Source organism: Protopterus annectens, chromosome 1.part1 (genome assembly GCF_019279795.1).
Source record: "Protopterus annectens isolate FY-2018-M chromosome 1.part1, PAN1.0, whole genome shotgun sequence".
NCBI classification, from domain to species: domain Eukaryota; kingdom Metazoa; phylum Chordata; order Ceratodontiformes; family Protopteridae; genus Protopterus; species Protopterus annectens.
The window spans coordinates 27,134,193-27,206,281 of NC_056726.1; positions in this window are offsets into that span (position 1 = coordinate 27,134,193).

Below are 72,089 nucleotides of genomic sequence, written 5' to 3' on the forward strand. Positions count from 1 at the left end.
ACAGCTGTTGCAGCAGCCAACCTACCACCCTCATTAACCTATTTGGTTTCTCTCAAATCATTACCTCCCCTACCAGGATAAACAAGCCCAATAAGAAAGAGAGTAGCTTGGATTGGAAACTCATAAAAAAAATCCCCATATATATGAATCTGCAACCCTCCCTGATGATATTAGTGACCACTCACTTACCTACATTATCAGGCATAAAACCAATGCCACCATTCCACCCACTGTCAAGTCCATTAGATCCAAGAAAAACTTTAACCCTGACCTCTTCCAAAGTGACCTAAGAGCATGCAATTGGTCTCCCTTAAGACACCTCCCATTGGAGGAAGCTGTCAAATACTTTAACTCCAAATTCCTCACCATCCTAGATAACCATGCACCAAACCGCTCTATTAGAATCAAAACTAAATCTGCCCCATGGCTGTCAAAAGAAACCAAACAAAAAATCCACCTTAGAAATAAATACTGGGCCAAATGGCGTATGACTAAAAACTCGGCTGACCATCAAAACTTTAGACAACTGAGAAATGAAACTAAGAAAGCTATACTGTCTGATAAAAGAAACTACTACTTACAGTTCCAGCAAACTAAACATAATAACCCACAAAATTCTGGGCAAGTATTAACCAACTATTACACCCAGGTCACTCCATTACACCTAACCCACAAGGCACAGACCAGGAGAACCCAAAGCACACTGCCAATGCCTTTAATACTTTTTTCACTGAGGCCATTCAATCACTTGCCAGTCACCTATCACCTAATAATTTCACTTTACCTATCTCTAACACAATTCCACCCCCTCCTTTTCTCTTCCAACCCGTCCCTACAACATATATTCTTTCCCTTATCCAAAAACTTAAACCTTGCTCTCCTTCAGCAGATCAATTACCAGATGAATATCTACAGAAATCAGACAAATCCATCGCCTATCCCATTTCCATTCTGATTAACAGAACCATTAGTGAAGGACACATCCCTAGCATCTGGAAAGTCTCCCATATTATCCCCCTTCATAAAGGTGGAAAATCTACTGATTTCTCCAACTACCGTCCCATAGCCCTACTTTCACCTTTGGCAAAACTAATGGAAAAATGCATCCATAAGCAACTGCTAGACCACCTAATCCAAAATAACTTACTTTCCAGCTGTCAACATGGTTTCAGACCATCCCACAGCACTACTACTGCCCTCCTTTCCTTTACTGACTGTATTAACAAAAACTGAAATGCCAATATGCTCTCCTCAGCACTATTTATCGATCTGTCCAAGGCATTTGATATGGTTAATCACCAAATACTTATAAATATCCTCAAATCCCTCTCACTAGATACACTCACTATTAAATGGTTCCAATCCTATTTAGATAACAGACAACAGGCAGTACTTTGGCACAACACTCTATCTACCCACCTGCCCATTAACATTGGTGTTCCTCAAGGGTCCATATTAGGTCCTCTTCTTTTCTCCATATTTATCAATGACCTTCATCTAGCAATCCCCCAAGCTACATGTGTTCAGTACGCTGATGATTCTATACTTATATGTACAGCCACATCAACTTCTAAACTTCACTCCCTTACCCAAGAAGTATTTAATACAGTAGAACAATGGTTTACACAACATTGCCTTCTGTTGAACCCCAAAAAAACAAAACTCCTCCTTTTCAATCCTACTCGTAAGACCGTCCCAATAGATTTCTCAGTAATATCCACAAATGGTACTCCCATATCACCTGACCCAACTACTAAACTACTTGGTATTACCATAGACAACAATCTTAAGTTTGACACCCATATCAACAATACTATAAAAACCGTCAATAAAAAGCTAGGCTCTCTCTACAGTATCAAACCATTCCTTTCACCAACAGTCAGAAAAACTATTGCTTACACCCATCTAATCTCTACACTCCTCTATGCCTCACCCATATTTACTAATTTATCTAAAAATAACCTCACCAAACTGGATATCTCCTACAATAACATTGCCAGGTTTGCTACTGGCAACCCATTCAGAACCCACCACTGCTATAATCTTAAGCAGCTTGGATGGCTAGAAATTCAGAATCTGCTTAAATTCCACCAACTAACCATTGCCCATAAGACTCTTTACCAACCTTCCAGTACTCCTATATTAACTAACCTCATCTATCCCTATAAGAATCTGAAATCCTTGCACTCATCACACAAACTTCTTGTAAACACCTCTAAATCTAATAACAAGGCGGGGGACTCTCTTTTCAGCAACACTGTTGGAAAATCCTGGAACCTTCTCCCCAGTGAACTTTCTTCAGTTTCCTCCACATCTCCTTTCAAAAACAAACTGAAACTTTTCCTAAGAACACACTGGCTATGCCCCTGTACTAAACCTGACTGATCAGTTTTTCTACTTTTTCTACTCATAACAGGTACTGCCTACCCACTATTTCCCTATAACTAGCTCTACCTTCCTTCTTGCCACTTTACCTTTTTGCTATCCCTTACCCTTCTGTTCATCCCCTAAGCTTACTCTTAGTGTGGAAATTCTTTAATATATATAAAAGACACACTTATGCCTCTTTTATTTTGACTTTCTGTATTCTATCTGCAATCTGAACTGTACCTGCCTACTGCACTGCAATGTATTTCTGTCCTCTCTGTAATTTTGTCCACTACCTGCCTTTGGCACTGTGATGTATTTCTGTCCTCTTTGATTTTTCCAGCCTAACTTCTAATACTCTCTGTAAATATAAAGGTTTTATGTTCCTCTTATCCCAGACCTATTTCTCCCAGACTATAGTATAATATTAGACCTATTTTTAGTATTGTACTCAATTTTTAAAATGGGAGGTACTTAGACCTCTATGATAATTTATGTATTAACCTGTAACAACATTGTTTGTAAAAATTGTTTGTAAAAATGTTTTATTTTGCTATTTTTTTTTCTGCACGGAGCTTATCTCCTCGGGCCTCTGCTGAAAATGGACATGTATCCAGTTGGACTAGCCCGGTCAACAAATGTAAAATAAAAATAAAATAAATAAAAACTCCATGGCACATGCAATAAGTACTGCAAGCTATAGTGTGTAATTGTAGATAAGTAGGGGTTCTAATCTCACATCAGCCAGGTGTGTGTATGTGTGTGTGTGTGTGTGTGTGTGTGTGTGTGTGTGTGTGTGTGTGTGTGTGTGTGTGTGTAGATAAGTGCTGCAAGTTATAGTGTGTAATTGTAGATACGTAGGAGTTCTAATCTCACATCAGCCAGGTATGTGTGAATATATTCTCATGCAGCAATATGGACAAGCCCATATGGGCTATCTCTGTGCATTGGTTATGCATTTTAGGGCCCTGTGATGAGCTGCTGGCCTCTATATTGCCTTCCTCTACCAAGGCCTGCTGATGTCATCCACCTCAAGAGTGCTGGCTGACAATCTAATATCAGATAAACTCTGTGGCACATGCGATACATACTGCAAGCTATAGTGTGTAATTGGAGATAGGTAGGGCTCCTAATCTCATATCAACCAACTCTGTGTGCATGTAAATATATCCCTGTGCAGCACTATAGACATGGACTTATGGGCTATCCCTGTGCAATGGTTATGCACTTTTTGGCCCTGTTTCTAGCTGCTGGCCCTAAATTGCCCTCCTATACATAATTATAACTGATGTCCACCACCTGTTTGACCCAGACACTGGATATTTGTAAACATGTCAACTTCATCACCATTCCTTCTATATTTGTAAGTTCAGATGACCCGGGTGACATGTAGCCAGGGTAGCAGACCTTATCACAAAGTATGAATGCATGAATACTCTGACTGCCCCCATTGTCCCTGACAGACTGTTCTGCACATATCCATCTAGGGTGCCATGCACGTATACTGTCATACCTTGCTGATGTCATATTTCTGTTGTGCTGCCATGCCATCCTGTGCCGCTATATTGCTGCCATGTGTCCATAGTATATCCCCCTCAGACTCCTGGAACAGAAACATACACAGGTCTGTGACACAACTGCCATTCTGTAACACTACCGCTATCCAACATCATGCAACAAAGATACACAAAGTGTGATGTGTAGTCATGACACATGTCAGCATACAGCACCTGTTTTGGCCCGCAACAAGTGGCATGGCGAAACAATACTGCACTACACAAGTACATGTTAAGTGATATAGACACCCTATGCATCAAGACACATAACAGCATTTCCTTGCCTCAATGGCATGGATGGAAGGGATGTGGCACAGGTACTATCACATGCACAGACTGTGGCGTTGGGGTGTCAGAGACCTAGGCTGTGCTAAGCAGTTGACAGCATGTGTGTGAGTCAGGAGGGGTGTGGTTTACATGGGCTATGGAGAGGTGCTGTGTGTGTCTGTAGGTGATCTGCATGTGACAGTGGTGTTTGAGTGCATGCATGTACAGAGTCAAGCCCACTGCTAGCCCTACACATGTGTATGTCAAACACCAGTGGACCGCACATGGTAGAGTGGACAGTTTGCCATCTCTGGCCATGAACATGGGAGCTGACTCTGTCAGGAGTAGCACTGGTACCACCATGCCCAAGGTCAAATGTGGTGCTGGTACCTGATGGTGACTGCAAAATGCTGGGGCTGTGTCCCCTACAGGACTGCCCAGGACCATGTGCCCATGGCCTGCCACATCATGGTGTAGAAAGCACACTTTCCTATGTAGCACAGGAGGTACTGCCATTACAGTAGCGTGACTGTGCACAGCCACATGGGATCTCAGCAGATGATATTGCTGACCTATGTCCACGTGTCCAACGCCCAACTCCAACCAGATGTTCCAGCACAGACAACATGCAGTCCATGACAGACACTGTCTCAGCCCACCATCTCTCCACTGCATCAGTGAACTGATCCAGGGTGTCCCCAATGCAGTGGAGGCAGTCACAGGTGTCAGACTGTGCTGCATCCATAACTCTCAGCATCCATCTCGTGTTGCATTCAGAAAGTGCCTCTGCCTCCATGATGGCCCTAAACACATACAAAGTGACCCGTAATGTGACAACTGCGACAGGTGGTGGATGGACAGCAGTCTTCCTAAGAGAACCCTTTTCAATCTGTCTGTGTGGACCTCGCCAGCTCTCTGGCTATGGCCAGTGTCTACACTGATGCCATAGCTGCCACACTGTTCTGTTCAATGTCGCCACCCTCTGAATGTCCAATATCTGTGGCCTCTGGGGACTGGGTATGTGTGGGTATACTGACTGTGCGCAGTGACAATAGGGGCAGAAGAGGGATTTCAACCAATGGGACAGATTCAGTCCCCGACAACCCCACCTGTGCCTCACTATGGCCCCATCATCATCAGAGTCCAATGAGACACTGACAACAGGTTGTGAGGGGGACAGACTCCAAATCCCCAGATCACCTGTGAAAACCAATATGAAAGCAGCATGTTACTACCTGCACTTCTATGTATGGAAATCCACATAGATTCATACAAATGAGGATCCACAACTGCATTGCCAGTCACACATCTTCTCATCTCTGCTCCCATGCACAACAGACATCTTCACACCAACATACACAGACACATCAAGCCCTTTATAACATGCATGTCAGCCACATCCAGGTAAAGTTGCCTCTACAATCTGCCTGTAAGGTATGAAATATGATACTATACATGATAGACCTACACATAAAACCCAGTACACCTATCTTGAGAATGATATGCCAGTGCTAGTGTCACTGCCTCAGGTATGTAGCATCTCACTTTTGTGTTTGAACAGGCATCGTGGAGTAATTGCCTTATGTATACCAGGCTGTGTAGTTGCTCATAACTACAAGTTCAGACGTGTTGATGGTTATTCAAATACACACTTGTGACTAACTAGTCTATGAACTTTAGTTATCTGTTCCAGAATGGAACATGCAAATATTCTACTCTGGCTAAACACAACATTTACACATAGGGCAATATGGCAGCCCTTAACTTTCATAGGGTATATATGCTCAATAAAAAAACTCTATCACACTTACCAGGTACAGGACCATGGACTTGAGCCACTCCTGATGGACCTATGAAAAGGTGAGCGAGAGGTATTGTCAGCAACACCAAATGTCGCAGCACTACAAGGTAATATGTGCATATATCCACATGTACAGTGGCTACTGTGATACTGGCTGTATTGTTAACATTCTGAGTATGTGTTCACAACTGTGCACAAACCCTAACCCCCCAATGCAGATAGACCTAACATCCATGTATAGTATATACAGCCTGCCATAATGACTGATACAGTATTACACTGGTGAACATAGTACTCCTACCTGGACTCTCCTCTGCTGTGGACATTGTCACACCCACCTCCATGATGTATGTTGTGATGGATGCCTGGGAGCTGTTGCATGTTCCTAGGTTCACCAGGAATTTCTCTGTGGTCGTGAGTGGGTGTTCTGTCTCAGGACCTCCACCGGTAGTGGCATGATCCCTGGCAACATCAGCTGCCCTTCATCATACAGCATTCAGCATGTCTGTGGCCTGGTGCCGGACCTGCTCATAGGTCATGTCCTATTGGCCAACCTGATTGACATCCCTCACAAGGTCTGCCCACAATGCTGCCCACTGCTCCTGATTATTTCTCCCCCTGCACAACAAGATCTGATAGTGCTGTCTCAGTCCATCGACTATCATGTCATTCTCTGCCTCTGAGAAGGGAATATGTCTTCAATGGTACATGGTTCCTGAAAGACAACAGAAGGGGAGCACATTAGAGGACCAGATATGTGAACATCCACTATGTACAGATCCAGCACACCTATGCACTATACACTGCTCCCTCACATGTCATACCCCACAGTCTGGCAACACTCTACATGTGTGGATACAACCAAGATAGAAGCAATACTGGGGTATTCCCTGTGTGCCATGACAGATTCTGTTGTATGTTCCAACACCCAGCAATGCAGTCTACAGTGGTGTGTTCCCTACGGGCAAACTCTCACTAATATGTCATATGGCCACTGCCAGACAATTGACAGTGTGCTATTACAACTGTATGGGGGCAGTCCAGCAACACCAGTGTGCCACAATAACAGAAAACAATGCAAACCTGCTGTAGTATATGTTTCCTGTAGGCATCATACCTCTCAACTATACAGATGCTTGCATGATGTCATGGTGTTTGCCTCATAGTTTTGGTCATTTTCACACAAACTTGTGGATCTCTGACAAATACTTAAACACTGTCACTGAGTTTGGGCCTTTGTCCCCCCCCATAAATTATGGCTTTGCCCTGGTTTCATGCTGTAAGAGGTTGACAGGTATAGGTAGGTATAGGTATAGGTATAGCCATCAAACAAACAGGGACATATGTCAACAGAAACAGGGACTTAGCCAGAGTACATCAGGGACATTCAGGGACAATTTAAAATGTTAGAACTATGTATGTGAGACAGTGACTGAATGAGGGGAGTGAATTACAGTACATCACTTGACATCACAGGAGTGTACACCCTTACTCATTGCCACTATGTATTATGTGTAATCCACTACCTTTCCTACAACAGCCAACTATTGTAGGAGAGATTGACAGGGACAGAGCTGAGATGTGCTTAAATTCAGAGACAGTTGAGAGGCATGCCTGTAGGTGTAGGAAAGTAGAGTATCACTGACATATCATTAACATAGATCTAAGACAGGCTTACTGTTGTAATCTTTATTCCCCAATCTTCCATCCTCCCATCTACATACTGTTATATAGAGAAACTATTACATACCTGCTGGAGTGCAATACTCCTTTTTTGAACTTTGCTTCTGGTATACAATTTGAAATCTTCTCTCCGTGTGAGTGAAGTCTCATTCAGAGCTGTTCCCCATAAGCAGCTGCTTGCCTTTTTAAGGTACTGCTCATTAGCAAGGTACATTCCTCTGCACTAATCTGTGGCTTAGAATTGCTAATTGCAGGCAAAACAGCTGAATTGCCTATCATTGGCCAATGGCATGCTACCACAGTGCAATATATAAGACCTTCATGTAGATCTGGGCCCCTTTCTTAGATGTTAAGATGGGCATCACTGAGGTGTGGAGAGTACAGCATTGCAGAGGGTAGGTACCATAAATGTCAACACAATAGATTTATGGAGGATGTCCAGTTTCACCTTATATGTCTGGTCAGTGTCCCATGACATAGTGGTCATCTGGCAGTTCAGTGGCAAATATTGTGGGTTGAGGTCAGTAAGGAAAGATACACACTTGAGTGTCAGACTTCATACCAGTCAGAATATGCATGCTAATGCAATAACTGTTACTCTATCAACCTACTATCTTTGTAAGGGCAAACCATTACATATGTCCCTATCTGTGGGCCTTAGCCCCCCCCCCCATTACATACGGCTGTGTCTGGATCCTTTGTTCTAGGGGTTGTGAGGTATGGTAGGTCTGTAACAGCTATATTTACATACAGATGTGTATGCTACAGGCTGCAGCTGCTGCTGCAACCTAGTGCACATAGGGGGGATTGTGGGAACTTTTGAGCACAGCAAGCTGTATGTGTAACTGTGGCAACTGTGCCAGCTCTGTCATTATAACAGAGCCAGGGTAAGAGTACCCTGTACAGTCCAATCAAGACATGTAATTAAGGTGCATCTGTTATCCAATGGTGCCAATAACAGAGTAGTAGGCAACTTATAGTTAGGCTATATGGATATGTGTAGTGTGCCCTACCTGCAGGCCTCTGACTTGCAAAAGTGGGTAGCAGTTTATTAACTAGCAGTAACCTGTGTAGATTAGGACTGCATGACACAGTCATTACTTGCTGTCTTCACAATAATGTAATTGAACTGCTAGACAAAACTGGACTTGAACCCAGGACTGTGTGTGGCAAAAATGTACTGCATGCACATCATTTAACAGACTGTGCCACTGAGACACTGCAAAAGTGTGTGTATTTGCAAGATATATGTGCACATATACAGGCTGTGAGAAACATTTCTATATCCATCTGTATGTGCATAGCTTTACATGGTTGTATTTCTGCACCAGAGTCCCAGTTGTACATGTACTTTGCCATTGCTGCCTTATCAGGTGTCTTTCCACAAGTTCCTCTTAAAAGGGCACATATACCTGCTATTACAGGCCTCACTTACATCCATTATTATGTCTTTGTCTGCCTACTGGTGTATTACTGTGCCAGAGTCCATGGTACACTACCATTCTTCCCACTAGTTTTTATTTGAGTTGCATGCTTAATGACTGTAAGCAGCAATCAGTATGCTTTGCTGGAAATACCTGTTTTATGTCAGATCTATGTGGCGTGGTGGGTTAATTCAGTGGGCTGTAGATAAGAGGGGCCTGGGTTCGAAACTTGGCAGAGGTGCTCATTTTGTACAAGTATCTAACAATGTAATAAACACTTGATAGATCAAAGGGTAGGATAGATTTGGGGAATTGTTTTAGGGTACCTTTGTTTTACATGAAAGATGTGGGTAGTATAAAGGATGTGATCAGGTCGCATTGGGGTGTGCTGACAGTTGACCCCGATTTGAGAGAATTGGTAGGTACTATGCCACACTTCATGTATAAGAATAAACCCAATCTGAAGAAAATTTTATGCTATCCTAAACAAGCATGGAAGAATTATGAGGTCGTAGGGACTGTTCCGTGTGGTCAGTGCAATTATTGTGATTACATTGACATTGGTTTTGTTCATCCTATATGTGGTAGTAGACACAGGGTGAAGGTATCTGTAGATTGTATGTCTATGCATGTGGTTTACCTCACCTCCTGTTCATCCTGCAAGTTTTTTTATGTGGGTAAGATGGACAGGAGGTTGAGGGATAGAATAAGGGAGAATTTATACCAGATCAGGATTAAATCCACTGTGAATGCCCTCTCTAAGCATCTTCTGGCTACCAATGATACACACACCTTTCAGTTCAAGGTTCTTGATGAGGTTATGACAAATTTTAGGGGTGGGGATCTGAGGAACAGAACTGAGACCCTTGAGTCCAAATGGATTATTAGTCTTAGAGCGGACTTTTATCCAGGGTTAAACGAGAAAGTACCATTAAAACCATTCTTGAAATCCAGGAGGTTGAAGTAGACACACCATATTTGGTGTGCCACTTTGACATGTCTGGATTATTTGCTATATGTTTGTTGTTAATGGTTATTAATGATTGCACTAGATACACTGTATGCCCTGTTTGATATATAGACACAATTTTGCACAGATTTTTTAATATTTTTTATTTACATTGAAGTGTTCTATATGTATTTTATATTGATTTCAATGTATGTTTTTAAATTTATGTATATGGTTGCTATGCCTTTAAGGGTTTCAATGATCTTTGTGATTTTCATGCCTTATTTTGTTTAAATGAATAGTTAGAATGTGGGATTACATGGTCTGAGGAAGCCTTCTAGTTTTAAGCGCTTACCACGTTTGTCTTGGCCAGTGAATACATTTTTTCTGCTGCTCCTGCATCCTATTATTGGTTGCTGAATAAGTATGCTTCATTGGACTGTTTCGCACGTTGAATGTTCCATGTTATTTGCTGCCTTGTTTCGCTCTTGCACTTTATTGTTTTGCTTATTAATGTAATAAACACATTTGATCATTAAAGCTCATTTAAGCTTAGCTAAGCAAAGTGGCATGGAGCGCTGCCCTGCCCCGCATCTCTTCACTTAGTTCCATGCAAATCCAAGCTAAAAAATTCTAAAGAAAAGAAAAAGGGAATGAAAGGAAAGTGGTGAAATGGGAGCAAGCAGGGGAAAAACATAGTGGAAGGTAATTAGTGATGTGCAAGAAGAATGTAGGAAAGACCCATAGCTATCCATATCTTGTACAGCAACAGCTGTGCATTTTGACAGATTTTGTAAATTAATTTGGACTCTCAAACCCCAGAGGTAGGGGTGAGGACAACATAACTGTGTTTTAAAGCCAACTAGACCAGATTAGTGGTGTCCAGTGAACAAACGTGCAACATGGAGAGCTATGTATGGGGCAATATGTTCTTTTTTTTGGGACAGGTTCCCATTTTTTTTTTAAGGTGAGAGTGGAATGTAGGGAAAGGGACATAGGTACATGTGTGGAGGTAAGTTGGGTAGGAGAGAATGTGTTTGCAGACAGACAAGAAAGCAGACAGGGCCAGTGTGTGACACATGGGGGAGTAACACCTTGGATGGGGAGGGTGTTGTGGAACCAAGTCACAAGTGCCTCCAGACAGCAGCAGCATGACTCATGTCCTCACCCATGGGACAGTCGGCACTGTCCTTCACTGCCCCGAGGGTGGCTGTGCTGGAGGCTGGGTGCCAGGGTGAGCCTGCTGTACCAGGTCGGTCAGCTTGCTCTCAGTCTGGATCAATGGCATTCATCGCTCTGATGAACAATCCTGCACACCATGACTGGCAATTGATCCTGGGTGACTGCAGCCCCTCCACCACCACTCCTGGGGAAAGCGGGCCCAGTCCCCTGAGGTGGTTCCACCCAATGCTGCAGGTGATGCAGGGGCCATGGTGGGAGCACCACTGGACTGGGTCCCATACATGCTAGAACCCGGTGCCACAGATAGTTGAGGCAAGGTAGGTGTTCACCAGGAACCAACCTACCCTGACGTGCTGTGGCATTGAAGGTATAGCAATAAGTATAGTTTAGTTATTAACAAAACATTGTTAGTAATAGCAGCATGGCCGAACATTGGAAATAATAGAACTACATATCAATCCAAGTTATGGAAACATAACAATAAATAACAGAACAGTCAGTATAACAGCATGCCAGTAACAGTTACAGCATAAGGCCAACAAAATAGGTAATTTAACAAGATATGTTAATATGTATCCATTGTAATACATAACAATAACACATGCCCCAAAAGATAGTTAATATAACAACATATGCTAATAATAAACCATAATCAATGAATAACAGTAATAAATAAAGAAAGATAAGGGGTGGGAAGAGAGAGAAAAACAGTCCATTAGTAACATTGAAGCTTACTTCCTTGACAACAGTACTACTATCTGCTCTACAAGTCTGTATTTCCTTTACATTTACAGTGAATACAAGTCTCCTGTAGCTGATGTAGCATGTACATACCTCTCAAGCTACTAGCATGGGACACTATGGGCCAAATGGTAAAAACTGCAGGTACAAGCCTACACAGAACACATGCACATCAGGTGGAACTATATAACTACCAATGTGTTCTTTGGCGTGAAATGGTGATACTGTGCAATCGGGATACTCATTGTCATGGTCTTCCTGTAACAGGCAGATTACACACTATTAATTACATAATGTGAAATTGTGACACTAGAGAGACATGTATCTGTGTTAAATCTTAGCCTGGGGATTCTGTTTGCATTATAATATGTGTTGGTCACATTTCTGTTAATCATTTTTACTCATCTTCTGAGTTGTTGGCTGCTGAGATTTGACTGCAAAAATCAACTGACACAAGCTAATTTAAATATACTTTTATCTGCATTTATTTAAGATTAGATATTTGTAGATATTTGTTTCATTGAATATTGTGCGCTCTATCTGCAGTTAGTCTCCCAGCCCCCTCCCTGTTCCTGTTGTGGTGTTAATCTTGGTGGCTTTGGAATTGCCTGCCCCTGCTGTAAATCTGTTTTTGGACACTCCTCCTGGGTCCATCTCATTTGCTCACTCAACTGAGGACAGTGAGATCAAATTTTGGTTTTAGTCACTCCTATCAGTCCCATCTCCTCTGCTGTGTACAGAGAGAGCACTTAGGAAGGACATCACGTATAGTATTTTAATCTGCTCAGTTCCCTCCCTCTCCCCTTTCCACAAAAAAAAAATCTAAGCTTGTTTTCTGCCTTTCCTGTAACTAGTCTAGTCCAGATACAGATTTGCTGTATCCAGAACTGTTTGTAAGCTTCTGAGCCCCCCAAGCCTTTCTGTGTAGGAGGGAAGCCTTTTAGCTTATCAGTGGGAGTGGTAAGCACTAGGTAGCCTATCTAACACAAGTGGAGTGGTTTCTGGCCCAGAAATTGTAGTTTATTGGCCGTTTGGGCAATTTTTCCATCTCTTCCAACTTTCTATTTTAAAAGTCTGCATTTGTGCTTGTTTCCCACCTTTCCTGTAACTAGTCTAGTCCAGATACAGATTGCTGTATCCAGGACTGTTCATAAGCTTCTGAGCGCCCAAGCCTTTCTGTGTTGGAGAGAACCCTTCTAGCTTGTCAGTGGGAGTGGTAAGCACTAGGTAACCTATCTACCACAGGATGAGTGGGTTCTGGCCCAGAAATTGTAGTTTATTGGATGTTTGGGCAGTTTTTTCTATCTCTTTCAACTTTCTGGTTTAAAAGCCCACATTTGTGCTTGTTTCCCACCTTTCCTATAACTAGTCTAGTCCAGATACAGATTTGCTGTATCCAGGACTGTTTGTAAGCTTCTGAGCCCCCCAAGCCTTTCTGGGTTAGATGGAAGCCTTCTAGCTTATCAGTGGGAGTGGTAAGCACTATGTAGCCTATCTACCACAAGAGTAGTGGTTTCTAGCCCAGAAATTGTAGTTTATTTGTCATTTGGACAGTTTTTACATCTTTTTCAACTTTCTAATTTAAAAACCCATGTCTGCACTTGTTTTCTGCCTTTCCTGTAACTAGCCTAGTTCAGATGCAGACTTGTTGTATCCAAGACTGTTTGTAAGCTTCTGAGGCCCCCAAGCCTTCCTGTATTTGAGGGAAGCCTTCTAGCTTATCAGTGGGAGTGGTAAGCACAAGGTAGCCTATCTATCACAGGAGGAGTGTTTTCTGGCCAGAAATTGTAATCCTTTCGCCATTTGGGTAGTATTTTCCATCTCTTTCAAATTTCTGGTTTTAAAGCCCGCATTTGTGCTTGTTTCCTGCCTTTTCTGTAACTAGTCTAGTCCAGATACAGATTGCTGTATCCAGGACAGCTCGTAAGCTTCTGAGCCCCCAAGCCTTTCTGTGTTGGAAAGAACCCTTCTAGCTTATCAATGGGAGTGGTAAGCATTAGGTAGCCTATCTACCACAAGAGTTGTGGTTTCTGGCCAAGAAATTGCAGTTTATTGGCCATTTGGGCAGTTTCTTCATCTCTTTCTACTTTCTGGTTTAAAAGCCCACATTTGCACTTGTTTCCCACCTTTACTGTAACTAGACTAGTCCAGATACAGATTTGCTGTATCCAGGACTGTTTGTAAGCTTCTGAGCTGTGCCAAAAAGTCTGCTTTTCAATTTTTCCATTAGATCTGCTAGTTCTCTCCTCTCCTGCACTTTTACTAGCTTATTAGTCTAGCACTTTACCAGACTTCTTGTAGCAATTATTGTAGCACACAAAAGTGCTACCAGCACTAAATGTTCTACAAGGAAACAGCTCCAGTACTTATTATTGCTTCCCACCCCTCCAGGCATGTCTAAAGGTCAGTTCCCTGTGCTTTCTCCTATTAACCCTGTGAACGTGGGCATTCTGAAGCAATGTAGCAACTGCCTCATGTACAGTGACAACCCTCTCCTCTTACCTACCAATGCTCAGACTTGCAAGAGATGAACTTATATATCCAAATTGGAAACCATGCACTCTCCAGCCAAGACCGGAATAGCGAGGAGAAGGTCAACACTTAAACCACACCATATGGAACGCATAGCCCTCCAGAACACACACTTGCACTGCCTTCACATAAAAACACAAACCACACACGCACCTTTATGTACCCAAATAGCAGATATCTCCAAGGCAGAAACACACTTTACCACCACAACACAACACTAATCATGAGACACATAACTCACCTAAACAGAGTGCCACTCAACCAAAGTCGCTAAGGCAAAACAGCATGCCCAACACACTAGTCTTAGGTGACTCGATAGGGAGGCACACTGATGTCCCACTCACTAGGTTGAATAGGGAGAAAGTAACAGTCAGCTGCCTGTCAGGTGCCAGGATCCACCACATAACGCACGCACTCAGGTCTCAAAACAACAGGTACAAATATGACTCTGTTATTGTACATGTGGGTGTGAATGACTTGAGATGTATCTCCCTAGACTACATGAAAAGAGACATGGAGGAGCTCTCAGATTATTTAGCCCAGTTGGGTATGACCCTAGCCCTGAGCAGCCTACTACCATTACCCAGAGTGATACCACAGTAAAATCATAAAATGATCAATTTCAACAATTGGCTAAGTTTCTGGTGTCATTCTAAGGGGATCCAGTATCTGCCTGGGATGACATGATTGACAGACCTCGATGCTTTGCCAGAGATGGCCTGCATCTGTCACCCCTGGGCTTCAGGATACTGGCCAAGGCTCTTGCCACCCTTATAGTGCCTTTTTTAGGCAGTGTTCCAAAGACCAAATTATCACAATAACAGCTACAAACAAATGCAATCTGAGGGTCATGTTGCTCAATGCTAGAAGTCTAAATCTCAAAAGGCACTTGCTCGAAGCATTCCTTAAAATGGAGAACATCGACATTTGGGCTGTAACAGAGACCTGTATAAAGGCAGCAGAAGGCACCCCTGCACTATAACACATTCCACACCTTTTGGCCCCAGAACTTGGAACAAAGCTACAAAGGTGGTGGTGTTTCCATATTCATAAAGGATGTGCACACCTCCAGACTGCTAGCCCAACATAACGCATCAGAGATACTTAAGGTGCAGCTAACATTGGGTAAGACAGTGATTCCAGTCGTAGCCTGCTATAGATCCTCAACCATGTCCCAAGACTCACACTCCATGTTCCTAAACACCCTGAAGAATATTAGGGTCCAACCTAACACTCTCATACTGGGGGACTTCAACTATCCCTCCGTATACTGGGAAAACTACTCATGTACTACTCAAATTCATGTTTGTGAATCTGTTCGCTAATGTAAATAGCACGTTGAAGTAAAACTTGGAGCAATGGAAGTCTCTTCCTCGTCAGATTCACTGTTCAAGCAGCTTTTATGCCCTTTGTGTGCCCAGCTGTATACTGATCCAGTAGAGTTACCTTGCCAACACTTTTTCTGCAGAGGCTGCATAACCATGCACTGGCAAGAGTTTGGTAGCTGCGTCTGCCCTCACTGCAGTACTGTATTTGAAGGGGACAACTTCTGAACCAACAAGTTGCTGAACAATATCACAGAGTATCTGCAGCAGAGGCAATTGATGGCAACGGAGATGTATTCTTACCCTCTGTGTACAGAACACCAGAAGAAGCTGGAGCGTTTTTGTATCACCGACACTGAAGTAATTTGCCTGGATTGTCGGGATTCCAGGAAGCATCTTCACCATGAGATGCTCAATGCCCAAGAAGCAGCAGAAGAATTTAAGGAGCAGCTAAAGAAATCCCTGAAGAATCTGTCCCACAAGAGAGACCAGCAGAACTCGATTATAGAAAACTTTGAAGCTCAGATCAATGCGATTCCAGAGAAGACCAGGGCAGTGGAAGAGCAAATCAAGAAGAGCTTTGACAAGTTGCATGCCTTCCTGTATGAAGAAGAGAATGCCCTGCTACGGAAACTTCATGAAGATGAGGAGCAACTAAGACAGATCCTGGAGCAGCGCATCCAGATTATCTAGAATGACCTACAGTTGCTGACCACTGGAGTAGATGAAATAGAAAAGAGCACTGAAGAGGAAGATGAAATCTCTTTTCTGATGAAACTGAAAGAAAGGCAGGAAAGGACCAATATCCCAAGTAAAGATGTGGACCTGTCCCCTGTGGCATTAAGTGATGACCAGTATGCTGGGCCACTGCAGTACTGGATCTGGAGGAAGATGCTTAATATTTTCGAATTAACTCCAGAACCAGTTAAATTAAACCCTGAGACTGCCTGCCCCTTCTTGATCCTTGATGGACAGACAAGAGTGTGTTGTGGTGACAAGAAACAATCAGTGCCTGACCTTCCTGAGAGGTTTGACCCTGCTGCATGTGTTCTGGGCAACACTGGATTTGACTCTGGAAGATACTATTGGGAAGTGGATGTTGGTATAAAGACTGAGTGGGGGTTGGGTGTGGCAAAGGATTCTGTGACTCGAAAGGGGGAAGTAAAACTATCACCTTCCAATGGGTTCTGGGCAATTGTTCGAGATGGAGAGGTGTATGTGGCCTATACTGTGCCTCCTACCCCTATTAAGCTGACCATGCAGCCTAGGAGGATTGGAGTATACCTTGATTGTGAGAAAGGGTTGCTGTCATTCTATGACCCTTATGAGTTCTGCTGTATCTACACCTATAAAGACACCTTTGTGGAAAATGTGTACCCTTTCTTCTTTACTGGTGTGAAGATGGGCAAGGGGCTACCATTGCAGATTGTGACACCTAGGCTGTGACACCAGGGATGGCAGAGCAAATAAGTATCATCATCAAAAAAGCAGTAGGCACTCTTTGTTACCTATAGGGGTGGGAGGTTGGCATAATGGTTAAGGTGTTTGCCTTATAAACCAATGGTGCAGGGTTTGATTCTCAAATGGGGTAATTGGCTAGGCTTAAAATGGTGCACAAAGGCAGTTAGCCCAGTACTAATCTATGAATCTATGAATCTATGAATGTGCAATACACTTGCCCAACATTTCCTGGAATTCATTAATTTCAATGCCCTGGACCAACTCATTCTTGCCCTCACTAGCGGTAGCAACATCCTTGACCTGGTCTTTACTAACATGGACGACCGTTGCTCTACACCAATAGTCAACTTCTCCGTGGTTAGATCTGACCAAAAACTAATTATCTTGGAAATCCACTTCTCTCCCACCCACCCCACAAATGTAACTATCATGAAAAACTTCTCCAAACCTAACTCTGGGCTCCTAAAAACAGAGGTGGCTAACTTCACAGCACCCATGCAAATGGAGAATAGTTGCATGACCACCAAATCATACACCAATGCACTGTACGAACACATACACAAATGCATGAATCTTGCCATGCCCGATAGAACCAAGACGCTCTCCTCCAAAAAAAGGAAGCCAATCTGGTGGTCCCCTGCAATAAACAATGTCTACAACAGAAGGAGAAAACTGATGCAGAATAAGGTGAAGTCCCCAGACTGGAAAAACTCCCTTATCAGCCTCAACAAAAAGTTGAGATCCCTCATCAAATCCTCCAAAGCTAGCTATAAAAACAGAATTGCAGCTGATAGTAAAGACAACCATAAGGCCTTCTACAGTTATGTAAAGAATCTCCATGGCAATATCCAGATTTGCTCTGAGCTACTGCACAAAGGTACTTCCTATACCAAGCCAACAGATATTGCCAATATACTGGCTGACAGATTCACTGCCGACTTTACAACTCTGTCCCCCACCAAAGGACCAATCACAATACCAGTAGATTGCCAAGCACCCAGTATTACTGCTGCACAGATTGAAACAGCACTGTCCAAGGCCAAGAATACAGCTTCTATGGGACCTGACAATATCCCAGGCTGTGTTCTACATGAACTACAGAGTGAGCTGGCACCTCACCTGTGTGCCTTGTTCAGTCACAGCCTCACCTCAGGCTTTGTCCAATGTCACACTGCTACAGTCATCCCTCTCCACAAAGGAGTAGAAACTACAGACCCTGTGAACTATCTCCCCATTAGTCTGATGAGTCTGATATGCAAAGCTATGGAATGCAACATCATGGACCTAATAAATAAGGATATAGAGAATCTCCAAACTCTGGATCCCACACAGTTTGGTTTTGTGAAGGGTAGATCATGCCTGCTCAACCTGGTCAACTTCTTTGAGTCAGTCACCAGAGCTGTGGATGAAGACAAGGTGGTTCATAGAGCCTACCTTGAACTGGCCAAAGCCTTTGATACCATTCTCCACTCAGGAATCATAGAAAAACTCACTAAGCTAGGCATCAACCCCTATATCACTAGGTGGGTTGCAAACTGGCTCACAGATAGAACCCACAATGTGAATGTAGCTGACTCCAAGTCAGACTGCCGACCAGTCACGAGTGGAGTCCCACAGGGTTCGGTCCTGGGTCTTCTCCTGTTTGGTATCTACTTCTCTGAAGTCCAGGTCAACACGAAGGGGCTCTGGCTGACAAAGTTTGCAGATTATTGCAAGTTGGGAGCTATTATTAACTCTCCAAGTGATGTTGACATCCTATAGAAAGGCCTCACCAAGACCAACGACTGGTGTCAGAACCATGGCCTTAAGCTCAATGCAAAAAAATGTGTCATCGTTCCCTTTGGGAAAAACCCAGTTCCCATGAATTATGACATAGATGGTACTCCATTGAACACAGAAGGTGTTATAAGAGATCTGGGAGCACAGGTTGACAGCAACCTCTCTTTTGACCACTGCATTGCCACTTTGGTCAAAAAATCCTTCTATGTGGCATATCTCATTACTAAAGATTTTGCATCCAGGAAGAAAGAGGTCATTGTCTCCATCTCCTCTTCTCATTAGGCCAATCATCAAGTACAATGCCCCATTTGGCATGTACCTCTCTAGACACCTGCAACAACTGGAGAGGCCGCAAATGTACCTCAGAAAGAGGATCCTAGCCCTTAAACACTTGTCCTATATGGACAGACTCAAAAAACTCCAGCTATTCTCTATCTCATATCGCCTACTTAGAGGCAGTCTCTGCTTGACTTACAAAGCCATGTCTGACCCAGCTCTGTTAGAAATGTTACATCTAAAGAAATCCCAATCCCTCTGCACCACACACTCCAGAGACCTCAACCTCATTACCACAATCAACAGAACAAGCTGGAGGGACAGGTTCATAACCCAGAGACTGCCCATGTGATGGAATAGACTTCCCATACATGTCAAACAGAGCATCTCACTGGCCCTCTTCAAGAGAAATCTTGATGAGTGGATGGGAAATAGAAAATTCACCCTGGGGATCACTCCAGTGGCTCTACTCAACAGAGGCACTGGGAACTAAGCTCAGGTGGCACAATGCCAGGGTAATCCTATGGGCTAGGCTTGTAATGGCTCCAGGGCCTTTAGCCTAGTATAAACCTATGAACCTATGTGTATAGTACAGACACTAAACAGCAGTCATGCCTTGGTTGGCAGACATGGGAATAGAACCCAATTGCAGTGACTGTGACTACAGCAACTTTTAACAGACACTCCAGGCATACAGCCATACCAGGATTACACATATTATTTCTGAATGTACATTACTGAGTTTTCACATTCTTGCTAATGATTTTAATAGTCTGGGAAATCTAAACACACAATTCGCTACTCATAATATGGGCTACCTCACCCATTTACATATAGTAATTGTGTAGAGAGAATTTGTGAGCATTACATGACTGCTACCGTAATATTTAGTGCTGCCTATCACTGGATTCGAGCCCTGGTCTGTGGCAAAATGTACTGTATACAGAGTGTTTAACAAGCTGAGCTACTGAGTCACTGCTGATGACTGACTGACTGCTATCTGCCTAGAGCTCACCTAGTACCAAAATATGACCTGGCAGTACTACTACAGTGTTATACTAGACTGCAGTGACAGTAGAACATACATGCATGAAATAAAACAATAACACAGATAGTAGGTGCACTATATATCAGTCTAACAATGCTAGAGTACACACTTTATTGTTATTGGGTTGAAATATCTGTGAAGGCAACAAACAATATCAGATCATGGAGTGGGGTACCTCTCCCATATGCCTTGCTTACCTGATGTTTGTGGATGATAGAACATTTTGTGAACAACACTGGCCTAGAGACAGTCTTGACCGGTACTATATGTGTTAAACAATACAACTGGCAGCCATTAGATTTGCATTACAGGATCATAGGATCATAGGAAGTTACCAAAATCACACCTCTCTGGAACAATGTAAAATTTCAAAGTAAACCACAGGTCAGGAACACGAAGTTCAAAAAACTTTTCTGCTTTAATCCACAGTCTTAAAATACAATAAAAAGTTGCTTTTAATCCACAGACTCAAAAATCAGTAAGCGCTTTCATCCAACTCGGACTTCCTCAGACTGAATAATATAGTAAAATACTACTAGCTTAAAATACTACTAAAACAAACACATGACCATATGCTTATGATGTAACTTCCTCTTTTTTAAATATGCAACAAAATCAGACCTATCATTCATTCCAGGTGGATAGCATGCATTCAGTTTAACTTGCCAAACATATTCCTTCCACCCAAACTCATCTTCAACATCAAATCTATTGTGCACATTTATCACTTCGTCTAACACAATAAACTTGAAATTCACATGACACCTTGCATTATTTTTATAATGTTTACCAAAAGCATTTTTTTCATCTTTCACAGATACTGCATATTTATGCTCATAAACGCGTCTGTTTAATTCTCTAGTTGTCCGCCCCACATAAAGGGTTTATCAACGCAATGGGAAAGACAGCAGAACTTGGGGGCAGAAATAGCAGCAGTTCCTCACAAGAATCTGCAGCGGAACAACAAGAGACAATACAACAAGAGCTGAGTCTGCAAGGTACTATTGATTCTGCTTTTGTTATAGTTAATTTATTTGACATCACTTTAAATGAAGAATTGTGTCGTGTGTTGCAAAAAGGATGGAACTTTGTACCTGCCAAAAGAGCTGATAAGTGCAATACTATCAATTCACTCAGGGACTATGTGAGGAAATTAAACTTTAAATGTTTATTTCCTAACAAGGTTCAGGAACCTTTATGTTTTGTTAAGCCTAGTATATATAACCCACCTTTGAAAAAAGAACTTGAATTGTTCCAAATGTTATGTGAGCAGCAAATTATAGAAATGTTTAACAGTAAACCTGCTTATAAATATTTTAATATGAATCCTGTACAAAAAGAAATGTTAGATGATTTGTTGAACAATGAAACTATTTTAGTAACCAAAGCTGATAAGGGCAATGCTTTAGTAGTTTTAGATAGGAATGTATATGTACAAACTATGAATGAAATGTTGTCAGACCAAGCGTTTTATAGTAAGGTGCTGTTTAAAGAAATTAAAAAACAGTATTTGTTCATAGATGGCCAAATTGAAGAATGGTTTTTGACAGTGTAAATTACTAAGCAAATTAGGGATTTTTTAGTGGTTCCAGCTCCAAAAATTAGTCGTATATTTGGGCAGCCAAAAATCCACAAGAATTTAGATAAACCACCTCTGCGCCCAATAGTAAGTAGTAGTGGAAGTAAAACAGAAGCACTTGCCATCTATGTAGATAAACACTTACAACAAATAGTGGTAGACAATGATGCATATATACAAGACTCCTTTGATTTTAAAAATAAAATAAGGGAGCTAGAAATAGACGAAAATTATTATCTTGTTACACTTGACATTAAGTCATTATATACTGTTATTCCCAACGATACTGGAATGGAAATAGTTAGGTTTGAACTTATTAGAGCTAGAAAGCTTTCACATGATACAGTGGGGCTTATAATGGAAATGTTAGATTTAATTTTAAGCTATAATTTCTTCGAATTTAATGGTGAGCTATATAAACAAATGAATGGTGTAGTTATGGGGGCAGCAATGGCCCCGAGCTATGTAAATATTTTTATGCAGGGATGGGAGAGAGTTCATATTTATGAAAGCATATATAAGTGTAATATTATATTCTATAAACGTTTTATTGATGACGTTTTTCTTGTTTGGAGAGGGGATGGTATTGATCTATTTCTTAAGTATTTAAATGAGGTATGTTCTTATTTAAAATTTACATCAGCCTGTGACAAATTGAGTATCAACTATATGGATTTAAATATTTATAAGGAAGATGGGGGTCTATGCACCTCTAAATATAAAAAAAGTTTCAAAATAATGCATACCTGCATTACGATAGTTTACATCCAAACAAAACTAAGAATAATATAGTTAAGAGTCAAATGAAAAGGGTAGATAGGTTAACTGACAAGGAAAGTGATTTTGTCAGAGAAAGTGAGGCTTTATGTGCTAATTTTGTGAGTAGAGGGTATCCTAAGAAAGTAATAGCAGAAGCTCTAGAAGAAAGTCGATGTAATAGACACAAGCCAAAAGTGTCTGAAAATGTTAATAAAAAACAAAGTGATTTTGTGACGTCGATGCAGATAGAAAACAGCATAGATACTTTTTCTATTAAAAATATTGTTATTAATAACTGGAAATTATTTAATTCAGATGCAGAGATGATGAAAGTTGTGGGAGACAGACCATTATTTGTACAGAAAAAGGGATGAAGTTTTAAAAATTTATTTCAAGCTAGATTACCCCCCACCCCATTTCTCTACCCACACAGAATAGGGTTATTAATACAGGAATGTATAAGTGTTTAAATCGTAATATGTGTAACTTCTTGATGACAGATGTTAAACAACTAACAGTGGGAGGGCATGTGATAACAATACAAGGAAAATATAGCTGCAAATTGAGATTTATTGTTTATTTAGGCATATGTATGTCCTGCAATTCATTTTATGTGGGGCGGACAACTAGAGAATTAAACAGACGCATTTATGAGCATAAATATGCAGTATCTGTGAAAGATGAAAAAAATGCTTTTGGTAAACATTATAAAAATAATGCAAGTTGTCATGTGAATTTCAAGTTTATTGTGTTAGACGAAGTGATAAATGTGCACAATAGATTTGATGCTGAAGATGAGCTCGGGTGGAAGGAATATGTTTGGCAAGTTAAACTGAATGCATGCTATCCACCTGGAATGAATGATAGGTCTGATTTTGTTGCATATTTAAAAAAGAGGAAGTTAAATCATAAGTAAATGGTCATGTGTTTGTTTTAGTAGTATTTTAAGCTAGTAGTATTTTACTATATTATTCAGTCTGAGGAAGTCCGAGTTGGATGAAAGCGCTTACTGATTTTTGAGTCTGTGGATTAAAAGCAACTTTTTATTGCATTTTAAGTCTGTGGATTAAAGCAGAAAAGTTTTTTGAACTTCGTGTTCCTGACCTGTGGTTTACTTTGAAATCATAGGAAGTTACTAGGCTAATGGCTCTGTGGCCCTTACAAGCCCAGACAAGTTTATCCCCAAAAAAGAAACCTCAGTCAGCAGCTGTTACCCATGTCAGTGAGAGACAGAAGTGGAACCCCTGGGACAAATTTATGGTTTCCCATACAATCAAAAAGGTTGCGCTTGAAGAGGGTCAGTGAGGTACTCTGTTTGACATGTATGGGAAGTCTATTCCAGAGATGGGGCAGCCTCTGGGAGACAAACCTGCCTCTCCAGCAGGTTTTGTTGATGTCACATATACTTAGGCCTGTTAAACAGGTAATGCACAAGGAGTTAGACTTACGGATATGGAGCATCTCTAGTAGGGCAGGGTTCAATATTGCCTTGTAGGTAAGACACAGATCACCTCTGAGCAATCTGTATGATATCAAGTAAAGTGATAATGATTTAAGCCTGTCCACATGGGATAACTGTTGGAGGCCATGGATTCTCTTTGTGAGGTATTTCTGTGGCCTTTCCAGTTGGTGCAGGTGTTTGGAGAGGTACATACCAAATGGGGTGTTATATTCAATTATAGGTCTAATAAGGGAGGAATACAGCGAAGTAATAACCTCCTTTTTCCTGGATGCAATCCATTTACTTAAGAGATGAACCAAGTAAAAGGCTTTTCTGACTACTGCCACCACATGATGGTCGAATGTGACATTGTTGTCAACCTGAGTACCCAGGTCTCTCACCACAAGTTGTGTGCTTAGGGGGTTACCGTTGATGTGGTAATCAGCAGGGGCCATGTTTTTGCTGAATGGTACGATAATACATTTTTTTGCGTTTAACTTATGGCCATGACTTTGGCACTAGTTATCTGTAGCTGAGAGACCCTCTTGGAGTATGCTAACATCAACTGGGGAGTCAGTGACAGCACTCACCTTACAGTCATCCACAAACTTTGTCTGCCACAGGCCTTATGTCTTTGCCTGGACCTCTGAGTAGTATATGCCAAAGACTGGGGGTCCAAGGACAGATACCTGAGGAACACCACTAGTGACAGATCTGCTGTCAGTCTTGGCTGCACCTATTTTGACCCTGTGGGTCCTATCTGTGAGCCAGTTGGCCACCCATTTGACTAGATAGGGATTAACACCAAGTTGTGTTAGCTTTTCAATGACACCTGAGTGAGGGATTGTGTCAAAGGCCTTGGCCAGGTCAAGGTAAGCTGTATGTACTGATTTTCCCTCATCCAGGGCCTTGGTGACAGTCTCAAAGAAGTCAACTAGGTTCAATAGGCAAGATCTGCCCGTGACAAATCCAAACTGGGTGGGGTTGAGTGCTTGGAGATTGCCTATGTCCTTGTTTATGAGATCCATAATAATATGCTCAATGACTTTACAAATAGACTTGTCAAGCTGATGGGGCGATAGTTTCCAGGGTCAGTAGTGGCACCACCTTTGCGCAAGGATATGACAATGGCAGTTCTCCACTCTGCTGGAATGAAGCCTATAATTAGGCTGTGGTTGAATAGGGTGCTCAATGCGAAGCTAGTTCTTGCTGGAGATGGTGCAGAATACAGCCTGGGATTAAATCAGGTCCCATGGAACCTGTGGTCTTTGCCTTGGATAGGGCCTTTAACACTTGATCTATGGAGATGTGAGGTGTGGGACAAGTATTGGGGATATCGACTGGGCCTTTGGGAGGCATTAAGGGGTTGAAGTTTGCAATGAACCTGTCAGCTAGCAGGTTGGCTAAGTCAGCAGGATCAGTGTAACTGGTAACATTAAGTACTAGTTCGGAACAAAATTAAGCTTTGCAATGGAGGTTCCTAAAGTAATTGAAGAAGGAGTTGTGGTTTCCCTTTGTTTTGGAGATGTTTCAACTCATAACTGGCTTTGGAGGTTTTCACTAGTGATCTAATTTGCTTGTTGAGGTGGAGGAAGGAGTTTTTCTGATTTGGAATTTGTTCCTTTTTACCTTTGGACAAGAGTTTCTTCCTTTTGTTGTAAAGCCTGTTGATAGTGGACATCCACCAGACAGGTTTGTGTTCCCTTGAGGAGCAGATTTTAGTTCTTTTGGGTATGGTTGAGTTCATGCAGTTGTATAGGTGCTTGTATACTGCACAGGTGTACCAGTCAGCATACTTGCTTTCATCATCTGAGGGGGGCAGTGGTGTGAAGCTGCTGATACCCTCACTTAGGAGGTTGTAGTCAGCTTTTCAGAATTTTTATAGCCTGGTTATGGCTGGGGAGAGGTTGGGTGGGATAGAAACTTCATATGTGTCTGATCTCACCAGAGAAGAACATACTATGGTAGAGGTGCAGTGGTCATCCATGTTGGTGAGAACCAACTCCAGTATGTTATTTCCCCTTGCGGAGGATGAGACCAGCTGATCTTGTGTATTAGAATTGATGAAGTCAAGGAATCATTGGGTGAGTGCATTAGTGCAGGAATAGTTCACCCAGTCTATGGTGGGGTAGTTGAAATCACCAAGGATCAGGGTGTTAGGGGGTACCTTGATGGAATCAAGTAAGTCCAGGTAGAAGGTATGGGTGTCCTGAGACATGGAGGTGTGTCTAGAGTTGGCTATAATTTGTCTAGCCAACTGTCAGTTGCACCTTGAGTAATTCCAGTGTGTCATGCTGGTAAACCAGTCTGCAGGTGCCTGTCCTTAATGAAGATAGAGACTCTTAGTCTTTCCAACCTTATTTCGGCGTTGGATTGACTGTGGTCTTTGTGATTTCTTAGGGGAAATTGCACTTGATACAGACAGCTGCATTTGATAATACTGTGTGTGTACCTTGTCATCCTCCCAGTGTATGTCCCCCACTGGTCCCAGTGGTGAGGATTGAGGTTCCTTGATTACTGGTCCAGTGGTGGGGTGTCAAAAGGGATTTAGTTAGTTTTAACACGTTCTAAATATGAGAACATATTACTTGTATTGTGGCTGGTCCAATTATGCTTCAGTTTTTAATTTTATGTATGGCAACAGTTATCTGTAGTTATATAAGTAATTTTTCTCCTGGTCTTTGTAGCAGTATGATTTAAATTTTGTAGAGCTTGCACGGATTTTTTTTTTTCAAATACATTCACTGTGTCTTGGGGCTAGGTAATCACTTAATTATGCTAGGAGAGGAAATCTCTCATGTGGAAAGTTGTAACTGACTTTATCCTGGTGTTGGACTGAAGATTTAATACACATGTCTGCCCCTGTGAGAGGAACTAAATGTAACTGGGTGTAAGCCCCTCATGTCTTTTGTGGATCATGATAGGTTGCACCACATTTTGCTCATGCTGAAATAAAAAGGGCACATTAGAGGATTGAGATAACTGTAAGGAAAGATGCTAGAGCAACATAAACAATTCCAGGATCCGCCACATAACGCACATACTCAGGTCACTCCACAAGTACAAATATGACTCTGTCATTGTCCATGTTGGTGTGAATGACCTGAGATGTACTTCCCTGGACTACATGAAAAGAGACATGGAGGAGCTCTCCGATCTTATAGCCCAGGCAGGTATGACCCTAGCACTGAGTAGCATCCTGCCATCACCCAGAATGATACCACAGTACAAGGACAAAATGATTGACTTCAACAACTGGCTAAGCTTCTGGTGTCATTCTAAGGGGATCCAGTATTTGTCTGCCTGGGATGACATGATCGACAGACCATGATGCTTTGCCAGAGATGGCCTGCAGCTGTCGCCCTTGGGATTCTGGATACTGGCTAAGGCTCTTGCCACCCCTATAGTGCCTTTTTTAGGCAAGGTTCAAATGACAAATTCACCACCATAACAGGTACAAGCAAGCAAAATCTGAGGGTAATGCTACTCAATGCTAAAAGTCTAAACCTCAAAATGCATTCACTCGAGGCACTCCTTAAAATGGAGAACATAGACATCTGTGCAGTGAAAGAGACCTGGTTCAAGTCTCCAGAGAGCACCCCTGCATTACCAGGCTATAATTCATACCACACCTTTCAGCCACCTAACCTGGACTGAAATACTAAAGGTGGTGGCGTGTCCATATTCATTAAGGATATCCACACCACCAGGGTAGTTGCTCAGCATAATGCATCCGAGATTATCCAAGTGTAACTAACTCTAGGCAAGACCGCAATCGAAATTGTAACTTGCTACAGATCCCCCACCATGCCCCAGGATTCCCACTCCTCATTTCTTGATACACTAGAAAATATTAGGGTACAACCCATCACCCTAATAATGGGCGATTTCAACTACACCATCATTAAATGTGAAAACTACTCATGTACCAACTCTTTTGCTTAACGTTTTCTGGAATTCATAAATTCCAACACCTTGGATCAAATTATCCACACCCCCACCAGGGCCAGCAATATCCTAGACATGGTCTTTACCAATATGGGTGACCGGTGTTCCACACCAGAGGTAAATTCCTCGTTGGTCAGATCTGACCACAAGCTAATCACCCTAGACATCCACATACCGCCCCCACCCCACATTAGGGAAACCACCATAAAAATTTCTCCAAAGCCAACTTCATGCTTCTTAAGACAGAAGTGGCAAATTTCACAACACCCATGCAGATGAACAATAGAGGTACAACTGCTGAATCCTACATAAATGCACTTTATAAGCACTTACATGAGTGCATGGATCATGCTATCCCTAACAGAACCAAGATACTATCCTCCAAAAAAAGGAAACCAATCTGGTGGTCCCCTGCCATAAATAAACTCTACAACAGAAGAAAGAAACTGATGCAAAAAAGAGTATAATCCCATGATTGAAGGAATTCCCTGGTCAGCCTCAGTAAGAAGCTGAGATTCCTCATGAAATCCTCCAAAGCTAGTTATGAAAACAAAATCACCACTGATTCTAAAGACAACCACAAAGCATTCTATAGGTATGTGAAGAATCTCAATGGCAACACTCAGATCTGCTCTGAGTTACAGCACAATGGCACTAAATATACAGAACCAACTGATATTGCCAACATCCTGTCAGATAGGGTCAGTGCTAACCTTACCCCCTCTCACTCCCTAAAGGGTCCATCTCTGCACCAGAAGAATGCAAAGTTCATGTAATCATGGCTGCACAGGTAAAAACCACACTCTCAAAAGCCAAGAACACAGCATCCAATGGACCTGACAACATCCCAGGCTGTGTTCATAGGTTCATAGGTTCATAGGTTGGTACTAGGCTATTGGCCATATGGCCTATAGAAGCCTAGCCATAACAATTCCCTGGCTACGTCTTCCCACAGTATTTACTTCCCTGGACCCCTGTCTAGCAGGGCGACTAACATGATCCCCAGGGTGAATTTCCTATCTCCCATCCAATCATCAAGGTTCCTTTTGAAGAGGGCCAAAGAGGCACTCTGCTTGACATGTATGGGCAGTCTATTCCAGAGTCTGGGAGTCTCTGGCTCAGGGACCTATCCCTCCAATATGTTTTGTTCATTGTGATGACAAGGTTTAGATCCCTGGAGTGTGTGTTTCCGAGGGATTGTGATTTCTTTAAGTGTAGCATGTCCAACAGCTCTGGGTTGGACATGGGCTTGTATGTTAAGCAGAGATCACCTCTGAGTAGACGATATGCGACAGAGTATAGGTGGAGTTTTTTTAGACGGTCAGCATAGGGCATCTGCTTTAGGCCTGTGATTATTTTAATGAGGTATTTCTGCAGCCTTTACAGTTGTTGCAGATGTCTTGAGAGGTACATACCAAACGGGGTATTGTATTCTATAATGGGTCTAATGAGGGATGAGTACAGTGGGACAATGACCTCCTTTTTTCTGGATGAAAAGCCCTTAGTGATAAAGTGTGCCACATAGAAGGATTTCCTGACTGATGTGGTGCTGTGGTTATCAAAGGTGAGACCAATGTCCACCTGTGTCCCTAAGTCTCTTATCACACTTTCAATGTTTAGTGTACTGCCACCTATGTGGTAATTCATGGGTACATGTTTTTTCCCAAAGGGGACAACTATACATTTCTTGGCATTGAGCTTGAGCCCATGGCTCTGGCACCAAGCATCTGTTTCTGTAAGGCCCTTTTGTAGAATATCCACATAATTTGAGGACTCAATAATGGCTCCCAGTTTACAGTTATCTGCGAACTTTGTTAGCCAGAGTCCCTTAGTGTTGGCCTGTACTTCAGAGAAGTAGATGCCAAACAACAGCGGTCCTAGGACTGAACCCTGAGGTACTCCACTTGTCACTTGTCTGGAGCTGGATTTGGAGTCGGCTACTTTTACAGTGTGGGTTCTGTCAGTAAGCCAGTTGGCAACTTATCGAGTGATGTATAGATTAATGTCCAGCTTAGTAAGTTTATCTATGATTCCAAAGTGGAGGATGGTGTCGAAGGCCTTGACGAGGTCCAGATAGGCTGTGGCCCACCTTACCCTTGTCCATGGCTCTGGAGACTGATTTGAAGAATCAGTCAGGTTCAGGAGACAAGATTGGCCCTTCATGAACCCAAACTGCATGGGGTCCAGTGTTTGAAGGTTGCCAATGGCTTTGTTTATAAGTTCCATGATAATACGTTCCATGGCCTTGCAGATCAGGCTCATCAGACTGATGGGGCAGTAGTTCCCGAGATCCAAGGTGGATCCCCTCTTGTGGAGTGGGATAACTGTAGCTGTACTCCACTCAGTGGGCACAAAGCCTGAGGTGAGGCTATGATTAAACATGACACTTAGGTGGGGTGCCATTTAATTTTGTAGTTCATGTAGTACACAGCCTAGGATGTCATCTGGTCCCATGGATGCTGTATTCTTAGCTTTGGAGAGTGCATTTTTTACTTGTGTGGCCATTATTACCGGAATTTGGCAATCTTTCAGTATTGAGATGGGGTCTTTAGGGGGTGAGAGGGGATGAAGTTTGCACTGAATCGATCTGCCAGGATATTGACAATATCCTTGGGATCAGTATATTTAATGCCATTCTGTTGTAGCTCAGAACATATCTGAGCATTGCCATTTAGATTCTTGACATAGCTATAGAATGCCTGGTGGTTGTCTTTAGAATCTTTGGCAATTTTATTTTTGTAACTAGCTTTGGAGGATTTTATGATGGATCTCAGCTTCTTACTCAGGCTGGTGAGGGAGTTTTTTGCATCTACACGAACTACAGAGTGAACTGGCACCCCACCTAAGCACCATGTTCAATCGTAGCCTCACTTTAGGCTTTGTGCCAACTGAATGGTGCACAGCGACAGTTATCCCACTCCACAAAGGGGAAGCCACCACAGACACTGGGAACTACCACCCCATTAGTCTATCAAGCTTTGTCTGCAAGGCCATGGAACATATTATCATGGAACTTATAAACAAAGACATTGGTAATCTCCAACTCTGGACTCCACCCAGTTCGGGTTTGTAAAAGGCAGCTTATGTCTCCTAAATCTGGTAGACTTCTTTGAAGCAGTCACCAAAGCCGTAGATGAAGTTAAGGTGGTTCACACAGCCTATCTAGATCTTCCCAAGGCTTTTGGCACCACCCCCCACTCTGGAATTATAGATAAACTCACTAAACTAGGTATAAATCCCTATGTCACAAGATGGGTTGCCAATTGGCTCACTGACAGAACCCACACTGTGAAAGTAGCAGACTCCAAATCCAACTTCAGACTAGTGACAAGTGGAGTACCACAGAGTTCAGTCCTGGGTCCTCTCCTATTTGATATCTAATTCTCTGAAGTACAGGCTAACACAGAAGGTCTTTGGCTAATGAAGTTCACAGATGACTGCAAACTAGGAGCCATAATCAAAACTCCTAACAATCTGGACATTCTACAGTAAGGCCTCACTGAGACAGATGCCTGGTGTCAAAGCCATGTCCTCAAGCTCAATGCTAAAAAGTGCATTGTCATCCCCTTTTGTAAAAAACTCTGTACCCATGAGTTACCACATAGGTGGTATTCTACTTAACACCAAAAGTGTGATAAGAGACCTTGGGACACAGGTGGACAGTAGTCTCTCCTTTGATAATCACATCACCACAGTGGTCATGAAATCCTTCTACATGGCACACCTCATCACAAAAGGTTTCTCATCCAGGAAAAAAGAGGTCATTGTTCCCCTCTACTCACCACTCATTAGACCCATTATAGAGTACAATGCCCCTTTTGGTATGTACCTCACAAGATATCTACAACAACTGGAAAGGCCACAGGAATACCTCACAAAGAGGATCACCGGCCTCAAACAGATGCCCTATGCAGACCATCTCAAAAAACTTCAGCTTTACTCCCATACTCTGGAACAAACTACCTATCTCTATCAAACAAAGCTCCTCATTAGCACTCTTCAAGAAAATCCTTGATGATTGGCTGGGAAATAGGAACTTCACCCCGGGGATCACCTCTGTTGCTCTGCTCGATAGGGGGCATAGGAAAATTATTTTCTTGGGTGGTGAAATCCAGGGTACCTTTTTGGCTAGGCTTATATAGGCCCTAGGGCCAATAGCTAGTACCTACCTATGAACCTATGAACCTATAAGTATTTTCCATTAGCTTTGTTACATGCAGCAGTGAAGAGTGTGTGTGTCTCCTACATGTACTGTATGGTAAGATACATAAAGTAAATAGGGCAGTGGTATTTATGGGTCATAAATAGTACGCAGTCATTGTTGCATGTTACATTGTGCCCCACCCCACATAGAACAAGACCCTGCAGAAATCCACAAAATGTAGCACACATATTTCATGCAGTGGCAACACCATCAACACTTTCACCTAACATGGAAGGTCCACACAGTAGCAGACATATTTTCCTAAAATATTCTAAAAATAACCTTGACTATCACTTGCCAGTTGAAACAGTAGTCCCATATATACAACCACTTAAAAAAGAGGACATTAAAAGGCTTCCAGAAAATTCCAATTCCGACCACATCAAGATTGCAGTGCTCAATGCCAGCTATCTTAACAATACACTGTTGGATCTCAAGGCTCACCTGCAACTTGAATACATCTATACCTGTGTTGTAATTGTTTTAGTATAAAGATAATTCCCTCTTTACCAGGTTTCAGTGCCTATCTCTAGACAAATTCACTAGAACTCACAAACAGACGTTACTGAATTTCATATTACACTACATAAGGTAAATTATCAATTCATAGCCTGCTATTATCACTTTCTATACCCCGTGAGGACCACAGAAATTTTGTAATGTGCTTACTAAGCTACCCATAAATAAAATGCCTTTTTGATTGGGGATGGATGATTTCAACTATCCTTGGGTGAAATGAAGCACCTACACCACAATGGCTGGGTACACTCAAAGATTTTTAGACTTGGTATATGCCAGTTCTGTTTTACAAAAAGTTTATCTGTCCAGAAGCAAAACTCTTCATGACCTCATCCTCATAAACAGTGCACCTCATTTCATTACTTGTATAGTATTCTCATCTCATTTCACATCCACTCACGAATCAGTAATCGTCTCCTTTAGGACATCTAAGCCCACCACAATGAACACATCTGAAGTCAAGAACTTTACAAAGACAAGCCTATTAAAATCATATGATGAGGTCCCAAAAGATTTTTGGCCCCAGTCTGACATTACCTGTCACTTATGCCAATGAATTTTACTCCTATGTAAAATATTGCATAAACCATGTGGTCTTTATCAGAATCACCTTAGTAAAATATTAGCATTAAAAAGCTCTGTAATAAAAAATGCTAATTAAGGTCGCTGATAAATCAAAATCTACTCACATATTCTATAAAAAAAATCAGCAAGTTATCATAAAGAAGATCACAGTGGAAAACAAATTAAATTAGCATCTGAAGCCAAGGATAATCATAAATTCTTCTCTTACTACATCAGATTATTAAATAAACACTTTAACAAAAGGATGCCCCAGGAGGGCTGTCACACCAAAACACCTTTGTACCATGAAAAAGACTCAAAAGTAGTTATTCTAAAAAACAATATTTATTATGTCCATTAAAATTTAACAGTGAATACCCATGGCTGAGGGTATTTCATCACCCAGGCCTACTTGCATTATCTTGCTCTCCTTCATGCACCATTTAGGCACTGTTGGTGAGCACTAGTAAAATCTGCCATTTTTTCAACATTTCTAATGACAATGCTGACACTTCAGCAAGGAGTAAGAAGACAGCCTGTGAATGACACATATAGCATGATTTCTGCAGCACGGCTAATCATAAAGTGGCATGATGAAGGTACCTGCACATTTCACTAGCATAAGCTTATGGCCAAGGGCTTTTAGAGATAAACATAGAATACAGGGTGTGCCTTATGATGCTTGTGTAATGCAGAAAAGTATAGTGATTCACAGACATGCATGCCTCCTGACCTCATTTGCATACATGCTGTGCGAACAGGTATAAATTTGCAGTCTTGGAGGTTCACCCCCATGGTCTTGGCTAAGTCATACAGACTTAAGAATATATATTGCATATCTGGGTAGTGTTATTGGAAGGAAAACAGCATTATTTAGCTCCATAGGCAGTTTGAAGAGGAGCGTAGTACCCAGAAAGCATGTTGTAGGCTTTGTTTTCTCTTAGAGCTATAACTAGGGTCTGGTGGAGAAGGTGACTGCCTTGGGTGATTAACAGGCTCTGATGCTGCAGGAGTGCAGTACTGACATTGATTTAGCAAGCTGCAAGGATATATTGCAGATTTTCTAAAATGTTCAGTGTGTGGTGCTAACTGTAGGATGTAACTTGTTACATTTGTAGCAAGCGCCTTGCTATAATACCTTTTTCCTTTTTGCTCTGCAGTTTTGAGTTTTTGAGTTCAGGGGCGTGTATATGGCACCAGCTTGTGTTTTCTTAGCATTTTTAAGAATGTACACCCTTTCACTGGACTTTACAGTACAAAAGGCTAGCAACAGGAGTGTATGCCTGCATGTGTATCATGTTTATAGAAGCACTGTCAACAAAGAAGTTGACAGTATTAAGATACCTTCTCCTTGTACCCATCTTCCATTGTTACACTATTTTAATGGTCTGTCTAATGTACACATTGATCTGTGGTAGTGAGTATAGCAACCATATGTATACAAGTGTTTCATTTCTCTCTGTACTACAGTAGGACCTTATCATTGATTTTATCATTGTGACTCCAGCTCTTGACAGCAAGGATACTTGCCTTATCCTATGTATACCTGGTGGTGTATATGCCTGCTGTATGATTTCCTATATGTATCCCCATAGCTGTCATATGGCAGATCCCCACAGCAGTTCCTTTGCTTATGTATAGGTCTGTCTAGGCTAACCCTTTGCCTGTAGCCATTATTCTACTTGTACCAATAGTGCAATGTCTATAGATCTGTGTCATGAGTTCAAATGTGTCTGCATGTCTTGAGGATGAAGTGCATGGCAGAGGGTAGAAAATGTCAGCCCTACTAAAAATGATGTCCTGCTACAAGCATTAAAAAAGCAAAACCGGAGGACTGCTGTGAGCAAAAAAAAACACAAATTTAATTAAGCACTTTCCGTCTGCCTCTGTGGACAGACTTCTTCAGATAAAATGAAATGGTTAAACACTTCCTTTATAAAATCTACTAAGCCACATGTATTGAAACAGGTTGTTTCAATACATGTGACTTAGTAGATTTACCTGTTTCAATACATGTGACTTAGTAGATTTTATAAAGGAAGTGTTTAACCATTTCATTTTATCTGAAGAAGTCTGTCCACAGAGGCAGACGAAAAGTGCTTCATTAAATTTGTGTTTTTTTTGCTCATAGCAGTCCTCTGGTTTTGCTTTTTTATAGTTTGTTTTTTATTTTTTTGTTCTTTTGTACAAGCATTAAAAACACATGAACAGCACACACTAGAGAGAGGTGGTGCAGATCAGCCCTTATGTGAACAAGTGTGCTAGATAGTGGCCTGTGATATAAATACCATGGGGACAAAACTGCAGATTAATTCAGTGTGACAAACATGTTAATGAATTCTACACAATGTCAAGTCAAAGGCACATCCATAGCAGCTGAGAAGTCAGCCATTTGGCAAGGGGGGGATTGACCAGGAGCAATAGGCTTACAGAGCTAGAGGAGTTTTTGATGACCCTAAAAGGACAATGATTCTGGGATTATCCCTGGAGCAGTGGACACTGACATAAGAATGGATCCACCCCAAGTCTAGATGGATGATGCACTGGGTTAGTACCTCGATCTTCAGTTCCAGTGCACATAGACACTGTAGGTTGGACATAGTTTTAGATACATCAGGTATCCAGCCATGTCAGGATGGTGGCAGAGATAAACTGGGTTTGTAGGGTATATCTTACATGTAAGCACCTAGTATATATGTCACAGGAACATGGTTGAAGCACAGGTACCCGTATTCACTCCAGTGTGTCTCTTGTGTATTCATAAGGCAGAACAATGGAATGGTGACATCTGCAGAGTCTGGGACACAACAACAGGCTGATGTTGGCTCCTCTGCTGAGGCTTTCTAAATCACAGTATTAAGACACAGTGGCTCTGTCTTTCTCTATCCTGGGTGTGGACCCTCCCTCAGTACAGGCCGAGTGTGTGGTTTCAGTGAACCAGAACATGTGGGTACAGATGATCACTCAACATTCCCCATTTTTGGAGGAATTTCCCATGGCTCCTATCCTCAGAGATGCTCAGTTTGCTGTATCCGCAGATGGTGTTTGAAGGGTCCCTATAGTTGTATGGAAAGAGCTATAACTACATTGCTCTCCTATGGGAAACATTCCCATCAATTCTGAGTATAACAGCATATGTAAACTAAGACCCATGCAATGCCCCGAGCATCTCTAAACTGATCAGTGATCTCCTGATCTGTGAAATTGTGATTAGTCAATCATTACTGGTAGCATTTATGTTGGCACAAATGATCCTGCCCACATATCTGCAGGAACCACCCCACTAAGGTGTTGTAACACTGGACATTTTTTTCTACATGCAGTGGCAACATTTTTGGTGTGCTTAGCTCTTTTAAATGTAGGTGCAAGCATCTGTGCAATTTCCTCTGTAGACAGCTATGAATCATGACTATTAGATCTCATTGTACCAGTCCATTTCATTTGCACATTTTTATGTAGTCACTTATACATGTATTCCATTTCTCTTTTTGGCTCACTACACTGGAGTGCAATATGGGACTATGAATTGGAATTAAGCTGCACTGGCCCATATGTTTCCAATTCTGTTATAAGTGTACACTGCATTCTACTCCACTGGTGAATGAATCCTGGCCCAAAATCTAGTTACTGTTGGTAAGATAGTATTTCAAAGCACTGAGCTACAAGTAAAGATCATAGAATTTTGGGCATACCATTGGTCATAAATCTGCTTATCAACAATGAAGCGTAAAGTTTACCTAAATGTGGCAGTCTCTGGTCATAGCTCAGGAAAAGCTAGATATTTGGCATATGCTTCTAAGGCTGCCATTGACAGATGGTACAACATCAACTGCACAGAGTATAATCATGGGTAGAAAACAGAAAGATTCTAGGCTTGTTGAATGTTTGGAATACTGAGCATGTTTTATGCCAGCATTTATGACTGTATAGCCATGTAATCCAAACTGTCAGTAGTCATTTGTGAGAGGTCACAGTGCAGTTAGTTGTGGGAATTTGCCCTTTCCCTGCTGTTGTGTCATTTTGTGAAATGCAGGGACCTGTATTGTGCAAGATCAGTGTACAGTGAGGATTGGGGATCAGCCCTTTTACCACTTTGGTGTGATCTCAGATTTGGTATATATAATTAGCAGTGGGTAAGAGAGGTGCAGGGAACCCTGCACTCCCTGTAAAATACATGTGATGATTCTATTGTCTCTGCTGGCATAACTTACATGGTTTGACTTTATTGTGAGTTCCAATATTATGAACATTTTCTCCTTTGAAAGAGATTCACACACTTATATCATACACTTAATGGTTTAATGAGTAACACAGGTACAGTAGATGTCTAATTTCCATGAAGTCTAAATTCCAGCTGACTTCTCTTGAAACAGGGGTGTACCACATGACCAGCAAATTATTGTAGCTAGTTCATTAGCATTTAAATGATATACCTATATATGATATCCCCCATTTTTAAAGCAATTGTAGTATGCAATATGGTGCACTAATTACTATGAAATTAACCTCAATGCTTTACTGAACATGGCCTGACCTGTGTGCATCAAAATGAATATTTTCAGCATATTTAAAGCACTTGTTAATAAACAAATCCTTTAGTCTTTCAGATCATTCATATAACTGTGGAACAATTCACATACCTGTACAGTTTCTTCAATGGTCTTCCATATCTGAGGAAGTGAACACAGCTGTATTCATTGGGCATTGTTTCTTGTTTTTTTTTTGGACATTTATTAATGTAAAACATGTTTACTTAGAGGCAAAACCTCAGGAGTCTGACACTGAACTTTGACATATTTTTATAGAGTTTACCATCTTATCCACACACTACGAATTATTTTGATTGAACTCTTTTGCCAGCAATTTCATCTTCACTGTGTAGACTCACCAGGGCTGTCTGATCATTGCTTCATTGCTTACTTCCCAGCATATAAATCTGGTAGTTTTTATAGATTCTGTCATAGTAACTTCTGTACCTCTGCTGAATTGTTTCCAGTATTTTCTTTATTTTACATTGATTTTCAGGCATCAGTAAAGCAGTTACAGTAGACAATCATTTTCAGCCATCTGCCCAATAGTAGTTGAGCTGGTGAGAAACTGAGACCCCATGTTGGCATATTCCTGTATTCCAAAAGTGCAAAATGACAGTCCTCAAATGTTTTTGCTATAGCTCTTTTTGAGAGATTATTCTCTATTTGTATAATTATTTCAACTTGTCCCTTGGACAAAAGACAGTGTCATATGCCAGAATTCAACATATTATATGCCTGAATTTCTCAAGAAGTATGAATCCTCTGGATTTCTGACTTGTATATTATGGAGCATAGTCAGATCTTAGCTCAAGTATCCCATACAGCCCAATGGGAGAAATGTTTGTTTTTTCCTCTGAATTTAAAAATTATTGGGCCTTGTAGGAGCGTTACTTGGATGGCATAATTTTATTTTTTAAAAACAGTGTTAGTAGATTAAAGGAATTTGTTTTCAACATTTCAACTCTACTGCTCAATTTTTGAGATTTATCATGGAAGTTCTTACAGGAAAAAAATAATTATTTAGATTTCAGTTTATATAGAAATGTACACAACACTTTGAGTCAACTTTATACAGGAAGCCCACTTACTCTGACTCCTTTCTCCATTTTGATAGATGGTACACACTTCACCAGAAGAAATCTCTGGTTAAAGGACAATGTGTGAGACTTGCCAGAATGATTTCAGATGACCACATTTTTTGGTGGAGTGTGGAAAAGTAGAAGGTATGTTAGAAAAGAGAGGTTATCCCAAGAACTTTGTTTATGATATTATTGTGGAAGTTAGGAAAAAGAGGCAAACAGGTGTTTATAAACCACTTTTAGGTGTTAGTATAAGTGGTAGTAAAGACGATGGGGGAAAGAACCTTGGTAAAATGGAAGAGTAAGATTAATTTCAGAGGGCCCTTGTTCTTCTCTATAATCTACAATGTTATGATATCCAGAACATTATAACAAGGAACTGGAATTTGTTTAGGCTAGATCAGGACTACATTAGTATTATAGGAGATAAACCAAGGATTGTTTATAAAAAAGATTCTAGCTTTAAAGATACTAGAAAGACCTTGTTCGATAGTCAAAAGGGGTTTCATGATGAAATGTGGACACTGCCCCCAATGTAGATTTATTTTGGAAGGAGAAAATATTTGGGTTCCTAGATTTGGGACCATAAACTTAATGCACAAGTATTATTGCTATACTAAGGGGGTAGTATACATGGCAAAGTGTCAGTTGTGTGAATGTTTCTGTATTGGAAAAACAAAAAGACTTTTAAGAACAGAATTTATCAACATCAATGCGATATATAAAAATAGGATGAAAGAAATGCCCTTAGTAAGCACATTGTAAAACATCCTAACCATTATTTTAAGTTTCGTATTATAGATCAAGTTGATATGGGGCCTAATGGTGGACAATTGGATGATTTTTTTTTAGAATATAAGGAACTTAAGTGGCAGATTAGATGTAATGCCATGGAACCACTGGGTCTCTATAAACATATCTCTCTAGCAATTATTTTGGAACTCAAAGCATTCTTTTTCATATAGGTCCATATATCCTTATTTAAAGGAATTTAAATTTTAAAAGCATTTATATGACTGTATGATGATCAGTAAGCTTTTTCATATTTATTGTAGAATTTTTGTATGAAAAACAGCACAATGTGTTTACATATTTTTTATTTTTTCCATAGGGATACATGTATGGTATATACATATATATATATATATATATATATATATATATATATATATATATAAACATATATATATATATATATATATATATATATATATATATATATATATATATATATATATTATATATATTTATGTACATAGGTATGCATTGACATAGTTTTTATAAGAAAATTGGTGGGTTTATATACGAAGCACCTTCTTGGTTGGTTGCAGCATGTCTTTAAGAGCTGGGTAAGATTGGTTTTAATTTATTGATTTTATTGATTGACTAATTGATTTTGCACACATTTCTGAATTGTATAAAAAGTACACTACTCTTACAGGTTTTTATTCTGATGAAGTCCAGCTAAACTGGATGAAAGCACTCAATTTATCAAATAAAATATGGAGATTTGCTTCTGTCTCCATCCTTTTTTTTCATTGATAGAATGAAAATTGACAACGTCAGATCAAACATTAAGCCTTGCATACAAATTATTTCTACCATGACATTAAAATAAGGATGAATTTCTTTCTTTACTGATGACATTTCTCAGGACAGTCTTTCATTATAGTGTCTATCATTAGTTGCTTTCCTAATTTGATGTCAAACAGCCCACCTGAATTGCTTTATTTTTTTCTCTTTTCTCTAATAACTGTTGTATCATCAAAATAATACATTGTTCTTCTTCTAATAGATCTTCCTGTATTTCTGGTAGATATGTTCTTCTTAGCATATCTACAATGTGTACTCTCTTGTTTGATCTGTATATCACTTTTAGATCACACTTCAGTAGGTTAAGAAGCATAATCTACAATCTTGGTATCTCATACAAAGACTTTTTGAATGTACTTTACAAAGGTATCCAATATGTTTGCATATTAATTTTTTTACCATATTCTTACTCATGTAACTTCTCACATTCATAAACATTTGCTAGCAGTTCCTTTTCGGTAGAAATATATTTGTTTTGTAAATCTGTAAATGCTCTTGACCCATAGACAACTGGTGTGTTCTCCTGTAAAATCATAGCTTGTAAACTATATTGACTGAAATCTACTTTTAGCTCAGCTGGCTTATTCTTATCATAGTATCTTAACACTGGGCCATTTGTAGCTTATTTCATGAGAGTTTCAAATATATTTTCCTATTCATGGCTCTATTCACTGTCTGCTTGTTGCCGTAACAGCTTTCCCAGGGACATAGTTATCTCAGACATGGTTACAAACTGGGTCCATATTAAAAGAACGAACATTGACTTACCCGAATACCTAAACACCGGCACGTCTTCATCAAACCACGAAAACATCGATCGTCCAGAAGAGCAAAATCTGAAATGTCGAGTCGTCATGGTTGGCCCTTCTGCGGTATAGCTCCGTAAGGTAAATGTGTGATAGTTACGGACCTTAGCGTTAGGGTGCGGGTTAAGTTAAGTGCATACATGGTGGTATATGCAAGATTTAGTGTAGGGTTAGAAGTATGGTTTAGTTTAGGGTTAGAAGTAGGGTTTTGGTTAGTGTATGTATGTGGTTTATTTAGTTTGTTTGTGTAGGTAGTATGTAGCGGGCAGTGGGGTGGGGTAACTATGATGGTTCGAGTTATTGAATTTCGCGGTTTAGGGTGTTTGGTGTATTTGCGGTTCGCAGAATATGTGTCGGCATTTAGGTATTCGGGTAAGTAAATGTTCATATTTTAATATAGACCCTTACAAACTTTGCAAGATACTGCATCATTTCTAGAAGCCTCTGTCTCTGTCACGCCTACTTGTCTTCTGATCTTGGATTTTGCACAGCTGTTCATATTTGGCAAGGTCAAGTTTCAGACCATGATTTGCTAGACTATAACCCATGTATTTCTGGCTTATCACTTTGAACATTTTCTCTTAGTTTGCTTGAAATTTTTGTCTCACTGCATTCATCATCTGCATCACTGTCTTGTCACCATCCTGTTGTATCTGTCACCATGCTAATAGATAATTCATTATGTTTTCAGCACCTTCAAACACTCAATTACTTAGGCAACAGTTTTGGAACATCTCTAGTGCTGATAAATTATCACATGGAAGTGTAAGTAATCCCTGTTTTCCTAATAGTATGGCAAAATAACACAATTTAGAACTTTGTTTATCTAACCTTATCTGCCAGAACCCTTTGTATTTGGTACTGAAGAAAATAGCATTTTCCATTCTTGAGCCCACTTCTTCATCTGAAAACTTTGGATAATGCTATCTATTAATCTCTGCATTCAGCTCTTGGGGATCAGTGCAAATCTGAGACATATTTTTCCTTTATATTAGTCACCATATTATTCACCTTGTGAAGTTTAGTTATACTTATACCATTATTCTAGGAATCAGAATGCAGCAGATATGTGAACTGCATATAAGTCTTTTAAAGTTTAATTTGACCACAATGTGTGTTTTTATAGTGTGGAAAGCTATGTGAACATCTGACCTTTGTCTATAAATGAATAAAAAAGATATAGCATTTGTAATTGAAGTTGTAAAATTGTAACTTTATCTCTGTGAACTTCAGAAATTATACACAGTATATGAAAATGTAATTATAAGATATTTGTCTATTCCAAGGTTCAGGAAGCCAGCGACCATAAAAGAGCAATTGGAAAAAGTTTGAGAGAGATACCTGACAAAAAACAAGTAAACAGGCCCCTACTGTAAAAATGTGACATTCTGCTTCTGTGTGATAAAAAAAGGATATAAACCAGATAGCTGACAGGGAGGACAATTGAGAAGAACCAATTGAGAAGGAGTACTAACTCCAGTCCATGAGTTATGAGATCTCTGTATTGTTTGTGCCTGAAATGTTCAGAAATTTCAGACAAGTTACGTTAAGATCTAGTAATTCTTTTAGAAAGAATAGCCAGCGATATATGCTTTTGTTTCTTGTAAGCTCTTTAAGCAAAATGATTATTTTCTGTCTGTATCTGTAATTAAATATCTTACTGTATATTTAATTAACTGTGCTGCTTCACTCATTTTCTAAGTATTTTTATTTTAAACATCTGTGTCTGTCTATTTATTATTTGATAAGAGGGTATTCATGGCAAACTATGGACAAAGCCACTGTCATCAACCTTTATTGACAAGACAGCTCTGCAATTGTATGATTTGTTAAAAAAAGTAAAACAGTAACTGGGAGGTCCCCAACCTGATCATCTAGAACAGTGACAAATTGCTAGCATGAGAAAGGAATGAAAGCTATAGTACTGAATATTATTATCTGTCTTTCTTTAATTAATGTGTGTGTGTGTGTGTGTGTGTGTGTGTGTGTGTGTGTGTGTGTGTGTGTGTGTGTGTGTGTGTGTGTGTGCATGCGCGCATGCACGTGTGTGTGTGTGTGTGCAAATGCAAGGGTTTATTTAAAGTGCAATTACTGTGGGCAAATGAGCACAGGAAGGTAATGAAAGACAGAGAATATAGTAAGAAATGAGGTCTAAGGAGTTAGGCATTCAGTGTGGAACATGTTCATGCTTATGGATGGAATATATGTCCTTACCCAAGTCAACTGTACATATTTCAATGAAGCCACATTTAGTGAATTACTTAATGATTCATATTTGTGTGGCCATTTGCATACTTTAATCTAATGCCAGTGGTGTGAATTGAGGACCATATCATTGGTGGCCATCAGGTTTACAATATTTAGATTAAAAAGACTAAAAATTAGTGGTAGACAGTGGATGGAATCAGAGCACTGTACCCCTGTCCACCACCGCATTTCCCCTTTCCACTCTCTTTTTTTCCTTTATATTTGTTGGTAGTGGTGGATCTGTCTCTGCTTTTACAGTGGTGGCAATGGTGGAATATTGAATATTACTTATTCAGTTTGAAAAGCAGTTTTATCACTACAGGTGTGTGTGTTTGTGTGTGTATGTATGCATGTGTGACCTTACAGCCAGGGAGCAAATATTCAGAAGTGTAGATTGCACAGCAGTTATTTTATTTTTTAGTTAAGAATAGTTTAAAGAAATAAGAAAACATAAGCTTTAAAGAATATACCAATATTCTTTAAATCTGAGTAGGAAGTGTAAAACTAAGGGAATTTTCCATGCCAGTATGTCCAAGGAAGACATAATATATGTAATATAGCCCTCTGTGCAACTCTAACACAGCCCATTAGGTCTGTAGATGGCTTGCAAGGTGTTGTGAATGTGCAGCATGTAGAAAAGTGGCAGCCCTACCTATCCACAAATGATGTCGGAATGCCCACAGATGATATCAGAATGCCCACAGATGATGTCACAATGTAGCTGGAACTGCAGGGACTGGCACTAGAGATGAAATGGCTAGAGTCTGAGGAAGATGAGTGAATGAAACAGCTTGAGGTTCAAAGAGAACAAAACCTAGCTGAATAAAAATCAAAGCAGTGCTGGTATGAAAGGGAAATGTTGGTCCTTCACCATAGAGACATTTGTAATGGAGAGGGAAAATCCAAACTATACATGCCAAGGTCAATGCCAGATTATTTATGCAATGTAAGGGGGTATTGATAGTATCATTTTGCCATTTGAAAAGGTGTGCAATCAACATCAAATTAACTAGGGGCAGTGGGTGATGTTTTTGATTCCTCTGTTCATGGGCAAAGAAGCACATGCTGTCTCACAGTTAAAATATGCTGATAGTTTGAATATGATAAAGTCAGAGAATGATTATTTGAATGTTTACAACTAAGGTATATAAAAAGAAATTCAGAGAGCACAGAGGAAAGATAGATGACAGTGTGAATTAATATATTACAGAAATAAGTACCTACTTTCATAAGTAGGTGAATATATGTAAAGTCACAACATCTAAAAATCTAGAACTTTATGTGAGGCAACAAGCCCTTAGCACTCTGCATGGGGGCACAAGGATCTGGTTGGCAGTCTGGAAGTGTTACATTGCTGAAGAGATGGAGATGAAGGGGTGTCTTTATCTAGTAAGCAGGTTACAACTGCACAAGAATGGCTCACCCAGTACTACGCATTAGTATAAGCAGAAACATGAAGGGCTTCCTAAGCCATCACTGCAGATTACTCGTGCAAAGGGTGAAGCTACCTGTTCCACTCTATGCCCAGGTCTTGGGGTTAAATGTTTCCAGTGTAACCAAAGCTGGGGCATTTATGTGACCAATGTCCACTGAGACAAGGTAGAAAGAAAAAGGCATGGGAGGCAACAAGAAGGGGTAGCACAACAACAGAGGTGGGTTATCTGGAGACAACCACTTCAAACTGTCCCAAAGGTCTGTACTCTATCCTGGTATCTGCCAAGAGGGATGCAGCAGAGGACACAACTACTGTTAAGCTTGTAGTGGCTAAAAGTGAGCATTACTTTCCCAGTAAGTCCAGTACAACCTTGGGAGGAACACTTTTTCAATTACCATTGGACAGAGTTCATTTGGACTGGGAAGGGTGTCAAGAGAGCAAGCATTTGGCAGTGTTTGGGTGATATCCCAGTAGATGTTTAATAGAAAATAATTTTGGTAATGTAGTGCTTTATGTACATATGATTTCATATAGCCAGGCATGGTGGCAAGCACATGGGAAGGCAGTAGGGGAGTCCCAGCCAATGACCACACTTTCCGCTGAGTCTGATGTGTGGTTATTCCATTTTGGTGGGGTTAGTTAATAACAGTGAGACTGAATCTGAGCCACAGTTGTTGAAAAGCATGGATCTTCCTTTAAAAGATGATGCTGCTTCAAGGAGAGAGATAAATGATGGTAGTAAAACTGTATTTAAGACACCCCTGTCAGAAGACACCAGATTTCCTTTGGTGGAAAAGGTGGAAAGAATCACAAAGAAAAAGCTGAGAAAGGCTCGGCTCTCTGACCCTACCTTACAGAACTTAAGGAGGTAACCAATGAGGCTTCTGCTTCTTAAGGGTGTATACTGGGATAAAGGATTATTGTACAGAGAATAGATTCCTGAAGGAGGGTTAGAATAAGACATTATTCTGCAGCTGGAAAGGCCTACCAATGGGCACTTATAGCTATAACTCATGATATTCGCTTTCAGGAAATATGGGCATAATACATATACAAAGGAGGCTTATGCAGAATTTCTATCATCCAGGTACTGAAAAAGATGTGAAGAAATACTGCAAGACATGTAAGGAGTGCCAGAAGGCCAGTAAGGTAAGCAAGAGGCAGAGCTACAACTGCTTTGATGCCTTTATCTGCTATGGAGAAAATGTTTCAGAAGATAGCTATGGATATAATAGAACTTGTGAGCAACCCCCACTCCACAGATAAGCAGTATATCCTTATGGTGATAGACTATACTAACAGATACCCCAAGGCAATGGCAGTGGCCCCTGCTGAAGTAGATAAGGTGGCAAATACTCTGTCAAAGTTTTCAGTAGAGTAGGTTTCCCGAAGGAAATACTAATAGACATACAGAGGTACCAGTTTCATGTCAGATCCAATAATTTGTTTGGGGAAGCATTGTGGGGTAAATCATTCAAAGATTACTACCTACTATCCATCATCTAATGGTCTGGTGGAGATGTTGAACTTAACCATAGACACAGCATTCAAAGACTGGCTCAGGTGAGACTGCTCCAGGTGGAAGAGATATCTACTCCCATTTTCTATTTGTATACAGAAAGGTCCTGCTGGAATATTCAGGATTTTTAACATTTGAGTTGCTGCATGGTCACATGATGGGGAGGCCCCTGGACTGAATTCACAATGAATGGGAAAGTGAATGACATTTCCACAATGAATTTGTTGTGGAATGCATCCTATACTTCTTAACCAAGCTTAGTGAGCTCATGGAAATGGTAAAAGATGCAAGTGAAGCCTTAGCACAATTTGGGTGGGGTTAAGTTAATAATACTGTCCTGATCATAGGTCACTGATAATTAGCCTTGACATCTACAGTGAAAGAAAGGTCATCTTTGTGACCATTTTTGGATTATGTAAGTTCCACAAGATGCCCTTTAAGATGAAGAATGTGCCAGCAACCTTTCAACTTTTGATAGATTGCATCCTAGGAAAAACTGGAAACTATGCTCTTGCTTTAAAGGATAGTGCTCCAATTTATGGACAGTCCTGACAAGAACATGTTCAATATGTTATCAGCCATCTCTGTAGCATAAAGGGACAAAGCCCTGACTGCAGCAAAGATAACCTGAGTTCAATTAGCAGATCAGGTGCCCACAGATGCTGGCCAGAGTGGGTGGGAGTGAGTAGCTGCTGCTGGCTTACCCACCCTAGAGAGGGGTGGGCCACTTATGGTTTTCCATACAGGTGATACCTAGCCAAAGCACCAGGTGTTACAGCCAGTGCAGTCTTGACATAGCAAGCTCACCCTGTCTGACTTCATTCATTCAAAGGGAACTCAGCATTTGGAGGAATACTACACCTTGGGAAAGAACAATACTGGAGTTCAGAAGAACTGTCCAATGGTGGTGGGAGGGTTTTTTCCAAGGGGAGAGGGTAGGTTGTCCTGCAGGACCAGCAAAGTGGACCACTCCCTACCACCAGACTTGATGGCAAACAAAGAGCTAATTAAGATATCTGGGCAGGAGCAAATGGTTGGTAGGTCTCTTGCCAGCCTAGGAATATCCAGTTCCTTCTCCCCCAAAAGGAATGTGCCAACAGTAATTATTTGCAGTCTCCACCATCTCATATTTTGCTTTCAGTTGTGTCCTGGCTAATGGTTACTCTGATGTACCGATAGCCTTCTAGAGATACACAAAATATGGCTAGTCATATCATCGAAGGGTTTTGCCATCCACCCACTACAGATGAAGACACTGGTATTGTAAAGTAATTTACTATAATACTAATCAACTTTTCTTACTCTTAGTCAACATAGACTGAAAAATTATTTTAGATGGAAAGCAGCTGGTGGTATTCAAGCTTTGCTTGCACAGACATTGTAATGAAGACACAGAATGCAAGTTATCTTGCTAAACAAAAATAAAAAAGATAATATTGTCTCTTAAATAATTATTGATATAGCTTTTCAATATCATTCTAAATGTCACTCAGAGAAAAGTATTTTTTCATACTGTGTGGTGTTTATTTTCTCTTCTTTTTCTGTTTTATACCTTTACTTTGACTCTAGCTATAACTATCTTCTTGTTATTTGCACAAAGAAGTGGAAAATCTGAGAAATCAGAGCAACTAACTTTGCTGTAAGATAAACAGATGGGAGTATCTTCTGTTTATTTGCTTTAGATACTGAATACAGTTATAAACGTGATGAAGGTTTATAAGATTACAAATAGAAGTTTGTTACACATTTTTCTGTTCCCCTATTGTAACTATCCAAGCAGCACATGGAACTGAGCCCTGTGAGCATTTAGGAGAAACAGGTTAGGATATGTACCAAAGTTTCTCAAAGAAGAAATCTGAGTGTGACAGAATTATTTTTCCCCATTTGCCACTCTTCTGTCACCACACAGGACTACAAGTTATGGAAGCACCTTGGAATGAGATGTACAGTCCATACACTACGCTACAGAAAACATAATTCACAGGCCCTGGGATTCATTAATGCCATGTACACATCACACTCAGTCTAATTTGATTGGTCAGGTTTGCATGACAAGCATCATTGCTAATAAAAATATAGGAAATGAAGACATACAGTATGATGAGCAGCCTCAGCTCAAGCCCACAGTTCAGGCTTGTGGCCACATTAAGTTAAGGAAGTGCCTAACCTATGTGAATGCATGATGCAAACAAAGAACTGATTCAGAAGTGAGTGCATGCACATGCCACAACAGACAGGTAAATCAGGAATACATAACATGAGGAAGCCTGGCAACAAGTGGAAAAGGAAGGTTTATGCTGTTGTACATTGCAATGAGAGAATTCCTGGACATGTTGAACATCACTGGCATTGTCATTGACATTAACAAATACTCATTAAATGCTCAGGAGGAAAAAAGTGTTGTAAATACATGCAGGCAATAAAAGTTTTTGAATTCCACATGGGCATGTCTCAAACTCCCAGTGTAGGAATAGAGGAGAAACAAATACATAAATGTGTAAACAAATGCAAAAAGATATGGAACACTTTACATACTGCTCCTACACATAGTGACAGTGGATATGATAGTTATGGCAGCTGCATGCATGTTGTGAAGGGTAGGAAGTGAGATGTAGAACAGATAGATCATTTTTATAGCCTGCAATCTTCAAGGATATACCACAGAAACACACGTTATGGGGGGGGAGGAAATCAGTTTTGATGCATAAATATTTTCAGATGTGTAAACCATAAGAGGTGAGATGTATGTAAATTGGAGATATGAGACAGAGGTAGGAGGTTGGTAGAATAGTGAAGATGCTTAGCTCACAGACTCAAGGTACAGAATTTGGTTCTCACCTTCATAGGGGAAATTGGCTAGGCTTAAAATGGCCCACAAGGGTACCTATGTCATAAAACCTGTGCTGTAATGGAACTCTTGCCAGAAAACATTCATATGAAGCAAATATAATAACATTTATGCTGTCTATGAATATGGACACGATTAAATATGAGAACAAGGATATCTATGAAAGTGTTAGATTCAACAAGTAATCACAAATTGTGTGCATTAATTCAGTTGTGTAGCAACAGTTATTTCAAGCACTACTTCCTTGTATATCACATGGGACTGGAAAGCCTGCCTACCTTTGTAATAATCAGATTACATGTGTATTAGCTCATGCTGCCAAAAATAGTTAACACATTATAGAGAAAGTACACATCTGAAGGGGTTTTGGTAACATTATTGAAAAATAAACACTGAATTGAGTATTGTGCAACATAAAACAGTAATAATTGGATAATAATACAATACCGCACAGACAGTTACAACATCACATTAGGTTAACAGTGAAATGTGGAAACTGCTAGAGTTGACATAAAAATTTGTTGAACTGGCCTATAACATATTAGTGTCCTCCAGGTATCATCTTTAACCTCCATTGTGCAACTCCCATTGTGCAAAGCCATGTGGCCAAAGAGAAATTCTCAGCAGTTTTTGGCACATGACGAGAAATGACAATTAGTAATCCTCAACATTGATTACTTATGCTGCTCTGTGATAACAGTCATGTAAAAGAAAATGCAAAACATATATCATTAAACTGGGCCTGCTCACAAAGAAATGCACCAGTTATGAGATCAAGATCACCCACCCATCAAAAAAAATAACATATTGAATATTATATTTGTTGAGTAAACCATTCCAGCATGTCACCAATGTCCTCTTGTTATTGTTTTTGTGTCTTAAACACTCATACAAGGTAGATAATGCTGGATGTGAACACAAGACAATGTAACATACCATCTGTAGACCTACAAATTAGCTGCTGATGCCAAAGAATAACTCATAACACAGTCATGAGAAGGAACATGCTTGAAAGGATAACCTGAGCTATATGTTTGAATGCATATGGGCTGCCTTAGAAGAGAACGTAACACATGAGGGATCAAAACCCTGCACCTGTAAAATGTTACCAGTATGTAGTATTGTACACATCAACATCTGTTGAGTAAACCATTTTTGCCTATTTACACGTCATTTCAAACATTAGCGCAAGTTATACACTATGGGATTCAAACATCTGCCTATTTATGGCAACATTCCCTATACCTGTGCACTAAATGACAATACCACACAAGAACTCATATCACAATTGTCAAAAAACAAACAGATGAATGGATAATTTGAGCAGTGTGCTGTAGTAGATACAGCCTTGCTCAAAAGAGAGTAAAAAACAGTTAGAAACAATTGGGGTATCATAAACTTATCACTGTGTAATTGTTAGCAATAAGCAGAACTACACACATAACATCTGTGGCTTTAGGCCACCCTGCCTGTTACCATTTGGTAATATATGCTATACTGCTTACACTCTGTCACATTGGAACCCATGCCTACCTCACACTATAGTCTGTAGATGGTGAAATGACTTCTGACACTGTAGAAGAAGTCCTATCACAGGAGTTATAAAGCAAACATTAGAAGGAATATCTTGATTAGTGTATTTGAATGCATATGTGATCCTTTAAAACAGAAAACAACACTTAGAGGATTACAACCCTTAACCTGTGGAAATGTTACCTTTAAGCAGAATGCTACATATCACATCCCTTAAGTAACACGTTGCTGTCTGTTATGCTTTACTTACACATCTCCAGATTTGAATACCTGCCTATTTAAGTCCACATTCTCTACAACTGTACATTAATCTCTGATGCTACTGAAAAGGCATCTCTCAGTTGTCAGAAAGCACATACTTGAAGGTATAGCATGAGTAGAGTGTTGGAATATATATGGTTTCCTTAAAAGAGGATTTCAGAGATAAAAATCCTGTAGCCATGTAAATGTACCCACTAGATTGAACAATCCATCCAAATATCTTGAGTAAGCCAATCCTGCCCCATCACTATTTCCTCATATTGCTATATTTGAATGCTTACTATTTAAGTCCACATTCTCAGCATTAGCCTCTGATGCTACACAGGAAGTCACATCACAGTTGTCAGAAAGCATTCACTTGAAGGGATGAGTAGTGTATTGGAATGAATATGGCTTCTATAAAAGAGAGTTAAACACTTAACACTTGAAAGAATGCCTCTTCCGGAGTTACTGTTACTACCAAATTGAATTGTACACATCAGATCTATTGGATAAGCCAGCTCTGCTTGTTATGATTTTCTGACACACATTACTGGATTTGAACATCTGTCTATCAAAGTCCACAACCTCTAGACCTGGGCATTAACTGCTGATGCCACAGAAGAATTCATAGTACAGTTATCAGAAATCACATATTTGAAGGGTCAGCCTGAGAAGTGCATTGGAATACCTATGTTTTCTCTAAAAGGGAGTACAATACTTAAGGGATCCCTCTCTCTGTTACATGTTACTACTAAGTTGAATTGTGCACATCAAATCTGTTAGATAAGCCATCTTGCCATTTACAATTTTCCTGACACACTTATATTAAGTACATATTGCCTGATTCAAACACCTGGATATCAAAGTCCACATTCTTTAGAGAGGTGCATTAACCACTGATGCCACAGTAGAAGTCTTACTATAAAGGACAGACAGCACATATTTCTAGGGAGCACAATACATGTATGGGGTAATAGGCAATGTCTTTCAAATAGCTGTCATCAATATGTTGATCACAACTCACACCATACTGCATCAATAAGTTAAATATCCCACCAAGAGTACATTAAACCATTGAGTGTGTCATACTTTTAGACTTGAGGTGTCACTTAACTTTACTTAAGTATGGTGCAGTGATAGCAGACAAAGTAATTTAAGGTGTTATTCCAAACTGTAATGTCAATTTCTGTTAAGTGATATGTGTTATCTCACGTTAAGTGTTGTGACAGGAAATGGTATAATTGTATGCAACAGTCAGGTATTAACAGGTAGGTATTAGATAATAGCAACAGATGTCACACAGTGGAATGCCACCCATGAAGTCCTGACTGTTAATTTCCAGATCATTGCAGGTAAATCTTGTGTTTATGTCTGCATCAGTGATAACTCAGTATGATGTGTATACAGTATGCAAAGGAATTTCAAGCCATGCATGCAAAAGATATACACTGCACTTAATACCAGTCTGCAAACAGGTTTGTAATTATGCCAGTTGAATGGAATACACTTGGAAGGAAAATGTGTCAGACTGCCACACTCAGTTACAAACAACAGTACACTGACTGCACTGCAGTGGACCCCTCATATTTGGGTAAAATAATCCAAACAGCATAAAATTCTCAGACACTGCATACATTATTTCAGTCTGTCAGAATCATTTACTGAAGTGTACTACTGCCAATTTTATTTTCACAACTTTGACAAAATACTAGGATATGAGTAATTATTATTAAGTTTTAAAATGAACTAGCAGTAGGCTTTACTGCTCGATGCTGATATTTCTGTTTATGAGCCATTTATGTCCATGTGTGTAGTGTGGTGTGTGACTATATTTTTGTCCAGATTAAAGGTGTGAAATAGGATTGATAGGACAGTGAGGAAAATGGGGGCAAGCAGAGGATAGAATGCTGGGGAGCAATTAAGGAATGAGCAAGATGGTGGTGGGAGACCACCATAGCTATCTAATTCTTCATAAGCTAACATTTCATTCATACAATGAGTGTTGGGAATTTAGATAGTCACATCATATAGGATGTATGATGACAAAGTAATAACGTTTGACCAATTGAACCAAGTCAAGTGTGTAACACACACGCATATGCGAAGTGGAGAGTTAAGTATGGGGAGTAATTGTTTTGTGGGATAGGTCCCCTTTTCATTTTTTAAGAGAGAGGAATGTATAAGAGGTATTTAAGAGAAAGAGGGGTAGGCATGTAGAGAAGGTTATATAGCAAATACAGACATGCAGGATATACAAGACAGACAGGGATGGTGATGGACACAAAAAAGTGGGGTATACCATGATTGGGGTTAGTTATGGGATTTCTGAGGGGCATCTCCATCCAGTGTGAATGCAGTTAGAACTTAGTCCTCACCCTCAGAATTGCCACCACTGTCTCCTGTTGCAGACACCAGGGACAGTGCCAGATGGGGCAGCAATTTGGTGATTTGCTCCAGGATCCTTTCCATAGGGCCTATGCAAATACTATGACCCATCTCCATAATCTCATCCACCAGCCCTATCAGCTCTTGTCAGGTGACATAATCACCATGTATACTAGCACTACTCCTGGTTGGTACCACTGCATCATCCCCAGGGTAAAGCTACCTGACACATGGGGTGCCTGTAGTGCCAGAGCTGAGGAGGCAATGCTGGCAGGTTGTGACTCTGAATTGCAAGGTGCCTGTGCTGTTGTTGTTGGTGTTTCGATAGATGAGGCAGCAATTTGGTGATTTGCTCCAGGATCCTTTCCATAGGGCCTATGCAAATACTATGGCCCATCTCCATAATCTCATCCACCAGCCCTATCAGCTCTTGTCAGGTGACATAATCATCATGTATACTAGCACTACTCCTGGTTGGTACCACTGCATCATCCCCAGGGTAGAGCTACCTGACACATGGGGTGCCTGTAGTGCCAGAGCTGAGGAGGCAATGCTGGCAGGTTGTGACTCTGAATTGCAAGGTGCCTGTGCTGTTGTTGGTGGTGTTACGATAGATGGGGCAGCAATTTGGTGATTTGCTCCAGGATCCTTTCCATAGGGCCTATGCAAATACTATGGCTCATCTCCATAATCTCATCCACCAGCCCTATCAGCTCTTGTCAGGTGACATAATCATCATGTATACTAGCACTACTCCTGGTTGGTACCACTGCATCATCCCCAGGGTAGAGATACCTGACACATGGGGTGCCTGTAGTGCCAGAGCTGAGGCGGCAATGCTGGCAGGTTGTGACTCTGAATTGCAAGGTGCCTGTGCTGTTGTTGGTGGTGTTGCGATAGCCACCTGTGGAAGGATGACAGTCCAAGCCATTGTGGACAGTTTAGCTCCCTGTGCTGGCGGTTGTAATGTAGCACAAATGATTGTTCAAATGCAATGAAAGTTTTAAAAAAAAAAGAAATGAAAAAATGATAGCGAGAATGAGGGAGGGGGAAGCCACAACAATGGAAATTATCATAAAACTCATGTAATTTTATTATATTCCAGTCACTACATAATCCACATACATTTTTAACATTCTTTACAGCCAGATATAACTCTGTGATGCCATCAATTTCAGTTACATAAAAGAGTCATTGTCTTAACTCTCACAGTTCTAAACATTGTACAAAAAGTGTGACTGAATTATTGCGATGCTGTATGAGTCTCACACATTTTCCTTCCAAATGGTTTACGCAGAACATTTCAATAAATTTGTATTTGAACTTGAGCGCATGTTGTTCTACAGTATGATTACAGCTACTAAGTACTGAATTGTAAAATTAATATTAATAGAGTGATTTCTGTTGTCTGGATTTGAACCTGCAGGCATATATATTTATATAACCATCAATTATTGCGATGCTGTATGAGCTAATCATACAGGTCTTTACAATTTGCAAATGTAGAATATGCATAGTCATGTAGTTGTCTGACAAACAGTTATGCACTGATGTATAGATAATTGCTAACCTATTTATAAAATCAGTGGTATGAAATGGTGGTCAGTTATCCCTGAACTCATAATTACCCAGTGCATCTTTGAGGCATTGCAGTCTTGCCTGATGTACTTCCTGGTTTTCTTCAAATTCTGAAGAAGCTACCTATGACAGAAAATGTAAAAAATAAGTAATGAATATTTGCTTGTGTTGCCAAATCATTATTCTGTCTTGCATGATTATGGGCCAATATACTTACACAACTGAGGTGTGTTGTAGGATATATAATAATCCACACAACACAAATTGCTCCCACAAGTACAGCAAAGGTGCAGGGCCAAAAATCCAAATCTCAGAAGCAAAAAAACGGCCAGCACTCCAAGTCAGCAATACATAGCTCTTTATTATTAGTAACATTTAAAACATGTAATACATGTAAAAACAGTCAAGGCAAACTGGTTTCGGCCAAAGGCCTTCATCGGTGCTAAAAAAGCAGTGAAGATGATTCCACAGTGCAGTATAAATATATACACTCACCCTCCCACCCCCAATTTCAAAAAGGTCAATTATAGTACATCAAGGTACAGCCACGGTGGTGTAGCGGTTAGCGTTGTTGCCTCACAGCAAGAGGTTCTCCCGTTCAATTCTCATCTGGAGCGCCTTCTGTGTGGAGTCTGCATGTCTTCCCTGCGGTTGAGTGATGTTTAAAGACATGCAGGTAGGTGCATGCATGAATGCGTGTGCCTTCTTTGAAGGTTGGGCGTCGGGCTGGCAACTCATCACCGTAAAAAATCCACTGCCAATCATTAGTGGACCGGAGTTCCGCTGTGGCGACCCCTAACCAGGAAAAGCCGAAAGACATTAGTTTGATGAGTCCCCGAGAAAGCAAAGCACCCAACCTAATAATCCAACTCCATTCCTTTTTATTAAGTAATTCATGCTATCTCAGCTTATTCAGCCCCATAAAGCAAACTCTGTCAATGGCAATAAATGTACATGAAGCAGCAGGATGCATAAGGGTATGTTTTTATAAAGCTCTATATGTAAGACAATTCCTAATATTACTAAAGTATTCAGAAATCCTAATTTTAAATTGTCTAGAAGTTTGACCCGTGTAGAAAGTAGAGCATCTACATTCAGCTAAATATATAATCCATTCAGTGACACAAGTATTCATGCAACGAATATCAAATACATGAGATGTATTAGGAGATGAAAATTGTTTTATTTTTCATAATAAACTTGCAAGCTGAGCAATGCCTACAAGAAATCATCCCATTACTTGTGACCCTTCAATTGAGTGTTGCACTTAAGAATCAAAGCAAAAAGCTTTTTTAAAATGATTCAAATAATTACCGATATTTTTCCCACATCTATATGTAAATTTATAATGTGTAGGTAACAACTGTGCTAACCTGTTATCAGACAAAAGTGTCTTCCAATGTTTATTAACTCAATTACAAAAAGCTGTAGTGTTACTTCCAAAACTAATAATCATGCATATTAGAGTGTCCCACTTTTCTCTCTCTCTATAATGTAATAAAGAAGATCTGTCAACAGAGATTTCAAAATTCTATGCCCAATAGATGTCATCCATTTTATAGTCTCTAGACCAAAATCTTCCTGCCAATTCAACATTATCTTTATCTAACTCCTCAGCAGAGGAGCCACTCCTTTTATCCCTTAAAAATAAGGAGGAATATGTCTAATAATATGAGATGGATAACAGCTGGTAGTATCTAAAAAGGAGTTGTAATGAAACAGTTTCCAAAACAAAGAAGTGGACAGTGTGCCATCACTATTTTTAACAACCTTAACATCTAAAAAAGAAATTTGAGTTAGATTGTAGGTCAAACTAAATTGTAACCCCCACTTCTTGTCATTCAAATATTGTACCAACTCTCACAAATAAATGATATCAAATTTCCATACCATCCAATAATAATCAAGGTAACGGCGCCATATATCTATTTCATCTAAAAACTCCCATGGCTGTGCGTTTTAATTGCAAAAAGCAATCACCATTAGAATAAAACACATTCTTGGTCAAAACATGTTCAACTAAACAAATTAGGAAAATGTTAAACCCAGGGGTGCATAAAGTAATCTTTTCCAGCCAAAACACTATAGCCAATAAACCTGTTTAGTGCAGAATATTCATATGTAGTGCTTTAACATCCAATGTGCACATATACCATGGAGCTTACAACTGTGCTTTCTGCAATATATTATATATGTAGGCCATTATTACAAGCCAGGGCTGTTTGACTGAGCCACTATCAGCTTTTTTAACTAAATACTTGAAACCATTGTTGGTTGGGGTTAGACCCCGGTAGTCAAGATTCTACTGAATTTCTTAATATATTACAGGAAGCCAACTGTTTTTAGGGATACTAAAGATTTCCTGCAATCATTATATGAATGGGATATGACCTTTGTTCCCTCTATTGACTATATGTTTATTGCATTAGATGTGCCATCCCTTTTTACAGTGATTCCTAATGATTCAGGCATCAAAAGCACAAGAAATATTTTGTTATTGATATCAGATTTTCAGCCAACATGATAGAGCTTATCTGCACACTCTTGGAATTAGTACTTGAGAACAATATTTTCACCTTTGGTGGTAGGTACTTTATCCAGAAGAATGGTATAGTGTTGGGCCAATAGCTACGCCAACTTGGTTCTGGTGTTATGGGAGACGGATAAGGTCTTGACCAACAATTGCTATACACACCACATATATTTCTACAAATGTTTTGCTTATGATATCTTTCTTGTTTGGGGAGGCACACAAATTAATCTGGAAGGCTTTATAGATATGTTGCACAGTACCATCAGTCTTTTGAGATTTTGTTGTAATAGTTCAAATAAGTATGTTGCCTTCCTTGATGTAAAGGTAGATAAAAGTGAGTTGACAGGGCTACATACTGGTATATATATAGGAAAGAAGTGAAGAGAAATACTCTTCTACATAAATCTGGTATGCACCCCAGATATGTTAGTAGAAATGCATTGAAAGGGCAAGTGTATAGAGTGTTGAGATTCAACAACAGTGACTCAGATCTTAATATGGCACTTCCTAATTTGAAGCGTGAATTTATTGAGAGGGGTTATAATACCTTAGAAATTGACTGTTGCGTTATGGGGGCCTTGGAGAAGCGGAGGGATAAAGGGAAACCTTATTTCTCTGAGAAAATACATGTTTGTGATACTAGTCAAAATATGACTAGAAGTGTTTTGAATAGACCACTTTTTACTTTTTCACACAATATTAACATTGTATGTGATAGTTTTCAGAAACACTTGTCTGTTTTTATGGCTGACCCTGATATCAGGAAAGTTATCGATACTCAACCCAAGTTTGTTTTTAGGAATCATTTGTCTTTAAAGCGCCAGTTGTGTTACAGCAGCTCTAGTGGAGGTCTGGGCATTTTATCTGATTGGAAAGGTATGTTTAGATGTAACTCATGTTCTGCATGTAAAACTATTTTTGCCAGACCCCTTTTATAAATGACATTACTGGGTCTCAAATCACTTTTAATTTTTTTGCAAACTGCAGAACATAAAACATAGTCTATTATGCCTTTTGTTCTGTTTGCAATGCATTTTATGTTGATAAAACAAATCGACCCTTCAATGATAGGATATTGGAACATCAAAATGACATAGTCAAAAGGAGGGTTACGAATGCCCTAGCTAAACATGTATTAGACTGTGGACCACAGCATTTATTTAAGTTTTTGCCCTAGAGATTGTCCCTCTTAGTGATACAGCTGGTGATGTTAAGAACAAGACTGAATATAAGGAACAGAGCTGGATTTTCTATTTGAAAGCATTTGTTGCTCCAGATCTCAATGATAGAGTATCATTAAAAGGTTCCCTATTACGAGAGTGAAAGTCCGTTTAAGCAAATCCATAAATGTTGACACGTATTGCGTGAACCGGCATTACAGCGAACATCCAAAACCATGAATTTGGAAATGTCGAATTACCATGGTCGGCCCATCTGTGGTATAGCTCCATAAGGTAAGTGTGCGATAGTTACTGACCTTAGGGTTAGGGTGCGGGTTAAGGTAAGTGCATAGATAGTTAATGTATGTAAGATTTAGTGTAGGGTTAGGAGTAGGGTTTTGGTAAATGTATGTATATGGATTATTTATTTTGTTTGTTTATATTTTCGTAGGGGAAGTGTGCGGTAGTTATGGACCTTGGGGTTAGGGAGGGGTTAAGGATAGTGCATAGATAATTGTGTATGTGGGGTTTAGTGTAGGGTTAGAAGTAGGGTTTTGGTGCTTTACTTTAGGGTTAGAAGTAGGATTTGGTTAGTGTATGTATGTGGTTTATTTATTTTGTTTGGGTAGGTAGTATGTAGCGGGTGGTGGGGTTGGCCGACTATGACAGTTCGAGATTTAAAATTTTGCGGTTTAGTGCATTCGGTATTCTCACGGTTCATGCAATTCAAGTCAGTGCTTTGGTATTCGCTCAAAAGGAGTTTTGCTCTGGTAATATAGACCCCATTAAAACCTGCATTAAGAGTGTATCCTTTAAAACATTAATTTCGGGGGTATTTTTAAGGTTTTTGATTTGTGATGTTTTTATTAGTACCTTTTTTTGCCTTTTTTGGTCTTATTTATATTCATAGCATGTATTTTATACATTCGAGGTTAGATGCTATACCCGTTTTTTGTATTAGATCCATTTTTGTATTTTAGTATTAGTTTTTGGTGTAGTTATTTCTTGTAAATGTATCCTTAATGGAAGGGCTTGTGTTTGTTTTTCAGGTAATTGACCTGAACTTTTCCACACCCGGTGGAAGTGTTTTGTTTTACATACGATTTTTGCTATGTTTTCTTGTGTTGTATTTTTTTATATTTTTATTGGTGGTTTTTGTCCTATTTACAAGGTGATTGGCTTGAGCTTTTCTGCCATTTATCGGAGGAGTTCTCATCTTGTATATGCCTCTTCATGTTTTTGATTTGATCCTAGGTTAGGCTGATTTCTAATTGGATGTTTTTGTTTTTTATTGAGGCAATTGGTTAGAGCATCCTCACCCCTTTTTGGTACACCTCTCTTTGGTTTCCATTGGATACTGGGATGAACTGATACACTATTGGAGGGATTTCTTTCTTATTCGTGATTACTGGCTAGGTTTTTTGTTTCTGGTATTTGTCTATTTAGTGCACTTAGGTTGTGATTTATTGGTTTGTTTTATATAGCAGTGATTGGATAATTAACTGTTTTCACTGCGGTGATAGACTGCCATGGTTCACTTCATTATTTGATGGATTTAGTATTGTGGACTTGTAATTGGTTGTTGCAGAAGTATAGGTTTTGGTTTCTTCATTATGGTGTAGTGTTTTTGAACATGCCCCAGAATGTAAACAAAGAACATGCCCCAGAATGTGTTTGATTATTGTTGTTGTATAGTAAGATGTTTTTGATAGATCTAGTAAGTACGGATTCTTTAGATTGGTTATGTTTTTGCATGCTCAATGCACTTTACTATAGTGAGATGTTATTTGAGCCTGCATCCCTTACTATTGCATTTTACTTTTATTTGGGGTGAGATGATCTTAAAATTTTATGAGTGAATACATTTTTGTTGGATTTGAAGGATCCTTTTATATGTTTGATGTATTCACTTAGATTTCCATTCTTATACACCAAGTCTTTGTATTTGACATATTTTTTGTCAGTTTTGACTGGTTGCTCTATCCCCGATCGGTTAGGTGATAGGCTCATCTTGTTTCGTTTTTAATTGGAGATATAAGGTATAAGATGAGAGGTGATTGGTCATACATCCCTCCTCTTTTGTTGGAATAAATATATATTTTTAGTTTATTACAGTAAGTCACCTTAAACATGTTTGCTTTTGATTCAACAGGCATTTTAAACTATATTCTGATTGTACAGTATCTGTAACCTGGTCCAATCTCATATTGAGGGGGCCAGATCAGAATGTTTCAAATCAGTGTATACTGAAGATAAGATTTCTTGATGTCCAATAATGGTGGGGCATTTCTGTTATTCAGCCCATTGATTGTTTTTTTTATCAGATTCATCATGTATCCCTGATTGGTTTTCAGGTAAATTTGTTTTAATAATTAATTGTTTTAACTTGTGGTTTTATCAATGAATGTGATTGGTTGATTTTCATTATATATGTGTGCTTTGAACATCTTTTAATGCTCTGAAGAATATAGATAGATATAGAGATATATAAACTATAGAGTGCATGTCATAGTATATAGCCAGATATAGTTAAAAAATGTTGCATATACATGTATACATATATAGACATACATATATACATATATATGCACTTCTAACCCAAGCTATATGAAATAGTCTTAACATACATAACCAACCATTAATTCCTGTAACGTGAGTTTTGGAGTCAAATGAGTGCTTGACCATATAATCAGTTATAACAAGTAGGAAATGTTATGTCACGATGATATAAATTTATTATTGTATTGTTCTTCTTCTTTTGGCTTTTCCCGGTTAGGGGTCGCCACAGTGGAACTCCTCTCCACTAATGATTGGCAGTAGATTTTTATGGTGCTGAGATGCCAGCCCGACGCCCAACCTTCAACGAAGGCATGCCCATTCACGCATGTCTTTCAAATGCCACTCGACCGCGGGGAAGACATGCATGATGATCTAAATATAACAAAAGTAACTACACAGCTAGTTGATTTATAGATGCACAATATAATTCATCCTTCTAAGGATGAGATATGTATATATTTTAAAGTGGAGCATGCATACAATTTTATTATGTGATGAATTTTGAGTATTATAATGTGGATTTTATTTATGTATGAGCAACGGATAATTAAATTGTTGCTGTTTTAATTTGTTTATGATGTCAAGCAACTAGGGGGCGTTTTGTGCTGAATTGACTTGCTACAACAAACATTTGAATTTAATTAGGGGGAGGTGTTATGTATAAATGGAAATGTTTGGCAGTTTATGCACTTTTACTTGTAAATGGTCTGATGAAGTCACATTTTGTGGTGAAAGCGCTTACCTATCTGAAAATAAATGTGATTTTATTTTACTGAATGGTGATACAAGTTGTGCTTCAGTTTACCGTTGCTGTTTTCTACTGTTTAGCCTATATTTTACAATGGGGACTGTTTGCCTACTGGGGAACATTCTTATTTTCTAGCTTTATAGTTTGTGTGGTCAGATGAGGAGAGGACTGAAGCCACGAGACAAGTGTTATTCCTCTTTTGTTTTTTTTTTACAATAAAGCTGGCACTGATTAACCAGATAAATTTTGACAATATTTCCCTGGCTTTGTGATTAGTGTGGAGCAACTTGATTGAAATATTTTACTCTATGTGACAACTTGTTTGTGTGGACTATGAAACACATCTAATTTTGTAATTCTTATAAGGAAGAATGCTTAACACATCATTGACTGAGCAGTACTCCTAATAAGGCGCATGTGCAGGGCACTAGCTAGCCAAAGCTCTTGTAATCCCTGTTCTTGTACTCCTTAGGCAAGTGCACATCATTGTCTAGCTACCAGCAGCATGTTTTCCTTTCCAGTACTTGGAGCAGATTAATTCAGAAATGGTATTGAGGTGAGAACTAATTCAAGTACTTCAAATGCCCAGAGGGGTCAGTCTACACCATATAAGCAGAACACCATGAAAAACTTCTCCAAAGCTAACTTTGGGCTCCTAAAAACAGAGGTGGCTAACTTCACAGCACCCATGCAAATGGAGAATATTTGCACGACCACCGAATCATACAACAATGCACTGTACGAACACATACACAAATGCATGGATCTTCCCATACCCAATAGAACCAAGACACCCTCCTCCAAAAAAAGAAAGCCAATCTGGTGATCACCTGCCTTAATCAAACTCTACAACAGAAGGAGAAAACTGATGCAGAATAAGGTGAAGTCCCAAGACTGGAAAAACTCCCTTATCACCCTCAACAAAAAGTTGAGATCCCTCATCAAATCCTCCAAAGCTAGCTATGAAAACAGAATTGCAGCAGATAGTAAAGATAATCACAAGGCCTTTTATAGTTATGTAAAGAATCTCCACGGCAATACCCAGATTTGCTCTGAGCTACTGCACAATGGTACCTCGTATACCAAGCCAACAGATATTGCCAATATACTGGCCAACAGATTCAGTGGCAACTTTATCCCTCTCTCCCCTCTCAAAGGACCAGTCACAATACCAGTAGATTGCCAGGCACCCAGTATTACTGCTGCACAGGTTAACACAGCACTATCCAAGGCCAAGAATACAGCTTCTATGGGACCTGACAATATCCCTGGCAGTGTTCTACACAAACTACAGAGTGAACTGGCACCTCACCTGTGTGCCCTATTCAATCATAGCCTCACCTCAGGCTTTGCCCCTACTGAATGGTGCACTGCTGCAGTCATCCCTCTCCACAAAGGAGGAGCAACTACAGATGCTGGGAACTATCGCTCCATTAGCCTGATGAGTCTGATATATAAAGCTATGGAACGCATCATCGTGGACCTAATAAACAAGGGTATAGGGACTCTCCAATCTCTGGATCCCACCCAGTTTTTTTTTTTGGGAAGGGTAGATCATGCCTGCTCAACTTGATCAGTTTCTTTAAGTCAGTCACCAGAGCTGTGAATGAAGGCAAGTTGGTTCATACAGCCTACTTTGATCTGGCCAAGGCCTTTGATACCATTCCCCACTCAAGAATCATAGAAAAACTCACTAAACTAGGCATCATTCCCTATATCACTAGGTCGGTTGCAAACCGGCTAACAGGTAGAACTCACATTATGAAAGTAGCTGACTCCAAGTCAGACTGCTGACCAGTCATGAGTGGAGTCTCACAGGGTTTGGTCCTGGGTCCTCTCCCGTTTGGTATCTACTTCTCTGAAGTCCAGGCCAACACGAAGGGACTCTGCCTGACAAAGTTTGCAGATGATTGCAAGTTGGGAACTATTATTAACTCCCCAAGTGATGTTGACATCCTACAGAAAGGCCTCACTGAGACCAACGACTGGTGTCAGAACCATGGCCTTAAGCTCAATGCCAAAAAATGCATTGTCATCCCCTTTGGGAAAAACCCGGTTCCCATGAATTACCACATCGATGGTAATCCAGTGAACACAGAAGGCATTATAAGAGATCTGGGAACACAGGTGGACAGCAACCTCTCTTTTGACCACCACATTGCCACTGGGGTCAGAAAGTCCTTCTATGTGGCACATCTCATTAGTAAGGGTTTTGCATCCAGGAAGAAAGAGGTCATTGTCTCCCAATACTCTTCCCTCATTAGGCCAATCATTGAGTACAATGCCTCATTTGGCATGTACCTCACTAAACACCTGCAATAACAGGAGAGACCACAAAAGTACCTTACAAAGAGGATCCTAGGCCTTAAACATTTGTCCTATATGGACAGACTCAAAAAACTGCAACTATTCTGTCTCATATCGCCTACTTACAGGCAATCTCTGCTTGACTTACAAAGTGATGTCTGACCCAGCTCTGTTAGAAATGCTACAACTAAAAAAATCCCAATCCCTTCACACCACACACTCCAGAGATCTCAACCTCATTACCACAATCAACAGAACATGCTGAAGGGACAGGTTCATAACCCAGAGACTGCCCATGCTATGGAATAGACTTCCCATGCATGTCGAGCAGAGCACCTCACTGGCCCTCTTCAAGAGAAATCTTGATGAGAGGATGGAAAACAGAAAATTCACCCCAGGAATCACTCCAGTGGCTCTACTCAACAGAGGCACTGGGAACTAATGTTGGGTGGCACAATGCCAGGGTAATCCTATGGGCTAGGCTTGTAAAGGCCCCAGGGCCAATAGCCTAGTAGACACCTATAAACCTATGAACATGATGCTATAGAACTTCATCATGCTAGGCAAGACTGCCTTGTTTCCCAAACACTGCTGGACAAAATAGTGACAACAGTTTAAATTAGAACCACAGTAGCTGTTGTTTAACATTTTTCAAAGTGTGACTTTTTCAATAAAAATACTTGAATCTTTCATTATGTTGAGAAATAACTGCACTGAGGGCTGATTACCTGCAGTGTTTCAAGAATTCTTTTGAAGTCATCTGCATGTATTTCATGGGGGTCAGGCAACAAACACACACACACACACACACACACACACACACACACACACACACACACACACACACACATTCATGTGCACAACGTTCTTTAGTGTTATTGTAACATGCTTAAACTGTCACTAACTTGAATGAGTTCTGCATGTTTTTGTTACACTTACCACTGTCTGTGCTTCTGCTATGTAGTTGTATATACTTGCATCTCCTATGTGTTTCCTTCTGTAGTGTGGGCATTTTATGCTTAAGGGATAGTACAGTGCTTGCATTTTTGTTTACACTGTTTTGTTTCTATGATACTACTCACTGACTGTATACTGATATATGTTGGTCTATAAGTATAACTGTCTTTACACCCCCAGATAAATCAGTTATTGTTATGTTTTTCCTGCATAGGTATCATTAATTTGTACTTATTGCTTGCTTCTGTTTATGTATTGTATTATTTTACGTGACAGTTTGATCGCTTACCATTGATACTGCTCCAGGGAATGTCCTAACTTTGGTTTGCCTATGTGTGATGCTCACAGTAGCAGGCCACTGTGTGGATAAGCAAAGTCTGGTTTGTTTGTGTGAAGGAATTTTACTTTTTGTGTCTGCTTATCCCTTATGTTACTTAAGTACTGAATGCATGTGTAATTCATTGCCTCTTAAACAGTGCCTAGGCATATTATGCACTCCTCCTTCTGTTATTATCATCTCCTGCTGCTGGTTCCTCATCTGACCCCCCCCCCCCATATGAATCTGCTGTCACTGCCTGTAGTGCTGGGAACTGTTTTCTCTGCACTGGGGAACACTTTTGCAACTGTTTTCTAAGTATAATATTATGTAATGGCACACATAGTCAGTATTTTGACAGAGGTGGCAGAGTGATATTGCAGAGCACATCTACATGTATCTAGACTGTGGAAACATTATTTGAGAAGCCCAAATACATGTTCTATGATATTCTAGTCTGTGCTCATGCAGTGTTATAACCTTGCTCAGTGAGATTGTGGGGGTTTCTCATAGGAGTCATAAGCCAAGGTTCTAGGGCATATCCCACCTTCCCCACCTAGATGGCCTTGTGGGAAGTCACCCTTTTCTTATCTTAGGTACAGATCACAGGTTTTCCATATGTGGGAGTCATGGAAACTGCCTTGGTGGCCTACACACACATTATAGATGATATTTTGTGCATTACCGACCACCTGACAGTTGATGGGGTGATACCCTTTTCTGTTCTCATATCTCCTTCCCAGATCACCAGGTGAGACTTTTATTTCAATGCAGGTGCAGTATTTGGCTCCCAGTACCTCAGGGAAATGAGCTATAGAACAGACATTTTGCATGGCGGTAGCTCTCTCCTATGAAGTATGTGGAAACCAGATATGTGCCCCCACATGTTGAAGCTGTGACAATGTGCAGTATTACTGGCTATGCCAGGAGAAGTATGGCAGTGGATGTGCAACATATGCCAGAATAGCTAGCTGGAGTTTTGTAAAGAATTATATGTTATTTGAATATCAAACTGATTTGTACAGATGCATGCGTTGAAAATGTATTTCTAAAGTTGGTTGTGTTAAAAATGTATCAACAGTGGGTCCTGCTGGAAGAAAAATACATGCAGGTAGTAACTAATTAAATGTGTACATTGTAACTGCTGAAATGAATAGAGTGTAACACAGGATACTGGAAGAGACGAGGTTAATCACAGTCCAGCTGCAGCTAACTTTGAAAAATGTTCTGAAATTAAATTACCTGGCTTATGCCATAAAGATTGTATCTTACATTTCTCAATGCAGCCAAAGACAAAAGTCTGTACTAGGAAGATTTCTGCATTGTTTTTGCAGTGAACTAATTGCTACTCTGGAAGAGTAGAAGTTTGAAATTGTTTTAGGATCATAGGAAATTACTAGGCTATTGACCCGGAGGTTATTTTAAGACTAGCCATTTCAACTCAATGTAATACAGTAGAAGTACTAGTCAATACCCAAGATTGCATTTAGTGATGGCTGCCCATGTTCAGGAGGGTTGTAGGCACTATCCCCAGGAAGAAGTTACAGTGCCCCATCCACTTATCCAGCTTTCTCTTGAACAGTGTCTTAGACGTGCTCTGTTTTATATTAATTGGTAGCCTGTTTCAAAGATGTGGCAGTCACTGGGAGATAAACCTGTCCCTCCAGCAAGTCCTAGTTAAGGTGCAGGCCATATTTAAGTCATGACATTAAACGTGAAGCCCTAGACCTATATGATTTATGGATATGCAGTAAGTTCTTTAGGTTTGGGTCTCAGGTTGCTCTGCAGGCCAGGAATAAGTCTACGTTAAGAAGTCTATATAATACAGTGTATAGTGACAGGGAATTTAGTCAGTCTGTGTAAGGCATATACTGGAGGTACTTGATCTTCTTTGTTTGAAACCTCTGAGGTCTCTCTAATTGCTGCAGGTGCTTAGTATGGTGCATACCAAATGGGGTGTTATACTCAATTATGGGCCAGATAAGTGCCGAGTATGGGGGGGGGGGTTAACCTCCTTTGTTCTCAAGAATGCCTTTACTAATTAAGTGAGTTATGTGGAAAGTTTTCCTTACAACGGTAGACACATGTTGGTCGAAGTTAAGGTTGCGGTCAACCTGTGATCCCAGGTCTGTTACCACTTCATGGGTACTTAGGGTATTGTTGTTGATTTGATAGTGTGAAGGGACATTGTTTGTGCTGAAGGGAATGATGATGAATTTCTATGCATTCAGTTTGAGACTGTGACTAATACACCAATCATTGGTCTGTGTGAGACCCTCCTGGAGTATACTGACATAATTTGGGGATTCGCTGATTGCACCTACTTTCCAGTCATCTGCAAACTTGGTCAGGTGCCTCCCTTTAATTTTTTAACTAAACTACTGAGAAGTATATACCAAACAGTATGGGGCCCAGCACTGACCCCCTGTGACACCACGCTGGTAACAGGTCTTCTGGTTGATGAGAAGTCACCCACTTTGGTAGTGTGTGTCCAGTTTGTGAGCCAGTTGGCAACTCATATTACTGGCTCACAAGTGGACACACACTATAAAAGTGGGTGACTCCACTTTGACAGTGTGTGTCTTCCTGTAGCTGCAACAGATCTGAGCAAAACTTTGTGTATTATTGACACATATGTGCTAAATCCTAGAAATTTCTAGCAATGGAGGTAGCATGGGAATCAGAAGTCAGATGACCAGATATATGTGATGTCATTCTGTAATCTAGGACAAAAATGATTTTTAATACTAGATGGGTGGCGCAGTGTTGCAGCGGTTAACGTTGCCACCTCACAGCAAGAGGTTCTCCGGTTCGATTCTCGGCTGGGGTGCCTTCTGTGTGGAGTTTGCATGTTCTCCCTGTGTTCGCGTGGGTTTCCTCCGGGTACTCTGGTTTCCTCCCACATTCCAAACACATGCATCTGGAGCATTTCTCCCCGGGCCTCCGCTGAAAACCGGCTCTGTGGAACCCAGTAGGACTTTCCCGGTCAACAAATGTTAAATAAATGTTAAATAAAATAAAATTAAAAAAATGAGACTAAAGTCTCATTGCAGTCTGTTTTTGTAACCTGACAAGGAAGAACCCTTCACCTACTTCATCTTGCCTTGGTCTAGCAAGTAAACCAGGGAATAGTAATTCTTTAGATCAGTCAGGAAATATAGTGAGATTAGTCAAGTACTGTTTTTTTTATCTGTGTGACTCTATTCATCTGTGTCATTTTAATATTTCCTGTGATTGAAACTCTGGTGTTTATCATAAATAGATATTTAGTATTTTTGTGTTCTTTTATTATTTATTATTAAATATATTTAAACTTTTCATTGTGGCCTGTCCTTTAGAGAATATTTTAAACTCTGAGAGAATGTATATATATTTGGTGACACTGTGGCCACTCCTGAAAGCCTAACCACATTGGCCAAACACTATCAGTTGTATTAATATTAATTTCACTCAGTTTCTAGGAGCCTTAGAGTAGTTGGCTTTGGTGTGTCTGGTGGCAGTGTAACTACCTTATAGTTTGGGCAGAAGAGGGCATAGCTAGTAAATCTGTGCCAGCTTTTCCCAGATGTGTGTGTGTGTGTGTGTGTGTGTGTGTGTGTGTGTGTGTGTGTGTGTGTGTGTGTGTGTGTGTGTGTGAGAAAATCAAATCTCAAAGAGTATGTGTGTCACTTGCTTGCAGCAGGGACATGATGCCCTAATTTCACATAGAAAGTGGTGGAGGACTTGGCTTGGACACTCAGCTGAGGACTTACTCGATAGCCGTGCCACTGGGGAGTCTTACTGGGGACCTGGAGGGAGACAGAGAGAGAAATCCAGACCTTGGACTGAGTGTGTTCCCTGTGTGCTCTTTAGGGAAATTGTGCTTAATGCAGAAACCTGCATCTGGAAATATTGGCTGTATCTATTTTTGTTCCAAGTAAACATCCCTCCACAATGTCAGTGGTGAGAATTCAGGCTCCTTGATTACTGGCTCAGACAGGGGACATCACAGAAGCATTGCACTGAGGAACTGGTGCAGTATTCCTGAGGCAGACACCTGTGAAATACCCACTGTGACTCCTGTAGGTCAATGAAAAGTCCCTGTATCTAGAGTATGTACTCATACCTTGGCATCCACTGGGATTGATTCTCCATGATTCTTTCAGGCCTCTAATGGGGACAACAGATGTCTACTGTTTCTTGCATGGTTTCCCTGTCCAACCTGTAGCAGTCAAATACTTCTACTTCATGTAGCTTATGGTATGTCAAACATGATCTAAAAACCCTTCACCTTTAAGGTTGATGTCTAGCAGCAGCATCTTGTATGAAACCCTGTTGGACATACAGATTTACAATGGCTGCAGTAGCCCCTAACATTCTTTATAGTTTCCTGTGGCTGTATTTCAGCAAGTGTTGGAATTCAGAGCTAAAGCAGCTGTATCACGTTGGGGCAAGTTTTAAACATTTCTGAATCGGTCCTCCATTTTTTTTGTTTGTTTCTTTAGCAGACAACATGGCTCATTATAAAAGTATTAGCATATTCTGCTGCTAACCATTGTTTTACTGCTGGCTGTGATATGTACTGCTGGTTCCTGAATTGCAGTTTGCCTGTTCTTCACTGCTCATTATGCACACAAGCTTAGCATGACAAGCAAGTGTTCATGAATCCAGGCCAGGAAGTGGTGCTATAACAAAAATGTGTGATATGCTCTCCTCTATGGAATATTTATGAACCCCAACCCACTAGCCTGTAATTAAATTAAGCTTGACACCTGCAAGGAGCATAAACTGAATAGGCCTGCAAAAATTCCATTTACTCCCTTCGATAATCTTGTGTCAATCACAATGTTTTAGTCAAATCAACTAAAGTATTCTGTCTGGATTGATTGATTGATTGATTGATTGATTGATTGATTGATTGATTGGATTGATTTTATTTTTGGAAAGAATATTCCAGTTCCTTTTTAATCAATGTAGTAGAAAAGTATGTACTGTAATCAACGTCTTGACTGTCTACTCTGCAGATACTAGTATGGACAGTGTGTTTTATTCTCATCACAAGTTCTATTCTAATAAACCTACAATTCCTAAGGACAGTAGTATCAGGCAGAAAAGTAAGTCATTAAGAGTACCATACAGTGAAGATGTGTTTTTGTGCTACTGAATGGATGGTTATCTCTGATCTTCCAAGTGAAAGACAAAATCATTTTTTGAGCCATCATGAGGTTTTGTCATTATTGTCAATAGGAGAAAGGGCAGGGCTACATTATAAATGTACTGGCCCTTTATTTAGTGCATGTTGAGGTAAAAGCAAGCCAGTATGCACCAGGAAATAACTCGTGTGACCCTAGAGATCCAGAGTCAGTAACTGATTTAAAACATATGAGGATCATCTCAGGAAAGAAGAACTGAGTACCCACTGGACTGTTCTGCTTCCATGGGTAGAAATGTGATTGGGAGATTGTTGTCTGATCACCATCTGTTTGTGGTCTGGGGGTCCTGACAGCCAAACCTGAAGGAACGGTACAGTATAATAGTCAACTTAAGTGCACATGCTGAAGCATAGCCATAGCGTAGTAATGTCAAATGACATTCACTGTTTGGAGTTACTTAAGTGGAAAATCTCATGGCCTTATATAAATGGTGAGGAATATTCCAGCTAAATTGTCTTACAAGCTCAAGCTGCTAGTGAAACAGGTTGTCCTGAAAGGGGTATACTAAGACCTGTAAGAGATGTGCTTATATAATGCTGAGACAAGTATGTGATAGTAGAAGGATTTGAGTACAATGAATACTCCCAGTTGGTACCCTGAGATCAGAAATATACAAATAAAATAGGATGAAACATGTAGCCTCTTTTCAAGTGACCCCATGATTTGATGCTTTGCAATTAGGATTGTCAAGTAGAAATTAACAGTTGACCAGCTCTGGCTTTATAATTTCTGTGGTTTGGTCTACTAGTCATAAAGGACAAAATGCACTAGATTATTTTAATACCAGTGACTGATCAAGGTTCAGCAGTGGTAATTCAGACTCTTATCTTCTGAAATTTGAGTAGCTGGTGTTACACATACACTCTAGCTGAAAGCTATGGCTAAACATCAGACCCCTGAACTGTGGGACAGAGGTCTTAATAGCTGAGCCATTGTGCTGCCGATGCTTGCATTCTGCTACAAAATCAAGTATCACCCCCCCCTGAAAACTAGACTAGGTTTTGTCATAATTGCCCTGCTCCATCAGTTAGAACACTACACATCAGGCATTCTGCTTTTATTTGTTGCTGCACTAGCCAAAACCCATAGTAAATAGAGGTTCATCCTGAAAATA